This window comes from Gossypium arboreum, chromosome 1, assembly GCF_025698485.1.
Source record: "Gossypium arboreum isolate Shixiya-1 chromosome 1, ASM2569848v2, whole genome shotgun sequence".
NCBI classification, from domain to species: Eukaryota; Viridiplantae; Streptophyta; class Magnoliopsida; order Malvales; family Malvaceae; genus Gossypium; species Gossypium arboreum.
In genome coordinates this window covers 101,660,500-101,732,588 of record NC_069070.1, presented here as the reverse complement: position 1 = coordinate 101,732,588, position 72,089 = coordinate 101,660,500, and the positions used below count along the sequence as shown (strand labels likewise).

Here is a 72,089-nt window from a genome sequence, read left to right as displayed (position 1 = left end):
TATAATTAATAAATAAAGTATAATTTAAAATATTTTTACAATAATGTTAAACGTGACAAAACTTAAAAATATTCTTACAATAAGAAAACTAATGTCTAAGACGGCGACTTTTGCGATTCTTTGAAACATATGCATCATCTCTTTCAAGTCAGTTGGAGGTCATCGTACTTTTTGCTCGCTCGCTACCATCGCTCGTGCCTCTGCTCTCTCGCTGCGCCATTGCCTCCTCTCTCCGCCTCCGCCTAAGTTGTTGTTGGAGTTCTTCATATTTTCGTTGAACCTCGACAATTTTCTCAACCGTGTTCGCTTGCATTTGAGCTATCTGGTCTCTTAACCTCTGAACTTTAGCTTGAGCTTGACTTCCGGAAGGCATGTATTGCTGGGAGCCGGATCCAAAATATTGGGTCGGGATAACACCAGATCCTTGAAATCGAACCCGACCGTACCTTTCAGGACCCAAAACTTTAGTGATAATTCTGTTATCAATGTTCTCAAGATTAACAGAACTATCACTCGAAGCAATCGCTTCATATTCCGCCTTCTTCTCCTTTAGTTTCTCCTAAAAAATCAATTAAAGAGTTAGAAACGAAATATATAATAAAAAGGAATGCAACATAACTTAACATTATTTAAAACTACTAATGATGAATTGAATTAAACAATTATAATTAAAGATTATAAATATTTAGAATAAATCAAATATTATTAAGTGAATATACCATAATTTCTCCACTTGGATGTCATAGGAGATCCATCTTTCTTCCTATCGTAATCTCAAAAAGTCAAGGCGTCCAACTTTTTGTCTCGGATTTGACTTCCTACAATATAGTAGTAAGAATATTATTTAATAATAGAAAGTTATTAATATTTGAAAGAATTAATAAATTCATAATACCTCGGCCTCATTCTGAAGCAAAACTTCTCGACCTCGCTGTGTGCGTGAATTTTTGTTTTTGCTCACGCTTGTTCCAACTCGCTCACGGTCCTACATAATAAAATTATTATTACGTATATAGTAAACACTATATATAAGAGTTTGGAAATACGCAATACCTCTCCTTTCTTTGAATTCCAAAATCTAACTGCATCTTCCCATTGATACCTCAAAGCATTCCGGAACATTTCTCAGTTTTTCCTCGAGGCTTATGTCTTTCTTAAAATATTGTTTCTTTAAAGTGATTTTATTGTCTCTCCATCTTTTACCTAATGCCTTCTTGATATAATCATCGGAGACTTCTAAGGCAAATCTCTCCTAAAAAAACATAAGTTTAGAGTGTAAATATAAATGAAACTTAAACCAAAGTATTATAAATTGCATTCACATTTTGTTTCCTTAATATTAGCGAGAGCCTGATTATTGTTGCTATCAGGCATGTGATGCCATGATTCGTAGTTGATGGGCAACATATTTGCATTTCGTGCTAAAATGCCCAAATAGCCTGCTAAAAGTCGAGCTTCAAATCCAACAGGCTGACCATGAGTATTTCTACTTACTTTAACACGCTCGACAGGATCTAAGTCGTATAAATCTCTAAGTAGCGTACGTCCTCGAACTCTGCGCGTCCCATCACTTTCAGCTGAAAAATGATATACTATTATTATATTGAAATTGGCAAATAATTCAATAATAAAATTCAACACATGTAAAATGAACATAACATTACTTTGAAATTCTTCAGGCTCATCAAGTGTCTCCGGCACATTAGAAGATCCAACAACTGTCTGCTGTTCACTATTTCTTTCTTCCGAATTTGGAGTATTCTGGACAATACTTAAATCTCGTACTCTTCTTCTACGCATTTTTCCTGCAATACACATAAAATAGTTAAAGTTTTAGTAACAAATTACAACAATAGTAGTACATATAAAATAGTTAAATTATATAACATGACAAAGATTAAAATTATAATATTACATATAATTAAAAAATTGTAAAATCTTACTACATCATTATTCGTAAATATCTTCATCCACATCATGTCGAACCCATTGATGTTGTGCATTAGTACTAGGGATATTTTCATCTAAGTTTTGTTCTGGAAAAGGTAATGTTTCTGATCTTTCGACGATGTCATCTCTACTTCCATTACCCATTTCAAACAAGTCTCTAGGGGTGTTCCGGAGTACAACATACTAACCCTCATCAGTTGGATCTTTCGAATAAAAAACTTGTTTTACTTGAGAGGAAAATACATATGGCTCGTCCATCAATTGTTGTCCAATGTGAATCAAGCGAGAGAAATTCAACATTGTAAAACCAAATTGATATTCTTTAATTCCTTGAGCAGTATTAACATCAGCCCAATCATACCGAAATAAGACAACTTTCCATCTGCCATAGTAATCCAACTCAATAATGTCAGTAAGAAGTCCGTAATACTCCACATTACCCTCAACCAGATTACTGTCCCTAGCACTAGCATAACTTGTAATTGAAGAATTAACAACAACTCCACAATTTTGAGTTCTCCTCATTCTCTCACGATACTTTGTATGAAGTCTGTATCCATTGATGAGGAAGGCACTATATCTTTTTATTATTCTGTTCGGACCTTGGGAAAGCCATTTAACTTCGTCCTTGACGTCCTTTCCACTCCAAACCTATTGAATCGAAAGTAAATTGAATAATTAACTAAATTTCGGGATTATATGTAACTTATTAACTTTAGTTACATACCGTTTGACTTAACCATTCATGAAAAGATTCTGTGAATAACTTATTAATCTCTCGATGTTGCAATCTTCGAGAGCGTGCACGAGATCTCAAAATTTGTTTGTACTCACTATGTTAAAAACAAGTGTAATTGGTTAGAAGATAAACAAATCAAAACGACAAATATGTGAGGAAATTTTAGAACTTACTTGCGTAACGGTTCAACTAAATCGTGGTGAAAAAATACATATCGATGTGCTTGTATCCACGATATATCATCTAATTCTGCAATTTCAACTTTGCTGATTGGTTCTCCATAACTTTGGAATAAATAAGTTTCGGCCAAGTTATGATCATTGAGCCCAGCATTTCTATTTCGTCTATTCAATCGTGTTTCAACATCTTCTAAATATCTAGAACAGAATGTCATGCACTCCTCTGCCAAGTAGCCTTCAGCAATTGATCCTTCTGGATAACGCTTATTGCAACAATAAGATTTCAATTTGCTTAGGAACCTAAACACGATATACAATATTTATCAAAAGTTGTAACTAAATGTATAGACGCGAATAAATAAATACTTGACAAATAAATTAGCACATTTCTATTGGATACATCCATCGATAAAAAACTGGTCCACCAAGTATTGCTTCGTGAGAGAGATGGATTACCAAGTGCACCATAATAGTGAAGAAGGAAGGTGGAAAGATCTTCTCCAAATTGCATAAAGTCAAAGCAGCTCGATCTTGTACTTTCTTAAGTTCTTCCACATCCAAAACTTTGCCACAAATAGCTTTCATTATATTGGATAGTTCAATTATACAGGACGTCACATTTTTTGACATATAGCACCGTAAAGCAACTGGGAGTAAATCTTGCATCAAGATGTGGAAATCATGTGATTTTAATGAATATAATCTTCGATCTTTAAGACTCACACATCAAGATATATTTGACGCATACGCATCTGGGACCTTTATATCCTTCAACACCATACAAAACACCTCTTTCTCTTTCTTTGACATTGAAAAAATAGAATGCGGCAACCGATATTTCCCATTCAGAAGTACTTGAGGATGAAGATCACGTCGAATTCTCATGTCAACTAAATCAAGTCGACTCTGAAGATTGTCTTTTGATTTTCCATCGACATTCAAAATTGTCCCAATTATGTTCTCGCAGACATTCTTCTCAATATGCATGACATCAAGATTGTGGCGTAAAATATTATGCTCCCAATAAGGCAACTAAAAAAAAATACTTCTTTTTTTCCACAAGTCTGCCTCATTAGGATCATCCTCTTCGTCAGATTCATCATCGAATTCATCCCTCGATATTCTCTTTAATTTCGTGTTAGGTGGTTGATTCATCTTCCCATAACTGAAGTTGATATCTTTTAACATAAACAAGATTTCAGATCCAACGGTCTGCTGAGGAGCTCCTCTGTACTCATCATTACCGTCAAATAGAGTCCTCTGAAATCTAAATTTATGATTTCCATCTAACCACCGACGATGGCCCATGTAAGAGAACTTCTTACCATTGTACAACCACTTCGAACAAGTTTGCGCAGCACAACAAGGACAAGCATAACGTCCTTTAGTACTCCAACCCGATAAATTAGCATAAGCCGGGAAATCATTAATTGTCCACAATAAAGCTGCACGTAAATAAAAGTTCTCTTTTCTTAATACATCATATGTCTCAACACCCGGCCATAATTGTTTTAAGTCTTCAATAAGTGGCTGCAAATAGATGTCAATATCATTTCCGGGACCTTTCTCTCCAGGAATAATCATTGATAAAATAAGCAAAGATTGCTTCATGCAAATCCAAGGAGGCAAATTGTAAGGAACAAGCACCACAGGCCAAGTACTGTACGAAGTACTCATGATTTTAAATGGATTAAAGCCGTTAGCTGCTAGCCCAAGCCTCACATTTCGAGGATCACTTGCAAAGCTTGAAAATTTCAAGTTAAATGATTTCCAAGCTAAAGAATCCGCAGGATGTCTTAATAATCCATCATCAGTCCGTTGATCATTATGCCACATCATAGATTCAGCCGTCTTTGACGACATGAAAAGCCTTTGAAGTCTTGGTATTAGGGGAAAGTATCGCAAAAACCTTGACTGGCTTCTTTCTTAACTGTGCCCCACCTTCATCCGCATTCACATCTTCTGTATTCCCATTCATCCAACGAGACTTGCCGCAAACATTACAACACTGTTGGTTCTTCTGATCACCCCAGTACAACATGCAGTCATTTGGGCAACTATGAATTTTATCGTACCCAAGGCCCAAATTTTTTATTAGTCTCTTCATATCTTGACAAGATTGGGGGAATTTTGCAAAAGGAAACATCTCTCTCAGAAACTCTAGCAGCATTGTAAAAGAATTTCCAGTCCACCCTCCCAAACATTTTAAGTGAAATAAACGAACGCAGAAGGACAATTTCGAATATTTTGATCCCTCGTAAAGTTCTTCGTTCATTTCATTAAGTAAATTGTAGAAGTTTGCCGCTTCTTCATTTGGCTTCTCATAAGGTGCACTTGTTTCCGTTTCGCCAAAAACATTTCCACCAATATTACAATCATCGATGCAATAAAGTCAGGCGGAAACGAGTGCTCACTATGACTGTGCATATTAAATGCATCCCGCAACATACCTTCCATGTCATCTTGTCTAACATACTGATGGTAATCAGTATCAGGATAAGTCGGATTAATCGTTGAAGAAGTTCCACTAGATGTACACTATCCATGGAAAATCCATTTTTTATACCCCCGAATAAAGCCATCAACAATTAGATGTTCGTAGACAACTTCACGAGTATGCCAATTGATGTTGCCACACTTCTTACACGGGCAAAGAATCATATTCTCTTGGCTTGCATTTTGAAATGCAAAATTCATAAAAGTTTGTACTTCATTTCGATAGGCGTTGCTTACCCTTGACAATTTCATCCAACTCCTATCCATTTCAGTAGTTCTTGAATTCTAAAGTTGACAATAAATTACATGTAAGTTGTTTATTATGTAAGTCTTGATATGATATATTTTTATGTTTTACGTAAGTTATGTAGATTATGTAAGTTATGAAATTTGAACTTTAAACTATATGCTTTTAAGGAAATTATTAGATTACACTACATGTATTCGTTAAGTTATGTAAGTTGTTATGTACGTTATGTGAGTTATGTAAATTATGTAAATTATGTAAGTTATGTGAGTTATGTAAGTTGTTATGTAAATTATGTAAGTTATATGAGTTATGTAAGTTATGTAATTTATTTAAGTAATGATCAATATTAATACTATTTTGATAAAATTAGTTATAACTTTTAAAGACATTTAAAATTATTAAATATTAAAATCAAACATTATTAATATAAAAAATAGTAATTTGAATATAGTAATTTTTAAGATTCATCATACGTGGCGTTGTTACACCTAGGGAGGATCCATTATATCTTACAGCTCGATATAAGGCAACCCGTCAGGTTTCCAGCCTATATACTTTGAATCTTTAAAATATTTAAAAAAATGTTGGAGAGAAAGTCAGCAATTGTTGTAATTTTAATGGTCAAGCAAGCTACATGGTAATAAATATTCAATAGTAAATGAGCTCGACAGAACTTTTTTCAAGTCTTTTTGAATTTTTTAAGATTCATCATATGTGGCGTTGTTACACCTAGAGAGGATCCATTATATCTTATAGCTCGATATAAGGCAACCCGTCAAGTTTCCAGCCTATATACTTTGAATCTTTAAAATATTTAAAAAAAGGTTGAAGAGAAGGTCAGCTATTGTTGTAATTTTAATGGACAAGCAAGCTACATGGTAATAAATATTCAATAGTAAATGAGCTCGATAGAACTTTTTTCAAGTCTTTTTGAATTTTTTAAGATTCATCATACGTGGTGTTGTTACACCTAGGGAGGATCCATTATATCTTACAGATCGATATAAGGCAACCTGTCAGGTTTCCAGCCTATATACTTTGAATCTTTAAAATATTTAAAAAAAGGTTGGAGAGAAGGTCAGCTATATTGTTGTAATTTTATTGGACAAGCAAGCTAAATGGTATAAAATTAATTCATACTTAAGTTGAATCAAATAATAATTAAGTTGAACCAAATATAAAAGAACATGGAAATAAGCTATATCTATATATATTACCTTGTGGATAACTAATTTCTACAAAAGAACATGGAAATAAAATTAGGCCCAAAAAAGGATCATGGCAAACTGAATGGCAGATAACAGAAAACATAAGGCAGAAAACTAGATGGCAAATGTGAAGTAAGTAAAATGATCCAATATTTGAAAGGAAAATCAGCAATTAAATCTGTACAAAATCGGAGCCCTAGAAGATTAATTTTTCCAACATCATCATGATGGAACTATTAATGATGAGAATTTTGAACTAAAACGTACCTTAATAATTTCAACAAGCTGGTCTACTCAACTCTCACCAAGAAACAGAAGCTGGAGTCAGGAAAATATTATTTGTTAATTATTTGAACATGAAAATGCATATAAATAAGCCAAGAAAGTATGCAATTCACATATGCTCGATAGTACCTAGAACTTGTATATACATTTAATAAAAGAATATGTTTTTTATATATATAAAGATGCCACATGGCACTTTGTAATTAGTTATAAAGCTGCTGAATATATATATAGAGAGAGAGAGAGAGAAAAAGGGCATAAAAGAAGGGAGTTATAGAATTTGGAAGCAAGTGTGGCATTTCTTGACGTAAAAGCAATGACCAAAGCTGATGGAATATTGATGGTCAATGAAAATGGTGTGAGGTTTGAGTGGATGACCAATTCTATTTCATTTCACCTTTCACCATACACTTCCTAACGTTACATAATCTGCGGAAATTAAAGAAACTTTAATTAATTTTGTTGTAATTAGATGGTAAGGATCCCGGATTTAGCTTCGGTAATTCATGCAGATGAAAACACAACATTTAAGTTACTGAATAAATGTTGTATAATAGAATCAACTAACCTCTTTATAAAAATCAAATAAGCTAAACTAGCTCAGTTGAATGCCTTCATTAATTTTGTTGAAATGAACACTACCTCACCAGTTTAGCTTTCTTCACCTGCAAAGATAATATTGATTGCTATTATCATCTTGTTCCTCAGGACAATCACATATTATCGAACTAAACAGCCATCAAATTGGTCTAGGTTTAAATGTTTTCACACCTATGGTTTGAGTGTTAGCCTGTGTGGTCCTCAACGAAGCAACGGCTACAAAAGCACTCTCATGTATTTAACGATGTCTAACAAAGAGTACTTTACAGATCCAATCAAACACTTTATTAATGCAAAATGAGGAAGAAAGATGAGACAGGAATCATGAAAAATGATGGAAATAAGTTGAGTTTTGCATGCTTATGTCATATGGTTTAAATATAATTTCAAGCTCATATTGAAGTATACCAAATTCATCACATTTATGAAGCTTAAAACCGACAAATTCTTGAAACAAGAATCTGCCATCCAATATGAGAATTTTGCACCACCGCAATTCTTAATGATGAGTTGCTCAAACTTTTTACTTATTTATTTGTTATTTTATTATTTGATATGATAGGATTTGGATCAACTTTAAGCGGTTTAACTAACACCTTTAGTGAAAGGCAAAATTAAAAAAAAAATGTTTAAAAAATGGGACGCAACATAGTCGATTAAACTTGTTGGTCACAAAAAAAAATTATATTATAATTATACTAAAATCTCCTACCATTTAAAACTTTGAATATAACTCTAGGGTAGGCTGTCTTGCTATGGAACCCATGGTTATCTAATTAGGTTGCAAACTTAGCATAAGGTTTGCTTGATTATCAGCATCAGTACATACCTTAATTTGATAATTTGATGCCAAACTGCTAGAAAAGAGGCACTCCAATGAGTTTTATATGCCTGCACTTGAACCACACCAAGGAAACAGATGCGAAAGCCATTACTGATCCTATCTATAATTGCAGTAGTAACTAAAGAATATCAAGGCTATAAAAGATTTAAATCTACAACATATAAAGACATCAATTGCTAAGGCATTGACATATTGAAATGGTATAAAAAAACCTCAAAGGAGTATACAACGTATGGTGCAACTATTAAAAATATAAATATATATTAAACAAAATGACTTAATTGAAACAAATTATGATCATAGTTTTATTAACCATAAAATTTAGGAAAGTATGGTAAAAAATATTCTTTAATGTTTATGTAAATTTTTGGAAACACTAAAATCTAAATAGTATTAAATGCTTGTTTGTAATAATAACATGTATAAGTTACAAAATAAATTTATATTAAATTATGAAAATTATGAAAGTTGGTTTGTGTTAAAGTTACCCTTAAAGGAATGTTAGGACATTTAAATACAAATCAGACCTAATCTACAACATTATAAATTTAACCACTTGAAACTTTGGATTATGAAATTAGTTACATCGCATCTAGTATTTTCATGAATTCAGAAGAAGATTATTCCATCTTTTACGGTATTGAACCGAATCGACCGCCAACACTTGTGTTGGTTATAGTATGAAGAAACTGAATCTCATCAAGTACGTCCTGCTCGATGCCGACATTGACGATGGTTCACTCCTTGCTTGTACTCTATTCTTTCTTGTAAGCATTTTTGGCATTAGTGGCATGAAATGTTTGTTCCGTTGTTTCACCGAGTAAACAACTTTGTATTCTCATGCATGTTAATTGATTCAGGTTATGGCTGAGAAAGAAAAACCAAAAAATTGAAAACTGACTCGAACCTATATGAAATACAAGTTTAAGAATCGCAATTATTCAAAACCAAATAGTGTTCTATTTTTTTACTTATATATAATTAATTTTAAATTTTTATGATATGAAAACGAATATTTTATATTTAAAATGGTGAAAATATTTTAAAAATTCTTGACAAATTATTTTGTCAAATTCTTGACAAATTCTTGACAAATATACAAGTTGGTTTATGTTGTCGAAAAGCTTATTTGGCTTGAAAAGCAAGTTTGAAATGCAATGCTAAACAAAGATTTAATATTATTTCGATTTTGCTATCTCTAGCAACCAATCTAGACTGGCCTCTTCATTTGTTGCTGGGGATTATACTAAAGAAATCAACTACCTAACAGAAGTAATTGCTAAGGAGTTTGAGATCAAAGACCTAGGATCATTAAAATATTTCCAAGGTATGAAGGTTGCGCATTTATAGGGATTTGATTATTATAATTAAGGAGGAAACAGTGGCAAACTTGTTTTCATTTTTCTCCCTTGAATTCTAGCAGTTTCATGTTTATGGAAAAAGAAAAATTATAGAGTTTTTCTCTTTGAAATTCTTCATCTCTCAATTCTATTTCATCTTTGCAATTCTACAGAAAGAAGCTTATAATAGAACTTAAAATTTTAAATGAAAAAAGACAGGCAACTCACCTCTGAACCTTTACAGATCAGTATATTTTCGGGATGGGGATCTGCATCAAAGAAATCGGTCTTTAGTATATCAAGCAAAATGGGTGTAAACATACAGAGCACATAAAATAAAGCATACATTGTTTAACATCAAGATTAGTTGAAAATGTAGCAAAGACAACAAAGAAGCCGAAAGAAGAAAAATTAAGGCATACCCAGATCTTCCTTTCAAAGAAAGATTTGGTGTTTTTTTCTCCTCGAGATCTAAACCTTTGATATTTGCAGAAAGCAAGTTTGTGAGAGTGAGAGAAGCTTAGAATTAGATACAGAGGGGATGAGTGGGAAATCAAGAGTGTGGGAAATTTAGGGTTTAGGGGAAATTTCAATTTAGGGGAGAAGGAAATTTTGATTTGGGGAAATTTAAGGGTTTCGGGTATGAAAAGGATGAAAAGGATGAAACAAAAACGGCGCCGTTTTGCTAAAGGTAATCACTTCACTAAATCACACTTGGAACGACGTCGTTTCAATTAAACATTTAGTGGCGTTTTACAAAAGCGTCGCTAATTCTCAGTTTTTGCGGCGTTTTTTATGAAAGCGCCACTAATTCTCTATTTTTAGTGGCGTTTTTGTAAAAACGCCGCTAATGCCTCTGCACACAAATCATAAAACGACTTCGTTTTGCCTTATTTGAAATTTTTTTGTGGCGCCTTATTTGAAATTTTTTTGCGGCGTTTTTGTAAAAAACGCCACTAATGCATTTAAATTTTAATAGTTTAATTAGTTCTTAAATTCCTTTTAAACTAATTTTGTTTACTTTCAAACAATATATCTAATTTGAAAAAATTAAATTATATTGAATAATTATTATTTAAATATTTAATATTTAAATTTTAGGTAAATAATTTCTAATAATTATTTAAAACATGAAATGAATTCAAATAATATATATATATATATATATATATATATTCAAAACCATTTATGATAAAATGAACTTGACAACCTTGAGAAAAAATGAAAATTTTTAAAACATTGGGTTTTTGTTAAAAATATTTTTAACTAGGTGTGACCAATACTTATAAAATTACATTTCATAAAATAAAATTTAAAAAAATTCTTTTAAGAGATCATTATTATCTGCATCTTAAAATTAAAGTACTTAATTAAAGTATTTAATTAAAGTATTTTAAATTATCTGGAATATAAACATATACATCGTAAATACATGTATAAACATGAGATCAAGTATTTAATTAAACCACACTACGAGCACTCCAAAACCTAGATTCAACCAGAACATCATTTAATCAATTAACCCTTAAACCCTAACACTAACCCTTATAACCTTAAACATTAAGTCCCTAAACCCTAAATACTTTAAAACAGTACCAAACCCCAAACAACAAACTAATTTAAAACACTATACCCCAAATCCAAGATAACAAACCCGGCCCATACCATTAACTTATACTATACCATTGAACCGGCCTAAACCATAAACTTAAAATATATTCTACCATTGAACCCTAAACCATAGGCTTTAAACCTTAAATATTAAACCCTAAACCTAAAAATAAATTTAATCAATATTAAGTACTGCTTCCACAATTTATTATAAACATAAGCTTTGACATTAATATCTATATATATACACATCAACATCCATATGATTTTTTTGGGGGGTTTAGGGTTTTAGAGTTTATGGATTAGTGTTTATGGTTTATGTTTTAAAATTTAGGGTTTAAGGTTTAATGTTTAAGATTTAAGGGTTTACAGAAAGCCATACAACGTCGATTTTAACAGCTTGGTAACTTAAATAAAAATTTGTAAATAGTTTAGTTATCAATTTGTAACTTTTCATAATTAAGTAACAAAAATGAAACTTTTTCATAGCTAAGTGATGAATAGTGTAGTTTATATTTTTTTATAAAGTTAGCTTTAAATATGAAAATAATTTAATCGAATTCAAAATAAAAATAAGAAAATAATATGAAAATTAAATCAGATCAAATCAAAACGAGTGTCGGTTACCCTACTAAAAAATGCCTGCTCAACTTTTTGCGGCGTTTGGACCAAAAATGCCGCTATTGATCAGTGTTTAGTGGCATTTTGGATAGAAACGCCACAATTGATCAGTGTTTAGTGGCGTTTTGGATAAAAACGCCACAATTGATCAGCTTTTAGTGGCGTTTTGGAGAAAAACGCCATAATTGATCAGTTTTTAGTGGCGTTTGGGATAAAAATGCCGCAATTGATCAGTTTTTAGTGGCATTTGGTATTAAAACACCGCTATTGATAAGCTTTTAGTGGCGTTTGGTGAAAAACGCCGCTATTGACCAGTTTTTAGTGGCGTTTTGGCCAAAAACGCCGCTATTGACTAGTTTTTAGTGGTGTTTTTGCCAAAAACACCGCTATAGTTTAGTTTTTAGTGGCGTTTCAGACAAACGCTGCTAATGTTTATTATTTGCGGCATTTTTTGTTAAAACGCCACTAAAAGCGCCGCTAAAAGTCTATTTTCCTGTAGTGTGTGATTCTAGCCATGTGATTTGGCTTGTAAATGTTGGTGTGGATTTGGCCATTTAAGTTAGTTTAAGTTCTGTGTTTGATAAGTTAATTATATGATATATATATATATATATATATATATATAATGCCTTATATGTTGCTTATTTAGTGTGATTATGTGTTGATTATTTTGATTAGATGTTAATTGATGTGCTTAGGCTTGGAAGCTAGCATATTGTGGTTTGATTTGAGATGACCATATGGTATATGTTGAACTATGAAATAGGTAATAAGTTGATGAATAAATGCATTTAGTAGTTATATATGTTTGATGTTTTTGGTATAGTGAAATGGTATGTTTAGGATATGGAATTGAGAGGTCGAATGGTTATGAATAGATGACATTATATGAGTATGATTTGGTAGGTTTTTGGTCACTTAAAGATGTATTGAAATGGTGTTATTTGATTGCTATGTATGCTTGTGGTTAGGGTGCAAATTGGCTTTGCAAATAGGCTATTTTTGACCACAGGGGTAGAGACACGGGTGTGTGTCTCCGCCGTGTGTGACACACGGTCATGTTGCACGGTCGTGTGTCCCCTGGGTACCTTTCGAATTAAAGTCAGTATACCCTATAGTTTTGCCATGGCTTGGACAAATGGGTGTGTCCATTGGCCGTGTGTGGCACATGGGCTGGCATATGGGCGTGTGGTCGGCCGTGTGACCCAAGTCAGTAACCCCTTTAAATTTCACACGGCCTGGCACACGGACGTGTCCTCGACCGTTTGGTGCAAGTCAGTATGTATGCCCGGTTTTCACACGGTCTGTGACATGGGCGTGTCTGGTAGCCATGTGAGGCACATAGCCTGTTCACACGGGCATGCGACCCTTATATCTTTGAAAATTTTCTATGTTTCCCAAAGTTTGTGAATGTTATCAGTTTAGTCCCGAACCACTTCTAGGCATGATTTAAGGTCTCGTAGGACCTTACGAGGGACAATGTGGTTGATATGAATAGATTTTTATTATAAATGTATGAATAAATGTGAATTGTATGTGATTTTCGGTAATGCCTCGTAACCCTATTCCAGCAACGGATACGGGTTAAGGGTGTTACATACCATATTTCTTTCTTTAGAGCCATTTTCCTTCTCTTGTGTGTACTATACTTAGCATCTTTTTACCTTTTATATCATTTCTTAAATCTTATCTTTGCATAATCCTTGCCCTATTCACTTACCTTATTATCAGACTTAATAACTTTTTTCATACTCACTAGTCTTATCATTATCTTCGGGTAAAGTAGAATGCACCCAATACTTAACTCAGAATTTGCTCATATCTTCCTTACTTTAATGCACTATCTATACTTAGTTTTAACTCATATCTTTGTTGTAACACCCTGAATTTGGGCCTAGAAGTTTGGGCCTTGAGCATGGGAGCGGTTGAAGGCAGCTTATAATATTTTGTTGTGCATGTAAATTTCATTAATGAAGGCTTGTTTTAGTGGTTAAGTGTGCTGAGAAGTGTTGGAGAAGTCTTGGGTTCAAACCTAGACTCTAGCAAAAAGTTTGGTTTAAGGTGAATCAAACCCTGGGTGTAGTAGGTAGGCCTTAAGAATATTGTTAGAGAAATTGTGACACAAAAAGAGCCTGTGGTGAAGTGGCAAGGTGGTGTCATAGAGCTGGCAAGGAGGTCCAGGGTTCGAAACTCATGGAAATCAAAGAGCATTTATTTTGCTAACAGGGGGCGGCAAGAGTTGGTGTTGAATTTAAACTCTGATGTTGGAGGGACCCCACATCGGGAAGCTAACATAAGAGTGGATGCAAAGCTGGCTTTAAATAGAGAGAACCATGAGGAGAGTAAAGGTACATTTCTTGGCTGATCCCTTTCGCTTTATGGTGTGCTCGGTTGGGTTGGGCGTCGGCTAAGAGTGTTTGGAGTGCGGATTAACTGCAGTCTCCTAACAGGTGTGTATTTCTCACTACTCTAGCTGTAGGATGGCTACTTCGGGCTGCGATGGGCTAAAAGTGGTTATGTGGGCCCAATGGGCCTACGGGCCTAATTGGATAAGTTGTTTGATTGTGTAGTAAATATTAGACTAGGCTAGGTGAATCTCATATCTGTGGCTAGATTTGGGCTAAAAGGGCCACACGAGCGTGTGGGCCCATTTAGGCCGAGAATAGGCTTTAGGCCCATTCGTATTGTTATCCCTGTTTAGAATACTTTAGTTTACCAAATTACTAAAATACCCTCGACTTGTAAAATTACCAAAGTACCCTCAATTTACAGAATTACCGTTTTACCCTCGATTTACAAAATTACCATTTTACCCTCGATTTATAAAATTACCGTTTTACCCTCGATTTACAGAATTACTATTTTACCTTTAATTTATAGAATTATTGTTTTACCCTCGATTTACAGAATTACCGTTTTACCCTTAATTTATAGAATTACTGTTTTACCCTCGATTTACTAAAATACCCCTATAGGGTAGAATCACCGAAATACCCTTGTAGGGTAAAAATACTGAAATACCCCTGTAGGGTAGAATTACCGAGATACCCTTGTAGGGTAAAATTACCATTTTATCCCTAGGGTGTTAAATGACTGTTTTGCCCTTGTGGGCAAGTGACTGACTTAGACTGTGTGGTTGACGGATTTGATTGTGAATATATGTTGGTGATATGAATGACTTGACTGTGACTGTTGGATTCAAATATGGGCATGATATTCTGATTCTGTATGTTGTATGCCATGACATATTATTTCTGTTACATGGGACATGGGTTTATATTGATGGAGGAAGCGTTCGGCGGCCTCATTTTGCAATCTGTGGCCTCGCCACATATATTTGTTCGGTGACTTCGTCACAATATCCGCGACCTCATTTGCATCTGGTGGTAACCGCCATATATATATATATATATATATATATCTCTGCTCGTGGCCTAGCCACAATATTCAGATCTGGTGACTTCGTCACAATATCCGGCAACTTAGCTGCAATTTCTGTGGTGTGTAGTGGTTGGGTGGGTCGAGTAGTCTCCCCACATGGTGTAAGGTTGGTACGGGGGTGTATACGACTGGATTGGGTTGGGATTGCATTCACATTCTAATTCTGATTCTGTTACCTGATATTGATTCTGATTCTGTCACCTGATTCTAATTCTGATTCTTATTTTGATTCTAGTTCTGATAATGTTTCTTATTCTATAATGGGCTAAAGCCCATCTGGTACTGTCTGTTATAATGGGCTAAAGGCCCAATTGGTACTGAAACTATAAGTAGGGCTGGGGCCAGACTTTTAATTGTTTTATATGACTGACTGTTCCTTTTTATAGTAGGGGATTTCACACTGAGTTTTCGTAAACTCACCCCGCTTATTAACCTTTCGTAATTTCCACCTTAGACGGATCGAGTGCGAGGGGCTCGGAGGAAGCCACACAGATTGTTTATGTTACAGATTTGATTATTACTTTTAAATGTTTTTATGTGGGTTGTAGTAAAGCCGTTGTAATTTTCTGGATGTCAAGTTTGGAATTTTATTTATTGTTCTTATAATTGCTAGTATTAGAACACGGTTTTCCAAAGCAACTACTGTTGTTCAAAACATCACGTAACCGTAATTGTTTTTAAATTAAGCTTCCGCAACTGCCAAGATTTTTACAAAGTTGTTAAGAATGTTAGTCAGCTGAGGTTTTCTAAAAGGGTATAAGTTTTTAATTATTAAGAAGGGTTTTTAATGGAAACATGGTTTTCGAAAAACACTTCAATGTGACACGCCAGATTCGAGCCAAACTTCCAGGCCAGGTTTGGGGTGTTACATTTGTCTTGCCACGTACACTAGCCTTTCTATTCATCCCTTGTAACTATATGATGTTCGTCATTCATTTGGTGTCTGCCCAAAAACATTGTCTTTAGATGGTCATCATGAGATCAGTTCTTTAGATTCCACCACGAAGGCATTCCTTTTCAAAGATAGCTACAAAGACTTTCCTTTTAGAGTCTTGCCACGAAGACATCCTTTTAACAGAGTTTGCCATAAGGCATTCATTTGGTGTCCGCCAAAAGGCGTTGTCTTCAGTTGGTCATCATGAGATCCGTTCTTCAGATTCTGCCACGAAGGCATTCTTTTCCAAAGATAGCTACAAAAGTTTTTCTTTCAGAGTCTCACCACAAAGACATCCTTTTAATAGAGATAGTCACAAGGCATTCCTTTAACTAAGATAGCCACAAAGGCATCCTCTTAATAGAGATAACCACAAAGGCATCCTCTTAACAGAGATAGCCACAAAGACATCCTTTTAATAGAGATAGCCATAAAGGCATCCTTTTTCAGATATCACCATAAAGACTTCCTTTTAACAGAGATCGTCACAAAGACTTCCTTCTAACAGAGATAGCCACAAAGACATCCTTTTAATGAGATAGCCATAAAGTCATCCTTTTAACTGAGATAGCCACAAACGCATATTTTTAACAGAGATAGCCATAAAGACATCCTTTTCAGATATCTCCACATAGACATCTTTTTAACAGCGATAGCCATAAAGGTGTCCTTTTTCAAAAATCACCACAAAAGGCTTCCTTTTAACAGAAATTGCCATAGGCTTACTATACAAAAATTGGTGTTTTTTATGATAGAGATTTGTCTAAACTCACCGTCGTGAGGCTTTCCCCTCATCACTAGTACTCACCCAACTATCCTTTACATATTTCATATAAACCCCTTTAGACAGCTCTAGAAATAGACATAAACACTGCATGTAGACTCATACTTGACAGACTCATTACCCTTAAAGATCATATCCATATTCCATATGAATCATTCACGCAAGTTCATCAGACATACATTCCTTACAGAATCATTGCATCATGCATTTTTAGCTCATTTTCACAGATGGTTCTAACATGCATAATACATTTGCAATAGTCAGCTTAGGGACTCACTTGACTTACATCTTTAGCAGCTCTAAACACACTTAACTTATGTCTTTAACAGCTTTAAACACCAGATCCAAACTTCTATCGAGTAAATAGATGCCCCTAATTGATAAAACGTGGGAACTCATTAAGATATGTACACTTGACTCACTTTATTTCATTTTGAACATTAGAAATCTTTAAATAAGATTTTATCGTACTTATTTTACCTAGCTAAACCAAGCTACTCCTTAAAAACTTAGTATGTAAGGTTGTAACACCCCTTACCCGTATTCGATGCCGGAATAGGGTATGAGGCATTACCGGACTTATACACAAGCAATCATGCAGAACCGAGACATAAATTTCTGTCCAAATTAAATTTTTTTCTCAATCAATCATATCGTCCCTTAAACAAGCTTACGAGGTCCAAACATACATTGGGAGTGGTTCGGGACTAAACCAAGAACTTTCAAAATTGTTACAACACTTAGAAAATTTTCATGCTATGGAGGGCAAACACTCGTGTGGGTAGGCCGTGTGATCTCACACGCCCATGTGGCTTGGGACACGCCAGTGTCCTTTGCCCGTGTAACCCTCTGTTTATGACGTCATCAATAAATTAGGGTCACACGGCCAAGGCACACACCCGTGTGCTAGGCCATGCGGACGATTTTATTTTCATAATTTTTTTATAAATTAGGTGCAGACTTCACACGCCCATGTCCCTGGGCCGTGTTCTTCACACAGATGAGACACACGGCTGTGTCTTTACCCGTGTGGCCAATTCTAAGCTAAAATTCAAGAATACAGGGGACACACGACCGGATCACACACCCAATGGGCAAGTTGTGTGTCACACACAGTCTAGACACACGCCTGTGTGTCTGCCCGTGTTGACAAAAATAAGGCTATTTACCAAGTCTTTTTGCCACCCTTACTTGCACCAACCTACATAACATCAAACAACACCAATCAAAGCATATACATACTACCAATTCAGCCACAACCAAAACATCCACACATCAATTTCATGTTATTTTCTATCACATACAACATCTCATACTTATCATCACAAACCATGTAATAACTACATCCATGAAAGGCATCATCATATGTATATATATACTTTACCAATATTAGCCAATACCATATGACCGTTTACAAAATGAATCAATCACCATTACAAGCCAACACACATTGCCAAATCAATAGTGACACATATCAAAAAAAGACGAAGTCCCTGTACATGTCATAGCTCAAAATAATATAATAATAAGTACCCAAAGCGATAAATTAATAGTGTGAGTGGATCTCCGACCATCTTCAGTCCTCGAGCTGGCTTGATGACACTATAAGAAATGAAAAGAAAGGGGGTAAGCTTTAAGCTCAGTAAGTTAGCATGTAAAAAATAATTAACTTTAACATGCAATATCCTACACATAATAGAATATAAATTAGCACAAAATCATCAAATGATCATAAACATATCTTACTCATTTGCATCCTTACCAATAATGCATCTTAAACTGAGATAATTTTTCATGAGTTTTGCGTACGTACTTGTACCACTTCATAACATAGTCATAACCTTTCACATCTTTGATATAATCTTTAAATCACCTGTTGAACCACTTGGAATACTAAAGGATACTCGGGAATCACATACACATAGAATCAAACCAATGTCATATCCCAGATATGGTCTTACATGGAATCTTATATTGATGCCAATAGCCTAGCTATAGTCTTACACGATTCTCATATCGATGCCATGTCCCAGAAATGGTCTTACACGAAATCTCATAACGATGCCATATCTCAAATATGTTCTTACATGTAAACTCATAACCCTAATATCATGACATTTGTATCCTAACTATTCCTAAGGTTCAACTGGGAATTTCGCCATATCAAATCTCTGCCGAACAAATCCATGATGATAATTGTACAAGTCATGCAATAACAAAATATTGCATAATATAAGTTGCATTATTTACACACGAACTTACCTCGGTACAAAATAGTAGAAATGAATCTAATCGTCAATAACCTTATTTTTCCCCGTTTCAAGGTCCGAACTTCATTTATATTGATCTATAATAGCAAATTTAGCTTATGTAATTATCACATTACTCAATTCAGTCCAAAAGTCATACTATAACAAAATTATATTTTTTCCCTTAAACTTTGACATATTTACATTTTTGTCCCTAGGCTCGTAAAATGAAATACATCCAATTTCTTTACCTAAGCTTAGTCGACCCACACACATGCTCATATTAGCCCATGTTTTTCATCAAATTAGATTTTTACTACACATTTTACACTTTTTACAAATAGGTCCCTTTTAGGTATTTTCATGAAAAATCACTTAGTAAAAGATGTTTATCACACATCAAACTTTCATAATCTACCATGAAACATCAAAATAAATGCATGTCACATTACAAGAAAAGGTATATTTAATAGTTACAGAAAATTGAAATGGAAGTAAACCTCTTACCTAAAACCCACGGTAAGCAACACAAAAATGAGTATAGCACGATAACAAGAAGAAATTTGCATAGATTGCCAAAGAGAAAAGAAACAGAGGAAAAAACTCATGTAAGAATTCTAAAGAAGAGAGAAAAATAAAATTTTGAAAAAAAAGAAGACAAAAATAGAATAAAGATAATATCACAATCTCTCATACCTCTCCCACTAACCCACTACTCGCAACTACCTCAGAAGTTTGGCTCCACCGAAACTCTTCTAGATAACTGAGAAAAAATAATATCTACACTTGTGCGGGGACTCGAACACAAGACCCCCAACACACCAATTCCCTTACTACTTGAACCAGCAGGCTCATGCTGATAAGAATTTACGGGCAATTTAATATAAGCCAACTGAACAAAGATAAGGCTTAATTCAAAAAAAAATTTGGCAAAGAAGGGACTTGAACCCAAAACCTCTCACATATACTCAGAAAACTTAACTATTGAAGCAGATACACAGTTGTTTTAGATAACCACAGAAACAATAATAACTTAATCAGGATGTTACAACTCTACCCCCTAAAAGAAATTTCAATCTCGAAATTTACCTGATCAGAACAGGTGAGGATACTGCTGACGCATCGAGTCTTTAGGTTCCCATGTGGCTTCCTTAGTGCCATGATTCCGCCACAGAAGCTTCACTAACAGTATGAACTTCCTCTTCAAAACTTTAATATCACGATCCAAAATCTGAACCGGCTCCTCTTCAAAAGTCAAATCTGGCCTAACCTCGATCTCCTGAACTTAGACAGCGTAAGATGGGTTAGACCGATACCACCTCAACATCAAGACATGAAACACATCGTGGACACTGTCTAAATTAGGAGGTAGCTCTAACTGATAAGCAACCGGTCCCACACGCCTCAATATCCGATACGACCTAATAAACCTAGGGCTCAACTTGTCCTTACGACCGAATCTCAAAACTTTCTTCCATGGAAGAACCTTAAGAAACACCAAGTCCCCCATAGAGTACTCAATATCATGCCTCTTTAGATCTGCATAAGATTTTTGTCTATCAGAAGTTGCCTTTAGATGATCCTAAATCAGTCTAACTTTATCTTTGGTCTCAGAAACCAACTCAGGACCCAAAACTCGAAGTTTCCCCAACTCAGTCCAACATAGTGGAGTATGACACTTACGACCACATAAAGCCTCGTAGGGTGCTATCTGAATACTAGCTTAGAAACTGTTATTGTAAGCGAACTTGGCTAATGGCAGATAATCCTCCCAACTACCTCAAAAATCAATTACACAACTCTGAAGCATATCCTCTAGTATCTGAATCACCCTATCAGATTGACCATCGGTCTGAAGATGGAATGCAGTACTGGAGCCTAATCTTGAACCCAAAGCCTCGTACAATTTCTTCCAGAACTGAGAAGTGAAGCTAGGATCTCTATCAGAAATAATCGAAACAGGAACCCTATGCAGTCTAACTATCTCAGAGATATACTTCTGTAGAGAATAGTTCTTCCGAACCGAAATGAAATGAGTGGACTTGGCCAATCGATCCACGATGGCCCAAACAGAATCCTTCTTAGTAGATGTCAGGGGCAACCCACTAACGAAGTCCATATTCAATCATTCTCATTTCTATAGAAGAATTTGTAGCAAACTCGAAGGCAATTGGTACTCAGCCTTAACCTACTGGCACGTCAGACATTGAGGAACAAAATATGTAACCTCACGCTTCAAACCCGGCCTGCAGTACAACTCACGAAGACCGCGATACATCTTATTACCACTAGGATGCATAGCATAAGGGTTATAATGTGCCTCCCTCAAAATCGACTGCTTCAAAACAGAATCATTCAGAACACAGGTCCGACCTTGAAAACACAGAACACCATCATTATTCAACCCAAAATCAGAAGTAATACCACTTTCAACCTGACGGAACCGTAAACTAGAGACTTATCCCCCAACTACTTAACTCGAATTTGATCAATCCAAGTCGACTTAACTTGCAACTCAGCTAACAGACTCTCATCATCAAATAGACTAAGTTGAGTAAACATCACTCTCAAATCAGCCATTGCTCTATGACTTAGAGCATCGGCCACCACATTGGCCTTACCAAGATAATACTCTATCATCCAGTCATAATCTTTGAGCAACTCAATCCATCGCCACTGTCTAAGATTCAGCTCCTTCTGGTTAAGGAGATATTTGAGGCTTTTGTGATCAATGTAGATAATACATCTCTCACCATACAGATGTGCCTCCAAATTTTCAATACAAAAACCACTGCAGCCAACTCAAGATCATACGTCAGATAATTTCCTTCATGCGTTCTTAAGCTGAAAAGATGCATAAGCCACAACTTTACCATCTTACATCAATATACATCCCAAACCGACGTGTGACACATCACTGTACGCCATAAACTCCTTACCAGATTCAGGCTGTATTAGAACAGGAGCCTGAGTCAGAAAAAACTTGAGTTTCTCGAATCTCGATTGTTGCTTATTGATTCAAGCAAAAGAAACACCCTTACGTAGAAGCTTAGTCAAAGGAACTGCAACTAGAGAGAACCCCTCGACAAACCGTTGATAATAACCCGGCAGCCCTAGAAAACTACGAATCTTCGATACATTCTTGGGTTGTTTCCAACCAAGCACAACTTCAATATTCTTAGTATAAACACGAATCCTCTTAGCAGAAACCACGTGCCCTAGAAAAGTTATCTCATGTAACTAGAACTCACACTTGTTCAACTTAGCGTAGAGTTGTTTTTCACGTACTCTAAGATGCTCATCATGCTCATCCTCAGTCTTAGAGTAAACCAGAACATCATCAATAAAGACCACGATGAACTGATCTAGATATGGCTGAAAGAATTAGTTCATCAGATCCATGAATACCGCCGGAGCATTCATCAGACCAAAAAGTATAACTAGGAACTCATAGTGTCCATAACGAGTCCTAAATATAGTCTTATGAACTTAGCTTCCTTAACTCTCAACTGATGATACCCAAGACGAATATCAATCTTCGAAAACACTGAAGCCCCACGGAACTGATCAAATAAATTATTGATCCTTAGAAGTGGATACTTATTCTTCATAGTTAGCTTATTCAGTTGCTGATAAACGATTCAAATCCTCATGGTGCCATCTTTTTTCTTCACAAATGGAACTGGTACTCTCTATGAAGATACAGTAGGGTGGATGAAACAACAATCCAAAAGCTCTTGAAGTTAAGCCTTAAGCTCTGTAAGCTCCTTTGGTGCCATTCGATAGGGAGCGATAAATACTGGAGCTGTACCCAGTAGAAGCTCAATTCCAAACTCAACTTCTTGATCAGGATGTAAACCTGGGAACTTTTTAGGGAAGACAACAGAAAAATCCCTCACTATTTTAATATCCCTGACAGAAGAGTCCCCAGAAACAGAAACACTAACGTAAGCCAAATACGCCTTACATCCTCTCTAAACCAATATTTCAGCCACAAGAGTAGATATCATGTTGAACAGATAATCTCGACGCTTTCCAATCACAACCACCTCCTTATCATCCTCAATCCTCAGAATGACCCTCTTAGTCGTGTAATCCAAACTAACTCGATGCTTCACCAATCAGTCTATACCCAGAATCAAGTTGAATTCCACAAATGGAAGCTCCATCAGATTTGCCAAAAAGACAGCCCCTTGCACATCTAACGGAACATCCCTGTAAAGCTTATTAACCATAACAGACTGCCCCAACAGACTTAATGCGGTGATCTCACTAGAAGTGCTCTTGACAGAAATTCCCAGGTTTTCAGATACAAAACTAGCTACATAGGAGTGTGTAGAACCTATGTCTATCAAAGCAGTATAAGGTACATCAAAAATTAAGAACGTACTGGTGATAACATCTAGAGCATCTCTATCCTCTCGGTGTCGAGTAGCATAAACCAGTGTAGGCTACCTCGCCTCCATCTGACTAGCACCTCTGCCCGATGCTCTTTGCCTATGACCCATACCATTACTACCCTTAGCCAGTCCTCGACTCCTAGGTGGCTGCTGAACTGCCCTCTGAGGCTGTACAAAACCAGGTCCTAAAGCTTGCATCTGATTTGCCCACTGTGGACACTTTCGAATCTGATGCTCTAAAGACTCATACCTCAGACAAGCCCCAACCATTTTCCAACACTAGCCCGGATGGTGCCTACCATAGTCTCTACAAGGTTAAATCTCAGAAGGAGCAACAAGAGCCCCTACTCTAACAGGCCCATCATGGCCTTTTTCTTAGGCCTTTGAACAGAACTAGAGGGCTCAGAATCCTTCTTAATCTTACCACTCTCTCGATCCCTATTCTGGCGCTCCACGCGTTTAACATTCTCGGCGATTTCCGCCTTCTCGAGCAGAACTGCAAACTCCTGCTTCCTCTGTGGAGTAATCAATACCCTTAAGTTATCCCTCAAGCCATCCTAAAATTGAATGCACCTCTCATACCCAAATGCCACCATGCCTCGAGCGTAGCAGCTCAGCCTCAGAAACTTAGCCTCATACTCGATTACTGATTTATCACCTCGCGTGAGATTCATGAACTCATGCATACCCCCACGTACTTACTCTGAAAGGTAGTCTTAAAGAAGTCACAGTTCAGACGATCGGGTTGAGTACCCTCCTCAACTGTTAACCACCACCAATACGTATTGTCGCAAAGCAAGGAGACCACACCCTTAAATTTCTGCTCAGGAGTACAGTCTAAATCATTCATAATCCTCTCAGTGGCCTCCAACCAATACTTGGTTACTGTAGGAGCGACTCCAGTGACACCCCTAAACAACTCAGCTCCGTTATACCAGAGTCGCTTAGTTACTAACCCATGGTCCCCAGATCCAGAATGGGGTCTAGCGACCCTCTCCAATATCCTCAACATGGCCTGGAACAGTGCGTCATCCCCAACTGAACGACTTTGTGACCTAGTCTCAATAGCAGGGGAAACTGGCGTCACACTCGTATCTAAATTTGGCATACTGCTAGAGAGAAAGACTCAGCTCGAGCCTCCCTACGACCTCTGCCACGTCCATGAGTATCACATCCACAAGTCCCACGAGCGTTCATTGTATAATTTAAATTTATCTACATTACAAAATTTTATGCATCAGTTTCAGTATTTATTAACAGATATTTTATGTATAAATTATCAAAAGTTCAGAAATGGTTTCAGAAGTCTCAGTCTCTAACTTTTTCAGTACAGTCTCAGAAGGTACTATCTACAGTGTTTCAAAATAGTTCTATCTAAGTACAGCAGTACTTACAGAATCGACGTCGAAGACTCGGTGTACCACATACTTTCTCAATTTATTCAAATCATTTAAAAACCAATTTTTTTTGAAACACAATTTTGGAACCCAAAATTCATAGCCCGAGTTTTGTAACCTGACTCTGATACCACTAAATGTAACACCTCAAACTCGGCCTAGATGTTATGCCTAAATCCTGAGGTGTCACAAAGAATGGGTTTCGATAACAAAATCTACACGTCTAAACCATTTCAGTTTTTCAACTCTTAATTGCTTTTATCCATTGTCAAAATGTTTAATCAATTACTCAAATTACCTTAAAATGTGTTTTATAGCAGAGGCTTACGAAAAACGTTGTATTTAAAGAAAGCAGTTCGTATTTTTAAAAAACCTTTGTTTTAGTAAAAACCATAGTTTTTAGAGATCATTCGCAAATTAAGTACTAAAACGAAAATCTAAAAAAAGAAACAACCAAAAATTTAGGAGAGTTCAATTATTACAAAAATCCTGAAATAATCCTTACAAGAAAAACCATAAACCTAATCAGTTTACGAAGGCTCCGTCGTACAGATTCGTCTAAGTCTATGGATTACCTTAACAAAATACACAAATGGATGTGAGTTTTCGTAAACTCAGTATGTAACCCAATAGAATTAAGCATGCAAATATATAGATACAGAGTCAGGCACATGCTCTTTTCAGATACAGTGAAAAGAATCAAATATACAGATCAAGTATATAAAATCCTACATTTATCCTCTACACACCAACTCTGACCATCCCATCACACCATGTGGGGTTAAAAACACTCACCAATCCCTACACACCATATCGTGCCATTACAACACATGTCAAATAATATGCAGCCAAGCTGCCAAAATATAGGCGATGATCGCGGTACAAAATACTTCCTCCTCAAATACAAATCTCATCCTCAATAACAGATACAGAAATCAGATTTAGATATAACATATTATACATGCTCATATATAGATTACAAATATACATATAGCAGTCCAGTCTGTCATACATTTAGTATCCTACTCAGATCAGTCTATCAGATTATCATAGCATATAAGTTAGGGTTTAATTAGCCTTTACCAACCCTACAGTAGGCTCATAGTCGATCGGAGTGACCCAAAAGACTCTAAGGAAAATTTCAAAAATATGGCCCACAGGCCCGTGTGGGCCCGCACACCAGTGTGGCCCACATGCCTAAATTGGCCTCACTTATGTAGCCCACACACCCTAGCCCAAAACCCATATTCTCGTGTAGCCTACACGCTCAACTTGGCCTAGTCCGTGTGGCTCACATGGCCACACTCAAGCCACCACACGACCGTATCTTGCAAACAGCCAAGCACACGCCCATGTGGCGTTGATAATGAGGTTTTTCGGCATTTGCCAAAGCTTGTTTTTCTACGTTTCGGGTACACACCTAGTTCATTTACGATGTTAAAGCAACCCCGAGCCCTCCGAAACCTAAGAAACTGAAATCCATTGATCATTTAGCAACCAATTTACGAGTCACCACAAAATCCCGAAACAACACAAATACCTTACCGTCAACTAACACAGATAACAACACGATTAGATCGTCAGATCGAATTCCTTCACCACCATCTTCTCCTACACAAGAATTCCGCAAGAATCAAACCCCCAACTATGTCAAAACCACACTACAAGAAAAGGTATATCTAACAGTTACAAAAAATTGAAACGAAAGTAACCCTCTTACCTAAAACCCACGGCAAGCACCACAAAAATGAGTATATCACGATAACAAGAAGAAATTTGCAAAGATTGCCAAAGGGAAAAGAAAAAGAGGAAGAAACTCACGTCAGGATTCTTAAGGAGAGAGAAAAATAAAATTTTGAAAAAAAAAAAAGAATAAAGATAATATCACAATCCCCCATACCTCTCCCACTAACCCACTACTCACAACTACTTCAGAAGTTTGGCTCCACCAAAACTCTTCCAGATAACTTAGCAAAAATAATATTTACGCTCGTGCGGGGACTCGAACACAAGACCCGTAACACACTAATTCCCTTACCACTTGAACCAGCAAACTCATTCTGATAAGAATTTACAGGCAATTTAATATAAGCCCGCTAAACAAAGATTAGGCTTAATTCCAAAAAAAAATTACAAAATTTGGCAAAAAAGATAATTGAACCCAAGACCTCACACACACACCCAAAACACTTAACCACTAAAGCAAATACACAGTTGTGTTAGATAACTACAGAAACAATAATAACTTAATTAGGGTGTTACATGTTTTCTTGAATATTCTATGATGACTCCCTCTTATCTTCTTATTTTTGTCATATATATGTCTTAAAATGCTCGAAAAACATAAAAATCGTGATTTTCTGCTATTCGGTACACAATTCCATGAAATTGACATGGCCTACCACACGCTCGTGTAGGTCAAATGGCCATGTAGTATGCCAGTATGGAATGGTTCAGCTCGTGTGGCTCTTGTAGCTTGCTTCGATGATCCGATTTTCGCTGGTTTAATGTTCCTTTTGCTCCCAAGTGCTCTATTAAGCATTAAAACATGAATTTAAAGGATTAGAAGTATAAAATTCAAAAGTAACATTGGATAATCATCCAAAAATGCATTAAGAATCACTACAGCACAACAGGGTTTTAGCGCCACTAAAGATCGACCTATTGCAGCGTTTTTAAAGTAGCGCCGCTAACGCCACTAAAAGTGCCATACAAAACGGCACCACTTTGAATAAAGTAAAACGATATTTTTGCGGTGTTTTTAGAACGCCGCTATTGTTTACCTTTTACGGCGTTTTTATTCTAGCGCCGCAAAAGCCAGACCTATTGCAGCGTTTTTCACCTAATGCCGCTAATGCCACTAAAATGGCCACTCACCGTTTTGTTTAAATTAAAATTATTTTTTTGCTGCTATTGTTTCCCTTATGCCGCTAATGCCTTTGGTACTAATAAATATTTAAAAATTCAAAAAAAATTAAAAAATTTATAATTTCTTTAAAAAAATATCTACGCCAACAATAGAATATAAATAGACTAGCACGTGAATTGTCACATCAGTGTCGTCAAACATTGAAAGTCAAATTGATCCAAAATTAAGACAAATTTGATAAAATGAGTAAATATTAATTAATAGTGAATTTTATCACTATGCAAACACAGCTTTAGGGATGTGGGTTTTAACGTGTAAATCTAATCCATCTATTTTCCTAAGAGAACTAAGAAGCCCACATTGCTCAAATTGAAGTACATGTAATAAATTGATCAAAAATTGAATCGTACAATACTAAAATTCACCAATTCAAAAAGTGTTAGGACAAAAATTGATCAAATTGAAGTTCATGTACTAAATCCTTAATTTTTAGTTAGATTCAATCCAATTTTCTTCTTTGTTTCTATATTTGAAAGGTTTAATTATTTCTTAAATTCCTTTAAATTAAGTTTGTTTTGTTTCAAACAATATATTTAATTTGTAAAATTTTAAAATTCTGTACGAAAATAATTTCAAAAATGAAACTAAACTTCCTTACGAAGACTTTGTATCCACGAGTTTAATTTCTTGTGTAGCTGATAGAATTTATAGAAATTGATTTTGATAAAATTTAACTTCTCAAATTCTTTTTTGATATTATGTCTACAACGTACTACTCATATTTCCTACCCAACTCATAAACAGGAGGATAATGCATTTCAACACACTCAAACATGTTCTCTTATATTGACAACAATGCTCATACTAATTGAGCTAAGACTTAATCTGCTTAACTTCCCTAGCTAACCTCTAACCCCTAAAAACCTAAACCCCAAAATACTAAACCATGAACCCAAAACCCAAAACTCTAAAACAATAACTTCCGAACCCTAAAATATAAACTCTAAACCCTAAACCATAAACTCTAAGCCCTAAGCCCTAAACCATAAAACACTAGACCCTAAACTATAACCATAAACTATAATGATAATTTTAATATTTTAAAATTAATATTATCTCTTTACAATTATATAGGAAATTATTTAATATATAAATTAAAAACAATCAATCATATACTCAAAAACTTTAAAATTATTTTAAATAATAGTATTTTAATTTTTTTCATTTTTAACATATACTTTTCTATGTTTTACTTTCAAATTTTTCTACGTGTCATTAAATTTTTTGAAGATTTTAAATATTCAATTAAAAATAAATTGTATTTTAATTAATATAAAGAAACTAGTCAAATAATAAATAGCCACGGAGCAAAACAACAATGTTTTTCAAATAAAATGTTTTTTGCGGCATTTTTATCACAAACGCCGCAAATGCTAGACCTTTTGAGGCCTGCTTGACCTTTTGCGGCATTTTTCTTACAAACGCTACTACTACTTGACCTTTTACGGTGTTTTTCGATTAGCGCGACTAATGTATAACTTTTGCGGCGTTTTTGATCCAAATGCCACAAAAACCGCTGCTAAGCCTATTTTGCTGTAGTGAATGAGGTTAAAACATGTTACTTTTTGCACTTATCGCTTCCATTTTGCTTTGCATGCTAAAATCGTTAAGGACAATATATGAAAAATATTAATGTAATCAATGGATATTTTATTAAACCAATTTGTTGGAAAAATGCAAGCATACGTAGACAAAAATACTACACTTAGGGCACTAGATTCAACAGTAGCATCATTCCACAACAGTGGAATTCATAACCCAATTAAAGGGTAAATGATGTCCTCTTATCGACATTCTATGATAGATGAAAAGTAACATGGCCATGGGTCATTTATCTTAGTGATAAATGATTTAATTACTATTTGTTAGTAATTGACTTTTCATAAAGAAAAATATAATGGTTACTACGATAATAGATCATATTGAGAAAAAGATTTATCCCAAAAGAGATTAAAGATATCCTATAAGGGTAACACACTTATAACAAATTCATTGGACTTGATAAATATCTTTCGTAATGTTATATAATAAAGAAGAGCTTAGTTATTATATTTTAGTGGAATGACTTTATGAAACAAATACACTAGCGTATTTAAAAAAAATTAGTATAATTTTTTTGGGTAAATTGCACCAATTGTCCTTAAACTTTGTTTAAAATTATATTTCTGTTACCAAACTTTCAAAAGATATATAATAGTCACTAATGTGGTCAAATTGTTATATTTTTTTCACTCAGCTGATAACTTCCAACGTTGCACCTTAATTCAAATGGTTAATAACCAATTTGTTCATCGAGTTATGGTTGAAAAATTATTTTGATATTTTAAAATTTTCTTAACAATAAAAATTTAAAATCTTAGACTAAAAATTATTAAAAATCTAAAAATAAATTAAAAAGCATAATTCTTTGAAAAATATATAAAATATTTAAATATGTATAAATCTAAAAATTCTTAAAATTAAACCTAAAAATTATTAAACTAACATTTCTTGCAAATTTTATTATATAAATTTTTTTAAAATTTTCAAACTAAATTCCAATTGTTTTCCACTGTTGATGAGCACCTTCAATCACATCAACTTCATTATGTTTTACCCTAAAATTGTTTTGAAAATTTTATTTTTATTTTTTTCAAAGTCCTAAAAGCCATAAAAAAATACATCCCCATGCAAGATTCAAATACCACTATTAGAATGGTTATTTCTACTCGAGTTTTCAATAAACAAAATATAAGTTGTAGGATTCTTCTGATTATTACGAAAAAAAAGATTAAAAAATTAAGAAAGAAAAGGGCAAGAAAGAGAGCAGAATGTTTGTATGATTTCTTTGGTAAGTTTCGATTTTTTGAAATTTGAGATTTTTTTTTCTTTTAATTTATAATACAAAATATCCTACTTCTTTTCTAAACTCATCATTTCTTTTTTGAAACTCCATTTACTAAATTGATTTGAGTATTTGAGTATCTTTTAGTTTTGAAATTTTGAATTTTTTAAATTTATAAAACAAAGTGTTTTTCTTATCCTTCTTCTCCAAACCCACTATGTCTTCTCTCAAATTTCAAGTCAAAATTTTACTTTCAGCTATAAATAAAACACATATATGTATTTTTAATGATGTGGGAAGAGTGGAGCGGAGTCCAATGTGCATGGAAAAAGAGAAGAAAAAAAGCAAAGAAAGATAAAAATGAAGAGAGTGTAAAACAACAAAACAAATGAAAAATGAGTAGGATCAAAGTAAATGGGTATTTAATGTTTTTTTTTTTGTGTGTGTGTGTATATTTGTGTGTGTGATAGTTCAAAAACATTGATTTTTGATGAGATTGGATTTAAAAATTTTAGCTTCAAAATTCTCGATTATTCCTTGTTGCAATTGATTTCTTATATGAATTATTTATTTATTTATAAGATTTTTTTTAAAAAAAAATTACAATTATTGTTAAAAAATTTTAACAATATCAAAATGATTTTTTAACCATAGCTCAGGGACCAAATTAGCTATTAACCTTTGAATTAAGGAGCAAAGTTACTCTTTAAACAGAAGTTAACAGTCAAGTGACAAAAAATATAACAATTTGATAACGTTAGTGGCTATTATGTAACTTTTTAAAAAAGTGACTAAAATATAATTTTAAATAAACTTAATGTAGTTTATCAAAAAAAAAATTTGAACAGAGGCGATTTTTTAAACACGTGAAATATTTGGACAATTCTCGTGAAATCATAAGGCACAATGATTGGTACATTATTGAATATTTTGTGATATCATTCCACCGCAGATACATATGCTGATCACCTCTTTCTATCCACCACCCTTCCCAAACATCAGTTCTCTCTTACTGTGATTTTACTAATGACCCATCTCATTCTTGTTTTGGTGGCAGTTTTTTGCATCCGTCTCTTCAAATTTGCATACAACACCATGTGGATCCCTTTCAGAATCTAAAACCATTTCAAGAAGCAAGGAGTAACCGGTCCCGGCTACCGTCCCATCTTCGGAAACATGCCTGAGATCCGCCGTCTGTTCGAAGAAGCAATATCGAAGCCATCTCCACTTCACGACAGCGACCACGATGTCCTCCCGCTGGTGGCTCCGTTCTACCACAAGTGGTCCAACATGTATGGGAAACCATTTTTGTATTGGTCTGGTTCACAACCCAGGCTAGCAATTTCTGACCCGGAACTGATCAAAGAGGTCACCATGGACACAGGAGGCGGCTCATTTGATAAAACCGGGTTCGATAAGGGCAAGATTCTCTTCGGACAGGGACTTATTGCTTTGTTTGGTCAACAATGGGCATTTCCCAGGAGGATTTTAAACCATCCCTTTCGCAGGGAAAGAGTCCAGGTAAAATCAAACAGAATTCAACCTGAACAATGATATTTGGTAATCCACTTGATTTATATATAAAATATTATGGGTAATACTCTGTGTATTTTGTTTATATTATAAGTAATTTAAAAAATATTTTTAATATATTATTTTATATTTATAAATCACTTGTCAACACCTTAATTCTACTCATATACTATACCACAAATTTTCCATAAAATATTTATAAAATATAATTTAAGTAGTGGATTTCAAAATTTTAATTTTGAAATTTATGATTATAAAGTAATTATTTCCAAATTCTTTATTTGAGAATTAAAGGTAAATGTACTAAGGAAGCCCTTGTACTTAAGAGTAAATTACATTTTGGTCTCTCTATTGGAAAAAATAAGTAAAATAGTCCTTATACATTTCAAGACGTGTAAATTAGTCCATCCATGTTGAAAATTATTTTTATGGGTAAATTATAAAAGTTGTCATCCAACTATGTCTTTTGTTCTATTTTGGTCACCTAACTATTATTTTTTTTCAATTTGGTTACTGAACTTTTCAAAATTAAATATTTTAATCACTCTGAGCTTGTATGAGTTTTTTTCATTGGTCTAGTAATAAAATTAGGCCTCTAATATTTACACATTCTATCAATTTGATCCTAAACATAAAAAAAAATCAACAAATTTAGCACCCATTGTTTACAAAATGTCATTTTAGTTCTAATTCTAAAAAAAGTCAATAAATTTAGCCCTCAGCATTTACAAAAGTTGTCAATTTAGTCTTAACTCTAAAATTAGAAAAAAAAATTAAAAGAAACCATTTTTAAAATTTATAACTCATCGAGTAACACATATGAGAGCTGAATTACTAGAAAATGCCCCCCCCTTTTTGTTTCAAAATAACGGAAATAGGTCACTTTTTAAAATTTGACGAAAATGGGCCGATTTTACTAAAACACACCCAATTGGTACCGTTCTCAGGGAAAACTTAGAAAAGCTTGTCCAATTAGAAACGCTTTTCCCCTCTTACCAGTAAAACGCTTCTAGCTTGCCACATCAACACTAAAATTGGCAACACCAATTTTTTTTTTTTTTGGTGTCACCTATTAATGTGGAAATAATATGCCTTTATACCCAAAGTCTCATTTCCCTTGTTTTCTTAAGCAATATAGGATATGAGATATGTGTATATATAGACTCATAAATAGGTTTGTAGCTTATTCCTAGAGAATGTGAGATTGTTTTCTTAAATTGTGATATATAGCCTCATGAATATGTTTAATTATAAAATTAAATTTAAGATAATTGTTCAATATAAATTGTTATTTTTTCTTGAAGACATATAAATTATGAAATTTAAGTTGTCAATATGTGAATTGATTTTTCTTAAAATATATTCCTTAAAAATCATAAAGTGATTGTATTTGTATGATTAACAATAAACTTGATATATTTTTTAATGTTTACTTTTTGTATTTAAAGTGATTGATTTATATGAAAAGTGCGAATCTAAAGTCTATATCTAATATAATAAAGAAACAAAGTTAAAAATTTATATTTTATTTTTAAAATGAGTATTTAAAATTATTAATTTCCATGTTGCATACTAGTTAAAATCTATATTTGACATACTCAAAAATAATTTTAATTTTTTCTAAATTACAATTAAAATAGTTGGATTACACTTTAATTTGAAGGTTTATAATTTACTTTAAAAGAGTTATGATTTAAGGATAATGTTCTTTCTTTTTCTTGCACAACTTTCAATTTTGTTTTTATCTAATATGATTTAAAGCTACGTGTTGGAAATCAAAGTTCGACACTTGTCACAAAATCTAAAGTGATTTGATTTTTTATTTAAATATTATTGAACGATTAAATTGAAAATTGATGGGTTGGTTAGTTTGATCATCAATCTAGATGTTACAAGATTTGTGAATTTTTTATTTAGTCACACCAATAAATTTAATAAAATGATTTTAACAATGTTATAATTATACTTGTATTTTAAATTTAAAATAGAGAAACTAAATCATTTGAAATAAAAATAAAATGCCTAAATTCCAAACTTATCAAGAATATAGGGACTTCAATCTATTTTAACAAAAAATAATATGTATGGATGAAAACAAAAATCAAGATTTGTCTCTGCACAAAGATAGTAGGGGGCCATACTCTTCCAAATTCTTTCGGATTTGGAACTATTATACTAAAAAATTGGTGAAAAAAAAAGATTTGAATTAAATAATTTGGGTTTTTATCTAAATAAAATAATTATTTAGGCATAGTGATGGAAGACTCCTATTCATGAGTGTATATATACACATTGTCTATATATCACAATTTAAGGAAGTAATCTCACATTGCCTAGGAACAAGCTGCAAATCTATTCATTAGTCTATATATACACATATCTCATATCCCACATTGCTTAATAAAATAAGGAAAATAAGACTTTGGGTCTATATAGAGACTTGTTTTGTAAGTTTTATTTCCACATTAATAGGTGACACTAAAAATTAAAAAGTGGTGTTGCCATTTTTAGTGCTAATATGTTAAAAACGTTGGTTAGAGGGGAAAAACGCTTTCAGCTAACGCGTTTTCTTGGGGTTTTTTTCCCAAAAATGACACCAGCTGAGCGCGTTTTAGTAAAATCAATCCATTTCCGAAAATTTTAACAAAAGTGGCCTATTTCCATTATTTTAAAAAGAAATAGGCATTTTTGTTTTTTTGGTAATTCAGTCGCATATGAGATATTAAAATAAAAAAATTACCTTCTTTTTAAGTTATTTGTAGATGACATGATGTATGGTGGTAGTAGTAAAAATGAAACTGTTTTGGACAGGCGTGTTGGTTACATGATATAGTGGCGGAGACATGTAAAATGCTGGAGAAATGGAAGAAAGAATAGTAGGGAGGGATGAATTTTGAAATGGAAGTGTTTAAACAACTTCATGACCTTTCAGTTGATATTATATCAAGAACAACATTCGAAACCTTTTTTGAGTAAGGAAAACGAATCTTTTTATTACAAGAACAAAAAATGCAATTTTTCTCTCTTGCGGTCGGAAGCCTAAATATCCCAGGCTTGAGGTAGTGGTGATAACCCTATTCATTTTTCCTTTAAAATATACCCCTATCTAACACATTATCCCTATCAGGTTTTTGCCTACTAAAAGTAATAGAGAGATGTGGAGACTAGATAAGGAAACTAATGAATCAATTTGGGCACTGATCCGAACAAACAATGAAACAAGAGAAGAATCCTCAAGTTTCCTTAGTCTGTTGATGGGTTCGGATTGTTAGAAAACAAACCGAATTTTCAAAGTAAAAAATTGCAGCCAAAGAATTTCTATCAAAATTCGCCTGCAGAAATGATAAAGCTTATCAAGCTAGAATTTTCATGAAAAGTCAAGGATGATGGCAGCAGCTTTAAAAGATTTACACGGCAAAGAAATTAGCTTGCAAGGTCGATAATAAGCTGTCAAGAAATTGGTTTGCAACTTGGCTTTCAAATTGAATTGCAAATTGGCCTGTAGAATATATAAGTATTATCATTTATGATATACTTAAAAGATAAGCAATTATTAAGGCGGGAAACAATGTCTATATATATATGTATAGTTTGTGTGTGTGTGGTGTGAGTTATAAAAAAAAAAACTAGCAGCAACTAGAATAGAGAGAAAAAAAAGTTTGTATTGTGTTTATTTGTGTGCAATAAAAAAATAGTATTTAATTTATTTTTATTACGCTTCCAACAAGTGGTATCAGAACTAGGTTCGTGTTGACGTCACAATGGCAAACATGATTCAACTGCAGATCCTGAAATTAACAAAGACAAATTATGGCAACTGGAGCATCCAGATGAGGGCTTTGCTCAGTTTTCAAAATTGTTGGGACGTTGTCAAAGAAGGATATGTCCAGCCCAAAAATGCAGCTGCCGAAGCGACTTTAACAAATAAAGAAAAAAAAGTATTGAAAGAAGCGCGTAAAAAAGATAAGAGGGTACTGTTCTTTATTTTTCAAGGTGTTGATGAATCAACCTTTGAAAAAATTTTAGATGCGAAGACATCAAATGAAGCATGGGGAATTTTGCAAAAATCTCTCCAAGGAGCGAAAAAGCCAAAAAGATATGTTTACAAACCCTTAGAGCCGAATTTGAGACATTGAAAATGAAACCTTCAGAAAGCGTTGATGATTATGTCATTCGAGTGAAAGCGGTGGTAAATAAAATGAAAAGGAATGGAGAAACACTTGATGATGTCAGAGTAATGGAAAAAATTTTGCAGTCATTGACATGCAAATTTGATTATGTGGTGGTTGCCATTGAAGAGTCAAAAGATTTATCACAAATATCAATCAACGAACTTGTGGGTTCCCTTCAAGCCCATGAGCATAAAATGAAGCAAAATGATGATACTAGAAATTCGAACCAAGTCTTGCAAAGCAAGTTGTCCTTCAACAAAAGTGGAGCTAGGGAAAACTTTGGACAAGGTATGAGCAATCGTAGAGGATACCGTGGAGGATATAGAGGCAAAAATAATGAAGCGGGGAACACGTGGACAAGGTAATCAATCATATGGTAAAGTCCAAACAAGTGAAGAATATCAAACATCAAGTTGTGGACGAGGAGCTTGAGGCTGAGGTCGAGACTGAGGTAGATTTCAACAATGAAATATATATCAGGTACAATGTTATAATTGCAATAAATATGGCCATTATAGTTACAAGTGTAGATTAAATCTTAAGATGGAGGAGAGAAATCATGTAGCAGTAGCTAAAGAAGAAGAAAATATGGAATCTAGTGTATTCTTCACTTATAAAGAAAGTGAAAAATCAAGTAAAATATTTGGTATCTTGATAATTGCGCCATCAATCACATGTGTAACTGAAAAGACTTATTTTCAAATTGGATGAAAATATTCATAGAAAGTAACGTTTGGAGTTGAGTCGTATACCACGGTCAAAGGTAAAGGCAAAGTTACTATTACACAAAAGAATGGAGAAAAAAAGTTCATATCAGATGTTTATTACATACCAACTTTGAAAAGCAACATTATCAGCCTTGGGCAGCTTCTAGAAAAATAATATGAAGTACATATGAAAGATTTCATGCTCACCTTAAAAAATAAGAGTGGTGAATTAATTGCCCAAGTTGATATGACAAGTAGCCGTTTGTTTACTATTGACATTGAATTTAGAGAGGTGAAATGTATGAAGAATGCATTAAAGATGATTCATGATTGTGGTATTTAAGGTTTGGGCATATTGGATTTTCCAGTCTGAAGCTATTGTCAAAAGAAAATATAGTTAATTAATCTTCCTAATCAATTGTGTGAAGACTGTATTAAAGGAAAACAACATAGGTAGAGTTTTAAAGTGGGAAAAACTCGACGAGCCAAGAGACCATTGGAGATCGTGCACTCCGATCTAGCAGGTCCTTTTGATATACCATCACTTGGTGGAAACATGTACTATGTTACTTTTATTGATAATTTTAGTAGAAAAATTTGGATATATCTTCTTGAAACAAAATCAGAAACATTTGACAATTTTATCGAGTTTAAAGCCATGGTAGAAAACAGAGTGAACATTTCATTAAGATGCTTAGAACTGATAGAGGTGGAGAGTATACTTCAAAGCTATTTGAAAGCTTCTGCAAGGAACATGAAATTATTCACTAGTTAACAACTGCGTACACACCAAAACAAAATGGAGTCTCTGAAAGAAAGAATCGCACTATTCTTGATATGGCAAGAATCATGGTTAAAGGTAAGCATTTAACAAGAACTTTCTGGGCTGAAGTTGTTCAATATGTTGTTTATTTTTTAAACCAGTATCTAACAAAAAGTGTGAAATACAAGACACCAAACAAAGCTTGGAGCAATCAAAAGCCAGAAGTCAAACATCTTAAGATTTTTGGATGAATCGTATATGCTCATGTTGTTGACCAAACAAGAAAGAAACTTGACGATAAAAGAGTAAAATGTATTTTCATTGGTTATGAAAAGAGAAGCAAGTTATATTGGCTATACAACCCTCTCACCAAGAAAGTTATTATTTCAAGAGATGTTGAATTTGGTAAAGCTGATTATTGGAGATGGAGCAAAGAAGAGAAGAAAATTGAAAGATTATTTTTCAGTGATAACAAAGATGATGCCTTCATTAATCAAGAACAATGTGACGATCAAAGCCCTCCTCCAAGTCCTGTTACAACAACTCCTACAACACCATTATCACCAACCAGCTGCAATACCAGCAACTCAGAGGAAGCACCTACAAGAATGCGTAGTTTATGTGATATTTATGAGGTTACAGAACTCAGAAACAATACTCGATTATTCATTATTTCGTTTAATGACAGAATGTGATCCAATAATATATGAAGATGCAATTGAAGATGTTAGATGGAAGAAGGCAATGGATGAAGAAATTGCAGCAATAAGAAGAAATGACACATGGGAGTTAACAAGTCTACCAGAAGGACATAGTTCAATTGGAGTCAAATGGGTGTACAAGATGAAGACCAACAAAGAAGGAAAAGTGGAAAAATACAAAGCAAGACTAGTTGCAAAAGGTTACAAGCAAAGATATGGCATAGACTATGATGAAGTATTTGATCCAATCACCAGAATTGATACTATAAGGCTTTTTATGGCAATTGCAGCACAAAATAAATGGAAAATTTATCAGATGGACGTAAAGTCAGCATTCCTTAATGGCTACCTGGAAGAAGAAGTCTACATTGAACAACCACTTGGATATGGCAAACAAGGACAAGAAAAAAAAGTTTATCACTTGAAGAAAGCTTTATATGGACTGAAGCAGGCTCCGAGAGCATAGAACACAAGAATAGATGAATACTTTCAGAAGAACAAGTTCATGAAAAGCCCATACAAGCATGTTTTATATATGAAAAAATTAAAGTTGGTGACATTATAATCGTGTGCTTATATGTAGATGATATGATTTTTATAGGAAACAATCCAGGTATGTTCAATGACTTTAAGAAAGCTATGACTAAAGAACTTGAAATGACAGATATTGGTGAAATGCCATACTTTCTAGGAGTCGAAGTGAAACAAATGAAAGATGGAACATTTGTGTCTCAAAAGAAGTATGCGAAACAGATTTTAAGAAAATTCAATATGAAAGATTGCAAGCTAGTAGCCACGCCAGCAGAACTAGGTATGAAATTAAGTGTTGATTCATCCAGAAAGTTGGTAAATCCAACGTTGTTTAAAAGTATCATTGGAAGTTTAAGGTACTTGACTATCACACGGCCAGATATCATGTACGCAGTGGGAATAGTTAACAGGTACATGGAAAAGCCAAAACAAGATCACCTGATTGCAACAAAGAGAATTTTGAGATGCATAAAAGGTACGATGGATGAGGTTTTATTTTATGCACACTCACAGAGTTCAAAATTGATTGGTTATTTAGATAGTGATTATGGTGGTGACTTAGATGATAACAAAAGCATATCCGGATATTTATTCTATATTGGCGCTGCAGTATTTTCATGGTTATCAAAAAAGCAACAAACAGTAGCCTTTTCAACGTGTGAAGCATAATACATGGCTGTTGCAACATGCACGTGTCAAGCAATTTGGTTGAAGAATATTTTGGGTGAATTATCTATTATACAAGAAGGTCTAATTACAATTTATGTTGACAACAAGTCCACAATATCTCTTGCAAAGAATCTAGTGTCTCATAGTCGAAGCAAGCATATCGATACAAAGTATCATTTTATTCGAGAGCAAGTGAAAAATAAAAATGTGAAGTTAATTTACTGCAGAACAAAAGATCAATTGGCAGACATTTTTACGAAGCCATTGAAAGCAGACATATTCTATAAACTCAAAGAAAAGCTTGGAATGAAAAGTTCGATTTGAGGGAGAGTGTTAGAAAACAAATCGATTTTTCAAATTCAAAAATTGCAGCCAAAGAATTTCTATTAAAATTCGCCTGTGAAATGATAAAGCTTATCAAGCTAGAAATTTCATGAAAAGTCAAAGATGATGGCAGCAGCTTTAAAAGTTTTACACGACAAAGAAGTTAGCTTGCAAGGTGGATAGCAAGCTGTCTAGAAATTGGTTTGCAACTTGGCTTTCAAATTGAATTACAAATTGGCCTGTACAATGGATAAGTATTATCATTTATGATATACTTAAAGGATAAGTAATTATTAAGGCAGTAATCTATGTCTATATATATGTATGTATAATTTGTGTATGCACTACAGGAAAATAGGGCTTTAGTGGCGTTTTTAGCGACGTTTTATCAAAAAACGCTGCTAAAAAAGAGCAACAGCGGCGTTTTAGTAAAAAACGCCGCTAAAAACAGAGCATTAGCGGTGCTTTTGGTAAAATGCCGCTAAAAACCAGAGTATTAGCGGTGCTTTTGGTAAAACGCAGCTAAAAACCAGAGCATTAGCGGCGCTTTTGGTAAAACGCCGCTAAAAACCTAAGCATTAGCAGCACTTTTAGTAAACGCCGCTAAAAGTCATATAACTTCTAAACCCTAAAAAAATCATAAACACTAATCTATAACCCATAAAACAATAATTATTAAAATTTATGGTTATGCAATATATTAAATATTTTCTTATATAATCGTAAAAGAGATAGTATTGAATTTAAAATATTGAATTAATTATCATTATAGTTTAAGGTTTATGGTTTAAGATATATGATTTAGGGTTTAAGCAGGTTTATGAGTTAACTATGGTTTAAGATATATGGTTTAGGGTTTAAGGTTTAAGAGTTAACTAGTATTTGAAGGTTTATGATGAATTATGGGTTTAGGGATTATGATTTAGGGTTTAAGGGTTAGGGTTGAAGTTTACAATGGGACAATTATTATCTTCTTAAGAGATAATTTCCTTTCCAGTTTCTTACCTGGGATGCTATTAAGAAAGGGTGATTTTAATTGTGGCAAGCTTAAATATTAATTAGCATTTGTTGAACTATGTATAATTTCCAAGTTTATATAACATAGAAATATCTTACAGAGTGGACATTATAACTAGAGTGTTCCAATAGAGAAATTGTTTTATTAAATTTTATTAATAGTTTTTGTTTATACTATTTTAATATTTATCTATACTTGACTAATTAAAATATATATTTATTTATACTGAACGAAAATCCTCTACACTCATTTGTGTCTCTACAATTGTAACTCATTTTCTTTTTATAAAATAGTGATTTTCCTTTATTCAGTAAATCAATCTTCTTATTAAAAAGTTGCAACTCTTTTTTGTTTTTTGTTTTGTTTTTAAATAAGTGTTGTTTTAGTTCCAACTTGTTTTATAGAGTGTTTTTTTATTCTTTTAAGGTTGATGGTTTATGATTTATGATTTAGGGTTTGAAGACTATAATTAAGGGTTTAAGGTTTAGATAATCTCTTATATATTAAATAAAAGCTTAAAAATTTAGTATTTAATATTTTAGTCTATATTTCAGTTAAAAGTTCAATATTCAAAATTTAAAAAATCCAAAAATGATAATCTCAAAGACAAAAATTTTGAAAGAAAAATAGAAAAAATATGTTAAAAATGAAAAAAAAATCAAAATTGAGCAATAGTGGCGTTTTTGGGTAAAACGCCACAAAAAATTGAACTATAGTGCGTAAAAAATTGAGCTATAGTGGCATTTTTGGTAAAAACGCCACAAAAGACCATTATTTTTTTATCCCTTTTTCAAAATCCCGCTCACAATTTTTTGGTTACCCGCTTCTTATCTTCTTCTCATTTCCTTTTACTCTCAAAATTTGCCCCCAAATATCCCAAGTGTACCCAACTCTTTCATTTACCTCCGCTTGTTCTCTAAAACTCAAGCATTCCAGTTTCTTTCTCCTTCATTAAGCCAACACCAAATTCAACCCAAAAGCAAAAATAGCCATGGCGATAAAAATTCAACCTCCGCTCATGCCAAACGCTCTCGGAAAAAAGTCATTGCTTCATCTTCTTTGATCCCCAAATTCATGAAAACCCCAAAACAACAATGGCGTTGGCTTTACTCATCATTGATTCCTCCTTGTCTCTTTCATCATCGCCACGTCCCTTGTAAGATAACCAAAACCCCATCTTCACTGTTTTTTTCTTTTCTCTTCCCGTATAATTGAACTCACGGTGACTTCTCACGGATTTTAATTTTCGACACGAAGATAGATTGGGACGCTTACATGTCTCTGTGTGGTACTTTTTTTCTATACTAATCAAGCTAATTTACTTCATGGGTTAATTCGCTATTCGCTTTTATTTGATGGGATAATGTGGAATTAGTGTTTATTAAGATGACAGGTAAGTGGGTTTCTTGGAGGAGAAAGGGATTATAAGAACTTGAAAAGAAACACTGGACCGCTTGTTTACCAGTTGGTTTCCTTTATGTTTATTCGCTATTCAAGATGTTCTTGGAGGACAAGTTTTTCCAGCTCAGTGATCTTAGTGCTTAGTCAAATTGAATTTTCTTGTCGTGATCTGTGCTTTATTTATGCTTACTTCCATTTTGTTTTTGGTTGCGATTTTGTTTGGGATTTTATACATCATAAACCTGGGCATTGTCTTATTAATCTATGTAAAGACCGATGTGGTATGAAATTTGCTTTTGTTTACGATTCTGCATTAATATACGGCTATTTTTGCTTTTTGTTACTTGATTAGTTATATGATTTGGTATGTAAAATTCGTAAAGTCGATAAATATATTTCTTTGTCTCGAGTGCTCGAAAGTTCAAACTAGTAAACTCGAGATTGGTGATTTAAATGAAAATATTCTTGATTGTTAATGTTTCTTACTCGTATTTCGTTGTCTTGGTTTTCTATATTATCGCCATCGTTCTTAAACGTCTTTTCAGCTTCCGTGGTGGGCTCTTATCCGCTTTGTCTTTCAAAGCGAGTTCACTCAAAGAAAAAGCATGAATTTTGAAGTAGTATTCAGTGGATTTGAGATCTAATACAAAATTTTGGGGTTTTTTTCTTTCAAAATGTTCTTATTTTTTATTGGGGTGATGTATAGGTACCAAGCAAAGCACCAAGGAAGAAGGTTGTTGGCAGACTTCCGCTTAAAAGGCAAATTGTAATGGTATGAGGTTTTGTTTTGGATGAAGCCATGTTTATGAGGAAACATTTAGTGATGAAGAGTGAAATTATGTTCCATTGGATGCTTTAGTTGTTATTTAGTTTTTATTTGAATGTAGCTGTCTTAAATTTTGAACAATTATTAGAGCTAATCTTTGACCATTAATTTCTTCATTGTCTTTTTTTTCTTTAACTTGATCAATGTTTTTGTTTCGTTTAAGATGCCCTTAAATCAAAGGATCAGAAACGGGTTCATGATTTCATTTTAGATATAAGGTAATGCAGTTCGATTTTAATCCATTTTTCATTTATTTTCTAAATTTGTAAAATAATATTCGATTTGAATATTATAGTTATTGTATTTTAGGTGAAATTATGTGTTTGAATTGGATTACTTATCAGCTTGGGAGCATAATTTTATTAGGCAAAAACTATGGGTGAAAGATAATTACCTTAACTGATTTGTAGACTTGTGGATTATTACCTCTTTGAATGTTGGTGCAAATTTGTTTCTAGTGCTAATATTTAAAAGAATCCTGCAGTTGTTTTTGCTACTATGGGTGTTTTGGTTTCAATTTATTGGATGTTGATTAGTTTCTAGACTTGAATTCTGGGTATGTTCAGTTTTTAAGCTTAGATCAATTTTGGACCCTAGTATTTATGCTTTCTGTTTCTTATGTCAGCTGAGAAGCTTTGAATATTGACCTTGAAGGGTATCATTCCAAATTCTGATTTCGTGTTTTTGTTAAAAATGGAGATGAAAGAGAATTTTCTACCTTTAATTTTACAGTTTGCTTGCATGAATGTTTAGCCTACCTATTCTTTTGAAATTTTATTCTAAGCTGAATAAGAAGATGTAACAATTGTGTCTGGGGAAATAATAGAAAGTTGGTTGTTTCAAGTGTACTTTTGTTCTTAATAGCAAATTTTGTTTCAAACTGAGTGATTATGTTGGGGTTAACAGCACAGTGGGAAAAATGAACTAATCTCTATGGAACTTTTCTTCTACTACAAGATGATGGCCAAGTTGATCGTTTGAAATTGGGACGAATTGTCTTCTGTGATGCCTCCAAACGTCAACTCATTAATCGGTTGATTTTTCATTAATTTCATCCTCTTCCTTTTTAAATATTTTAAACTCAGCTTCATGTTTGGAATAGCTTAAAAGCTTTGTTTCTCTACTATTATACTTATCCGGTAGTCTATACTAGTCCTAGAGGTCAGAATTTTATCTCCAAATTGCAAGTTTAATTAGCATTTTTAATGTAAAATTTGGTCTTTCTTTAGTTTTTTTTGTATGCATGATTTTGTCAATGTTGTAGCAAATTGATATCATGATCTCCTAGGAGGTTGCTTTTTAACGATTTAAAGGCTATTGTTCTTACGGTGAGTCTCAAGTTTTTAATCGAATCATCATTTTATTGCATGATGAGTCTTCGAATTTAGCTCGCTGACTTCTGTTTTTTGTTTTTTTTTTTGAATTGGTTGACGAAGGCAAGGGAGGAAGGTTTTCCGGTGGTTTTAATATCAATGTTTTCACGAAAGTTCATGGAACCAGTATGAGTTTATTAGTTAGGCAATTTAATTTGAGTGTGAATTTAGTGATTATCGAGTTAATTACTTAAATTTAGTGAGGAGTGGAAATTTAGTGATTATCAAGTTAATTACTTAAGTTACTTGAGTTCTAACTTTTGAATTTTAATTGTGTTATTAATTTATTATTTTAAATTCTAAATTTGAATTCATCAAATTTTATATTTAGTTTTAAAGTTAAAATTTTCATAGAAAATTTAATTTGATAATGAATTTTAATAGAAAATTTTATATTTATATTATGGATATTATTCTCCTCAATATTTTGATAATGAATTTTAATTTTTCATGACCTTTATAATATTTTATATATATATATATATATTTAAATTTCATGACCTTTAGCGGCGTTTGTGGGAAAAGCGCCGCTAAAGGTCACGGCTTTTAGCGGTGTTTGTGGGAAAAGCGCCATTAAAGGTCGCGACTTTTTAGTGGCGTTTGTGGGAAAAGCGCGCTAAAGGTCGCGATTTTTAGCGGCGTTTGTGAGAAAAGCGCCGTTAAAGGTCATGGGCTTTAGCGGCGTTTGTGGGAAAAGCGCCGTTAAAGGTCGCGACTTTTTGGTGGCGTTTGTGGGAAAAGCGCGCTAAAGGTCGCGATTTTTAGCGGCGTTTGTGAGAAAAGCGCCGTTAAAGGTCATGGCCTTTAGCGGCGTTTGTGGGAAAAGCACCGCTAAAGGCCATGACCTTTAGCGGCATTTTTTTAAAATAAACGCCGCAAACTTTTGTAGCGCCATTTATAGCGCCGTTTTTTGTGGCGCTTGTAAAAGCGCCGCTAAAGGCCTAAAAAAAGGTCACTAAAAGTCAATTTTGCTGTAGTGATGTGGTGTGAGTTAAAAAAAAAAACCTAGCAACAGCTAATATAGAGAGAGAAAAAAGTTTGTATTATGTTTATTTGTGTGTAATAAAAAAATAGTATTTGATTTATTTTTATTACGCTTCCAACACGGATGAAGAAGAGAGGTTGGGAGAGAAGGAAATAATAGGGGAATTTAAGACATTTTACTTTGCAGGAAAAGAAACAGTGGCAAATGCATTATCATGGGCGCTTCTGCTTTTGGATTTGAATCCAGAATGGCAAGATAAGGCAAGAGAAGAAATGATTCGTGTCCTTGGTAGCAATAAGATTCCGGTTGCAAAGAATTTGAAGGACTTGAAGATTATAAGTTAACTCCTCTCTTAATACCCATAATCATATATTTAGGTTTACGTTTTAAGCTAAATCCTAACATTTAAAAAAAGTCAAATCATTTTTTACATGGTTATTAAAATATTAATTATTATTATTATTGATAACTCATATAACAATTTACGTGCATATCATACTAACATAATCTTATTTGTCTTATAAATCATATACTCAACAAATAATTCAAAAGTTATAAAAATTAAAAAATCAAAATAAAAATAAAAAATATATATACAAATTCAAAAATAATATAAAATATATATAAATTATCGTGCAAACTATTATGTTTAAAAATTTAACATCTTAATATTCTCATTAAAAAATAACATTTCGATTCTTTTTAAAAAATTAATGATAAAATTTGACTTTTTAAAATATTCAAAATTAAATTTAACTAAAAAATTAAATTATGAAAAATGTAAAGCTAAATTTAATATTATGCAGCCGTAATATTTACAGCATTTCACAGCTATATACAGTATTTTATCATAAAGGTTCGTAATCGCAAATCTAATTGTGGAAGGTGTCCTTTGTTGGCCGATTAGGATAGGATATGTCGCAAAAGGTTTAAAATAGTGAAAAAAAAAAAGAATTTTAAATGATGATATTGGTAAAATTTTAAATTAGTCCTCTATAAAGTTATAAATTAATATAAAAACTTTAACCATTCAAAATTCAATCCTCACTCTTAATATAAAATTTCAATTCCTCGATTAGCCCATTATAGTATTTGGTTGGTAAGGTGTGGATTGATCCAAGGATTACTATCTGGTCAAGTGTATTAAAAATTAAAAGAAGAATAGCAATTAAGAGAATTTCATAAAAAATAAATAAATAATATTTGTATTCACAGAACCCAAGCCCAAAACATAATTAAAAGGTAAATTACATTAATAGTCATCCAACTATTAATAATTTTTTAGTCACATAATAATAAAAATTATAAAATAATACTCAACTATTTAATTTTGTCTTTTTTATCACCAAAGCAGCTATTAGTGACAACTTTTAAAATTAGTATAATAGTAACTTTAACTTACAACATTTATAAATTATGTTAATTTAGTTTTGATTTTAAAAATTTAACGATAAATTTTATCTCTTTTTGGTGTTTCTATTTTTGTATATTTCCAATTAAATTTAGCTGATAATTTTCTTTTAGTTTTTTAGTGAAAGGGTTACAAAGAAAAATAAAATTGCAAAAAGATCATATTACATAATATGTAAATATTAATGGTTAGATTTTTTAGAATTAAGACTAAATTAACACAATATATAAATCTTGAGGGTTGAAGTTGCTATCATGCCAATTTAAAAAACTACTATTGTTAGTAAGGTGGTGACCAAAAAGACAAAATTGAATAGTTGGTGACATTTTTGTAACTTTTCATCATTTGGTGACCAAAAAAGAAATTTACTAATAGTTGGGTGACTACTAATGAAATTTACCCAATAATAAACCCATTTTCATTAAAAATTTCAAAAAAGAAAATATCGATTTTAATGTTTTTAATTGTTATTCTTTTTCAATTTTCATCTTTCCAGTCTAATTGGATATTTTAACCATTGCATTAGTGAATGTCGAATAGCTGTAAGATTTACCCTAATTCATTTTCATCCCATCAACAACATCCATAATACAATAGGTAAACATGTTAATAGATGAAACACTTTGGCTTTACCCACCAATAGTGATGCTGATAAGGAAAGCGTACAAAAATGTAGAGTTAGGGAACATCAACATTCCCCCTGATACAGAGCTTTACTTGGCACTGGTTGCCGTTCATCACGACACCTACATATGGAGAAACGATGCACAAATTTAATCCTTACAGATTTAAAGAGTCTCGGAAGAATTTGGCATCGTTTATTCCATATGGTTTGGGCCCTAGATTTTGTATGGGATAGACTTTAGCCATTGTCGAGATGAAAACCATTCTGGCTATGATTATCCGGCAATATTCTCTGGCGGTGTCGCCGACATACGTTCATGCCCCCAAGCTATTCATCTCCTTGGAATCCCAATACGGCGTACAGTTACTCTTAACAAGAACACTTTATGATGCTTTTCAAGCCCACTCCATATCTCTTCTACTTATTGTTGTTGTCCGGAGGATGATGAATGAACATTATCTACTGAAATTATGCCTTATAAATGTATACTTAGGTCACTGGTATAATGACTTATTTAGTTCTTCGTCTTTAAAAAATATCATTTTATCCCTCAATTTAATTTTTCCTCTATTTTATCCCTTATTTAGTTAACAATACGAAATAAGATATTGATGGGTAGAAATAAAGATAGGATAAGATTTTAGAGATTTTTGCTTTAAGGGTTATTATTCTATTCACTTCACTGAAGTAAATAAACTTCTCTTTTAATTATTAAATTATTATTTTATTATGTGAATTTTTTTATTTCATTAATAATGTATAAGATAATAATTCATAATTGAATAAGAAAATGAAGAAAATATTTTTTAATCTATTGGCTTTGGGTTCAATGAAGGAAAAAATGAATTTTAGGTTGTAATATAAAGAATTAGACAAATTTTGATAAAGCATATGATGTTGTTTTAATATTTGAAGGAGTTTTTGCTCTTAGAAAAAATAAACCTTAGCCTATATTAGATTGGAGGTTGGGAGGGAAAAGGAAAGAAAAGAGAAGCGTGTTTTGTTGGGATAAAATTAATAATTTAAATTAGGAAAAATAAAGGAAATTTAGTATCTCTTGCTTTTCTTTCAAACTTTTTTTTATTTATTTACCGGCGGAAAGTTAGTGAAAAGAAAATAAAACAAAATCTGAAGATGTAGAATGTCTTTTATGTTCTTTATTTCTTTTATAAATAGTTTTATAACTATTTTTTTCATTGTTTATCTAAACAAAACTTGTTAAAATTATTTAACTTTACTTTCTTTTATTAATTTTAACTAGTTCTTTTACCTTTTTTCATTAATTTTAACTTTTTTTTTTACTCCTGCAATGCACCAGCTCATCATATGGATTAACTAAAATATATTAAACTATTTTTTAATAAAATTTTATAAAAATATATAATAACATAAATTGTTTCTTTCATTACTCTGGATTAGACCTGTTCATGGTCGACTGCCCAAAAAGTTGAAGGGTTTGAGTAGAAATATAGGCACAAAAAATGGGTTTGAGCAAAGAAATAATGCCCATTTAGAAAATGGGTCGGGCCTTGGATAAGGCTTTTTTGGCCCGAGCCTAGCTTGAATATAATAAAAAAATTGTTGCTTTTTTTTATTATTGTTTTGCTTTTATTTTATTTTTACTTTTTTCCTATTTTTATTATTTTTCACTATTTTGCTACGATTTCACTATTATGTTACTACTATTTTGTTATTGTTGTTTAGATATTGTATAACTTTTGTTTTATTGTTAATTTTGTTACTATTTTAGAGGCATTTGATTGTTAAGTTGCACCTATCTTAATGTTATATAAATATACATATTATTTTTTAATTTATTTTCAATTTATTGGGAAACATTTATTTTAATATTTTTAGTATTTTTTATGTATTATATTTTTAAATATATATAAAAATAATATAAAAAATTTAATACGGGTAGGTCAGGCTTGGGTTTCAATAATTTTATCCAAGCTAGGCTTGTGCAAAATTTTAGGCCTATTTTTAGGCTCAGCCTAACAAATGGGCTCAGAACTCAAAGTTTCCATATATGCTTACATTTGATATATATGAAAAAGTTTTCATATATGCTTCTATTCTTTCTTTTATGTATGTATACTAGATTGCATACTCGTGCAATGCACAACATGTAAATAGGTGACAAATGTCTTAGAACTAAACCTACTCATGGGTCGAGTCACCTGTCCAGGCTTGAGGGCCCACTTGAAAAATGAGAGAATTTGGACAAAAATATGAGACCCGAAAAATGGGCTTGAGTAAAGTTTAAAGCCTGTTTTTTACATGGGTATGGCCCTAGGCGAGATTTTTTGTTCGAGCTTGGTCCAACCATGCCCGAATATATTATGTTATAAAAATATTATATTAATTATATATGTTAAATAATAAATATGTATTTATACTAAATAACTAACTCAATAACAATTAAACTCATTACCTCAAAGGCCAAAACCTAAGAAAAGAAAAACCTTATCCAACTAAATAACCCAACCCAAAATATAAAATTTTAAAATATATTTAATACAATAAAATATTTATTATATTTATTTGTGTTTTTAAATATAATAAAATATTTATTATATTTATGGTAGTGTTTTTAATATAAATATTTTTAATGTATTTTTAATGTGTTAAAAAAATTATTTTAAAATTTTAGTGCATTTAGTATATTATATTTTAAAAATATCATATATATAATAAACAAAAAACAAAATAAGATTACTTTTTTTCCATTTCTTGCTCAATGAATTCGATAAAAAATAAAATGTTATATTATATATGATTTCAAATCAATTTAAATTAAATTATATATGATGTGATTGATAGTGAGGTATATAATATGTTAATTAAATTAAATTAATAAGTATATATGACCGATATCAAATATATTGTGGATGGAAAAAATTGTATGAAATACAACTTAAAAGTTAATAAAGTAAATGATGATTTATATAACAAAACTTTTAAAAAAATCGTTGGCGTCGTCAGGCCAAATCTGTGCCACAACCCGATGGGTGTTGCTTTCGAGATGAATTTCTTCGTACAAGTTGGGGTTTTGGCTCCTCATCTTCTTCATCTTCGTCTTCAACTCGAGCTCGATCTTCAGCTTCATCTCATTCCTCCGTGGTTGTGTGCGGTGTCATCCTAGGTTGCTATTGTATGTCCTCCATTTTACTAATAAGTGGGCGAAGATTAGCCACCTCAGTAGAACAATGACACCGGGTTACTAATAGGTGTTTGCGATACTAGCTACGAATAAGTGTATAGTGTCGCATAACTCGGTTATGGATAAAATTTTGGAATGGTCAGAGATGGCGGATATGTCGGTGTTATTGTCAGCATTGGCATGTAATATGGTGTTGGGGATGGAGGTGGTGCAAAAATCATACCTACAGAAGGTGTTGATGCAGGGAATAGTGGTGCGTAGTGTGGTACTTGTGTAAAAATAACAGGGTTAGTGAATACACTAGAATAATATGAAGGACACCGACGGGGAGGTGGTGCAACCATCAGTGCCTCGTGTCGGTTAAAGCTGATGATGACTTCGTCGCGGCATGTACTTCCACCCTAGGATCCTGGTGGGGTCGTCTTGACCACCTCGTACGATGTTGCCTAGTTTTTTGTTCCTCTGACAGTATATATGGCTTGCCATGATGTCTAAACCATGACATGTAGTTTGGAGAGGTCGCCAATTCTGATATGAGAAATCGTTCGCACATAGGTATGAAATCATACATATACTCCCAAATGTTGATATATTGCTCGTAGAATTTAGGTCAATCTTTGTTGGTTCTCCTTTGTAAGTAAACCTTATGCAGTTCTTCAATGTTTTCGGGTGATGGCGAAATAATTTGCCTAAACCTGAACTGGCACATCACTCGATTGGATTTGTGCATCTCCACTGTCGCGTAAACTATCAATGGCACCTTGACATGCCAGATATTGTGATTGGCTAAAAATTTAGTTGGGATACATGCTTGAATTTTTGGATTGATGTATGGCATCCATTCAAACTATAGTAAAAATTATAAATTTTATTATCTATAAAATATTAAAATTTGAAACATTATGTAAATATTATATAATTGAAACTTTCAAAAACTAATCTCGACTTTCAATTGTTGATCTATCAGTAGTCGGATATCTTTGATCTTGTCTGCCAGTTCTACATGACTTGTGTGATTGTTCCACCTATTCAAATAATATGTTATTTAAAAAATATGATAATGATAAAAATATATTATGCTAACTATATTATCAAATGAATTTTACATTATCACGAGTGATAAAGTATAAGGGGCGTTAACTTGAGGAAGTAAAAATGATAGTCGATACCATGCCCATGACTACAGAAGGAGTATGTGACCACTAATTTTAATTTTTTGTGGTTGCATTGCCTGACACATCTCTTGATACAACATGGCAAACACAGTTAATCCTCAATTGGGTCGCGCTGCTTCTTTCAAGTTGACGAGTTGTAGTAGCGACCTTAAATGTACCAGAGTTCGAGATTTATCAGGCATTAGAACACCCCCCCAATTAACCTCAGGATTTATGCTTAGGCATATTGTTCTTTTTTAAGGGCACTGGTAGAGTTGTCGAGATAATTGAAATTTTGTTCCAACCATTTCATCTGTATCTGGCTAGTAAAAAACTTCTCTGGCGTCTTACTTAATAGTTGCTCGCAAGTATTGCTCCAACCCAATGATTGACTTATCCATTGATAAATTGAGTTGTATTTTTATTTTAATCGTATTAACATATTAGCAAAATTAGTTGAAAATAATTCTAAATCATAATGCTACCTATCTGTTTGATAATTAAATCATTTACAAAAGCAATACCAAAACTAGAATTAAGCAAAGGATCAAATTAATTACTTATTCTATTTAAGTATTGAATGAAACTAATGGTAGCTCTCTTCAACAACTTTGATTAGGACTAACCATGCCTACCTTACTCTCACTACTTGATTTTTTGTTTACCTTCTTAAATTCCATCTTTTATTTAATTATGTATTCCCTTTATTTTATGAAAAATTTAAAATTGATTACTTTAATTTATAAAATATAATCATTGAACTTTGTAAAAATAAGATATTAAATTCAATTAGATAATAGTGTTAAAATTTCCTATTAAGATTATATGCAGAAAAGTAACAATAATTAAGCGTTTAAAATTTATTCAAGTTCCTTTGTTTACTAACAAATGAATTAACTTGTGAATATTAATTTATAAAGAAAAAGATTACACACCTAAATCCTTCCCGACCGCCCGTGATATTAAAAAAGATTTCAAATGAGTTTTATCAGATTCAAACTAAAACTGATATTTTTTAACAAAATCCTAATTATATAGATTCAAAATAAAACTGAGTTAGAGAGGTGGAAACTTCTGATGACAATAGCATATAGACAGATGAGTCCAAAATTTAAAATTGAAATCACCAGAGTTTACAGTAATTAAAGTTTTATAGGAAAATTACAAATATATCAAGCCTAAACACATAAAACAAGAAGAACGCATTGATTGTGCATATCCCTAATGCACGTGTCTGCAATCTTCATTCATCTCATTTTCTAATCCTTTGTAAAAAAGTCCACGCCTCTAATTTTGCAATTATTCCAAGATCATCTCACGTGCCTCTTAATTCTGCTCCTCTTTTGAATTAACTCAGCTTTATACATGGGAAATCATTACTCAAATAAAGTTAAAAAGGACAATTATTGAAAATTTTAATATTTTTTTAAAAAGAAAATATGTGACCATTTATAATTTTTTTTATCGGTATATATTATATAATAATTCTAATTTATTTTTGGTACCATCAACCCATAAAAAATGCAGTGTGTGTAGGTAAGTGAATTAAGACTGTGAAAGGAGACGATTCAATGGCTGCATTTTAATATAGGTTAAATTTTGTTATAGATTTAGTTCTTACACTTTAGTTTAATCAAATTTTAGTTTTTTTTAAATTGGTCAAATTTAATCCCCATATTTTTAAAATTTTAGTAATTCTATCGATTTAGTTAAATTTAATTACTATTCTGTACTATGCATATAACTATTGATTTAGTCTACATTTTCAATTGGATCATTGTAAGTCCTTAAGTTTTTAATTTTTAAAATTTTAATCTTGAAATAAATGAAAGTTGTTAATCCATTAACTAAAATTTTAAGGAGTAATATGTAAAAATAACAAGCTAACGTGACATTACATATATAATAATATATTTGGTACATCAAAATTAAAAATAAAAAACTTTTGAATATAATGTCAAAAAAAAACTTAATGAATTTGAAGGAGGATTAAAATTTTAAATTTTAAAAATACAAAAATTTAAAATAATCAAATCATAAAATATAGAGACTCAGTACAAGAAGAGAAGGAAAATTTTGGCGTTGCTTTGTCTATTTATTACACACCGTCTGTGTCCGTTCATCAGAAACCAGCAATCAAGGATTTCAGTGTCTGTTAATTTATTCAAAAAAGAAAAACAAAATTAATTAAATTGAAATTAAAATTTTTTTATGTAACCATCAAATATTTAATTTGGCGCAACAGGAATCAGCTGCCACGCATGCGGTTAAGCAGTTGAGCTAACAAACATTATAATTCAATCCCAAAAAGAAAGGGCTTTTATCTCGTGTGGCACAACGTAAGATCAAAGTTTATGTACACTGTTAATGAGCATCGTTTGATTACACTAATTCTATGAAAATAATGATATTTTGAGTTTTCATATCACTCCAGATTCAAGTGCTTTGTAAATGACTACGAAACAAGGAAGGATAGCCCTTGGATTAAAGACAACTATCTCCTCCAGATTGGAGTAAACCCCGGCGTACGCAGCTACAGAGTCGTACGAACCAGCCGAGGAAGATACGCCGCTGCTATTCTCGTCCTCCAACGGCGGCGCTTCATCCGCCACTCGCTTCACCCTTCCCGCGATCACACGGCAAACCAGCATGGCCCTACGTCCGTCCGTACGCTTAATTGAGTCGTGGGCCCTACCGCTACTAGCCGTTGTGACGACACCCTTGAATTCTGCGGCTGGCGCGGTCCCTTCGCCTTTGTTTTGGAACCCTTGTCTGATAATGGTGCAGACGCCGCAGCCGGGGATGGAGCCGCACAAGCTGGAGGAGCCGCGCGCGCCGAGGGAGCAGGACAAGGTTGTGCAATGGAAACGGAGGAGTTCGTTGCCGTCAGCGGCGCACCTGGGGTTCTTTCTGGTGCTATTAAGGGCGCGCGTTTTCACTGCGTCGCGGCAGTCCTCGAACCGTTGGATGGTGCGTTGGTTGTTGTGGACTTTCAATATCCGTTCGATCTTACAGATCGGATTGTCCTTCTTTAGCCAGCTGGATTTGAAAATAATTTCCACAATGTTCCGGCCCGAATCTTCTGGACCCAACTCCGAAACTAAACCAACAAAAGACTGGGATCAAATTAAAAGAAAATAATAAACATTAATTTCACTTGTCGGTGGGGCACGGTCCTCACAAAACCCTGCATATTTAGCGCTACCATAAACACTACTTGCCACGTCATTGCCTCAGTCTTTTCCGAAATGGGTGGTGGGCAATTTAACCCACTGATTTGTCAAAGTTGCAAAGTTTTCATTTTAATTTCTGTAACTTTGGATAAACAATTTTAATGACTAAGTAATACTCTATCTAGTCAATTTCAGGAATATAAAATAGGTATAGAAATTACAGTACCTGCATGGCGAACTGCTTGATGAAGTTCCAAGCTTTCAATTTTTGGGAACACCTCTCCGCACTGTGAGCAGGCACAGATGCTTGTTCTTGACGATGGATACCTGCAATTTTTCACATTTTCTAAATAAAGTTCTGGAAAATGAGAAAAAAAATTCAAATTATTTTATTCTATATTTATATAAATAGTATACCTGCTAGGGTCAACGATCGTATGACATTCATAACACCCAGAAAGCTTCCTGAATTGAATAGCTCTTGAAGAAGACGAGGTGGTGGTGCTGTTATTGGATCTTGTTGACCCCGACAAGGACCGCGACGACGACCCATTAACAGCTTTGCGTCTGAGCAGCGCAGTTTCTTGACCTAATGTGCTACTCTCAGGTGAGTTATCAGCTCTGTGAACAACCCTCGTGTTTCCATGAACGACGTCCCTGAAGCTGCAGATGGAGCTACAAGAGGAACCCAGTTTTGAGTAGCCATGTTGATGATGATGAGGCGGCGCCGGGTTATTGTTCTTCGAAGGGTCGTGGACTTTGGACCGTTCCATCTGTTTGCAAGTGAGCAAGTTCTTGATTTGATCCCAAGAAGACGTGGTGGGTTGCTTTTGCCTTTTCACTTGCTTTCTGCGGCGCTTCGGCGGTTGTTTCATGGGCTCCGCCGCCGCCTCCGGCAAGAAAGTCAGCAGAGCCATAATAAAAAATAATACAAGTGTAGATTCAGCTCTCTCTCTTTTCTTATAATTTTTGTGGGCAAATGGGGTGGGATCTGAGAGTGGTAATAAGGAGGAAAATTGAGGCGGGTGGGAGTGGGGTCGCTGCCTATTTATTGCATTAATGTTATTATTATTATTATTATATAACTCTCTCCTTTAACTGTGTACAAGTGCTTAAGTTTTGGACCACTTGATACAAGTCACGACGTGACGGTCCATCTAATGATTTTGGACTCCATCAATGGAGAAGTCATCCGATCGAACGGTTCTCCACTGTTTTAGTGAATGGTCGGCACTTTATTTATGGTTTTCAGACGTCTATGAGGGCCTTCGTCTCACTATCATTTCTTTAATTGATAATATTTAGGTTGTAAGTCTTTAGAAAAATTGAAGTTGAAAATATAATAAATTTGATTGAAACTCAGTCGATATTAGTTTTGATGCTAATTTTCTTAAAAGTTCTAGCAAGGTTGAATTCAGGAAGCTAATGTTCTTACCATGCATTGTTAATTAGAGGTTTGGAAGTCTTAAGATAATTTTATCAATTTATCTTTAATTTTTAATAGAAATTTTGACTAAAATTTTATTTCTTTTAATGATGTTAGTGTGCTAACTCATATGATATTTTCGTGTTCACATAATGAAAATAATTTTAAAAACTTTTGTATGTAAAAAAACCATAAAAAGAGAAAAAACTAATTAAGTCATTGTATTAAATTCACACAAAATTAAGCCCCGCCATTAATTAAAATAATCAATTAAGCCATCAGTTAATGAAATTTATGGTTAACCATGTTAATCATTAAAGTAAATTGATAAACCAATCGATGGTGATATATGATAACTTTTGACTTGCTATAGTAATTTTCTCATAATAAATGATTAAAAATCACTAAAATTATTAAAAATTGATATAAATTTATAAAAGTTATAAAAAATAACTTATAAATATTATAAAATTCTAATAAGTTATAAAATTTTATAAAATTAATAAAATTTATTAAAATTTTATAAAATGTATAAGAATTCTTAAAAATTATAAACATTTAAAATTTTTAAAAATATTAAAATTGATAAAACTTATAAAAAGTATAAAAAATCATAAATTTTTTAAAAATTACAAAAATCAAATAATTATAAAAAATAAAATTAATAAAATATATTTAAAATTCTATAAAATTAATAAAACTTATAAATAATATAAAATTTTAATAAAGTATAAAAATTGTAAAAATTATTAAAAGATATAAAATTTTAATTTTTAAAAAGTCATTTAAACCCTAAAATACATGACATCATACCAACTGTTGGATAATGAGAATAGTCATCATATCATTACTCTCATTTTCATGTTGAATAAAATTTTCTCGATCTTCCACAAATAAAGCGATAGTTGTGGGGCCCTCTCTTTATTATTGATAACTTATTTTTAAAAAAATTTTATCTCCAATTTTTTATGTACGATAAAACAAAGCATTTTTGGTACATTTAGTTATTATCAAATAAAAATGTGCTTATCCAACTATTAGCATATACTAATATGAAATATTTTGACCATGGTGTAATGGACTAATACCATTGTCAATTTTTGTGGTTCAGTATTCAGCAAGAGAAAGCTATTAAATGCAAAAGTTACTTTCAATCTCGATCTCAAAGTGGTAAATAAAAAAACTAAAGAAAATCTGTATTCCATGAACAAATTAACATTGGTTTTGGTATTAGGCATCCATTTAATTTGATTCTCTGATGTCATTATGGAGCAAATGGTTGGCGGAAGCGGTTCTATTGTATTTTTCTTATCTTTATAATTTCTAATGTTCAAGACTTCGGACAATATATATAAAGAAAGGAAGAAAGAAAAGGGATGTGGAGTAGTAGGTTAGATAGTGTAGCATAATGACATAGAAAAATAAGGGACCAGATTCCAAAAATTGGCAAAAAGATAAAAGAGCATGAGCCAAAGACCACATCATATAAGACACGCAGAAAGGGAAAAAAAAGGATCCCCTGTGCCAATGTGCGTATTCCAAAGCCTCTTGTGCCTAACTAATCGCTATCAATAGCGAGAGTGCATGCACTCAAATTTCAACGACAGCCAGCTCCCCTTACTCCCCAGATGCCCTACCTTATAACTTTGCCCCTATACATTCCTCACAACCTGCTTGTAGGCCTCACATTTTGACTCACTCACTCCAAGTTTTGGTTCATGTTGGTATAAATGGATTTTGGGATATTAATTGAAGCCTGTCTGGCTTTAGTACACAGTGATGTTCACTTTATTCAAATTTATGTTTACGGGACGTGTTGGATTAGATGGAATGGGTTATGACTTTCAATGAATGTTTAAGAGAATATATATATTTTTAATTTCCAAAGAGTTGTTGGAACTCAGATACAGATTTGGCCAACCATTGGCTCAAAAAAATAAAGCATTGTCCCCTTGTCTTGAGCCACTACAGGAACCAAATCACTCCCTAACTGATCCATTATGGAACCACTAATTAAACAAAATAAACTAACGAATCCCACAAAAATGTTATTACTAAATTATTGCATTACCTGCATAAAAGCCAATCCATTGATAGCTTCGTCTATAATAATATCATATTAACCACATACATACATATTGCTCGTACAAGCTATGGTGAGATATATATATATATATATTATGCTTGGCATAGTAGAGGCAAGAAAGAGGGGTTCGTGAGTGTAGCAGAAAAACCAGCCATGTGCAGCTTTGGCTCAAATTAGTTGGCGGACCATGTTCCTCTTTATCTTATCATCACATTTGGAGCTGCATAAAACTGGGACTGAAACTTATAATGTTTTGCGGTTGTCGTGATGTTTTATGGACTGTTTATATATTGTACAAGCTTACCTAACAGCTGACCTCCCATGTGTTGTGTGGCTCTACCATGCTACTTTTGGAAATTAGAATAATTCAATCAGATTTCTCAAATTTGATCCAATTTATAATTTATTGAATGTCAAACTCGTATCATACAAATTTGAAATTACTTGGATCGGTATTAGGCCCAGTCCAGAAAAATGTTCCTTCATTGATTTCCCAACGGAAAGTACTTTCATTTTTGTTCCTTAATTGATTTCATGGTCGTTCTAAAGGATACTTTTCCGCTGAGAATGATATTGACGGTGAAGGAGGCTGTGGTGTGCCATAGCTTCTCTTCTTAATCATTTTCCTTTTGGAATAATTATTTTTTTGGTTTTTAATTTTACAAATATATATATTTTAATTTTTCATTAAAATTTTTATCCTTTTTAATTATTAAACTTGCATTTTTTGTCAATCCACTCAAAAAGGATGAAAAAATTTACATTTGTTAACTTTGCAATATGGCATACATGTGGATTGTCACGTGGATTATATGTCAAGATAAAATATATTTTTTAAAAATTTAGAAAATATAAAAATATGTTTTCGTTATAATTTTATACTTTTTATATAATTTTAATGATTTTAATTCCTAAAATAATTTTATATATTTTTGAATTTTAAAATTAAAAAATTAATTAAATGCCGATGTATCATCCACATGGCAATCCATATGTCAACAAAGTTAAAAAACATTAACTTTTTTTTATTTATTTTGGGATGATTTGACAAAAAAAATACAAATTTAAAGGCTAAAAAAAGACTCGAATATGTGATATAACACACCTTATATTTATCCAAACTTAGCTTGACTAAAATTATGAATATAACATTTTTCCCAAACCGATCCATATTTATAAGTGGCTAACTCAAGCCCATTTTAGCCTCGTTCATATTATTTTTTTTAAATTTTAAAAAATATATTTATATTATTTTTAATTTAATATTTAATACTTTTATATATTTTTATTCATTAAAGTTTTATATATAGTCACCTTAACAATTCTTAATGTTTACATCATAATAATAGTATATATACTACTATAGATTTAATTTTATGTGCTATAAATTATATAATATACATAAATAACACAACATAAAATATTATTAACTTAAAAATGGGCCGAGTGAGCTAGGATTAGGCATTGGATGTTTAAACCCAAGCTCGACCTATATTTAAATGAACCCAATTTTTTTTCAAATCTATTTTTCGGGCCTATTATTTTTGCTTAAACCCTCTCCAAATTTCGGATAGGCTTTTAAGTTTAGACGGATAACCTAACCCATTAATATTTAACTAGTGATATTTTGATTTTGGACTGTTTGATAAAAACCATGAGCCCTAAATGTGGTGCCAACGCCACTACATTAATGTGGGTATGGGCAATAATGAATTATTATTATTATCGTTTGTGTAAAAGACCATGGAGAATGAGTAAACATGAATATCAACACAAGTCCTGTACGGAAAATTGTTATCTCAACAGAAGTCATACAAGCTTTTAACTTTTCTTTAAATGGAATTATTTGTTTTCAATATAATGTAATCCCTCTAAAATATTTAATGAAAGGAAAAGAAGTTGACTTTGTAAGGGTAGAAAGTAGGGCGAACAAAAGCGGTTAATGATGAATGTGTAAATGGATTTCCTAATTTTTGTTGAAATTAGTCCTTTTTGCAAATGAACTATATAATTAATGTCGAAGATTTTAATTGTTTTCTTTCTATTATCGATAAGCCGACAAAGGGACAATAAAGCTAAGTAAACATTCAGTTTTGTTGCATTTATAGTTGAAATTTCTACTTATTTTTTGATAAGTACTTATGAAACATTGTAATGGTTATCTGCAGTTGAAGCAAATAGCAAAAAGAGATAGTAGGGAGGTTGATACAAGTGGAAGAGCAGATGTCTATGAAAATGACAAAATTCATTTACTTGAATCCGGGCACCACTCGGGTGTTAAGCAAAATTACAAAGCAAAAGAGTAAGAAGAATGCGGAGTCCAGAGCTCAGAACTAAAATGCTGGTGTTGTTATTTGATAATCGTGACTGGCATTTAAGAATACATTACTGTGTAAAGTTATTTTAATGGCAATGCCTGAAGTTTTCCTCAATTGGTTTACCTTGTAGACTCTCCCAATGCACTAAATGGTGTTGGTAACAATCGGTATGATAGTTCATTAGGTTGGTTTTGGTTTATTTTTGTTTTATAGCTCCCTGCAACGTCGTTGCTTATAATAATGATAGTCCTTAGCATTGTTGATTGATGACTCATCTTTGTTGGTAGGTTTGATTTGTGTTATAGAATTCTAATAAAATATATCATAACCAGACCCGAAGTCTGACTCGCTTCGGTGACCAGGAATCCTACCTGAAAACAACCCTATTTATATATATTTCTAAATACCCTCTTTAGGGGGGGTCTGCTCTCAAGACTTTTCACTTTTTCTATCTCTTTATCCACCAGAAGACCCAATCCTCTATACTCTAACCATCTCACTAGGAAGAAAAGGAATTGACCAATTGGAGTTACCAACTAAATCTTGTATCAATAAAGGTGTGGTGAGCATGGATCGAACCCGCGAATAAGGCTAAGGAACTCATAAACTTTAGAGGGACCAGAAATCACTTTAAGAAAATGGAGGACCAAAAGAAAGCAACAATGGAATCATCAAATAATAGCAACATGTGCGTTAGTAAAAGATTCATCTATTTCATTTTTGATCTTGAATTTGCAGGCCTTTACCTTTCAATATCACTCTTATGCATTTTAATCAATGCTAAGCCACTCCAAAAATCTTGAAAGAGGCTCCACTTATCTTGCGTTTATGCTAATCGTGCAAGTTTCTAGGTCTCCAAACTCAACTTTACACCCAAATCTAATGTACCCACTTGAGATATTTTGATATCAGTGCATGCAATGGTTTGCTTTGTTTAGTTCAACCCTTAACCTTTCTTATAACTTAAATTCTACATGTTTTGTACTTCAAATCTCTGCATAAAAAACAACAGTGAAAAGTGATCAAGTTAGAGGTAATTTTACTTTGCTATATCCTTTTTTGCATGTTGGTGTTGATGACAATATTTCATTTGTTGTATTGAAAGGTAGGTTATCTTTTGCTATTGGCCACCTTACAAAGCTTAGAGTTTTGACACTTGGGTTAAATGAATTCTTTGTTGAGTTGCCTTTAGAAATGGGAAAGATTAATCTTTTGGGAGTTCTTGATTTAGGTTTTAATGCTTTTCATGGTCCTATACCAGCCACCTTAGAAAAGTGCACTTCATTGAGGGTTATTAATTTATCTAGGAATCAATTGATTGGAACCATTCTTGCAATTTTTGGGCCGATTACAAGGAACATCTAGTGAGGATCCACTTGATACAAATTCAGAATCATGCCAAGATACCAATGAAGTTAGTTCTCAAGCTAAATTAAATAGGCAAAATAGTTTAGAAAATTTTGTTTGATCATTAATATGTGAGACATTCTTTGGTACTGAAAAGTGTATGGACAATTGTAGTAATACTTCAGGGGAAGCTATTCTTAGACAACATGATTATACTTCTGAGTCATTTGAGGAGACTTTAAGGCTTATTGTAAAGTCATTGAAGGCTCTAGATGATGATTTACACAAGTTACAATAGAGAAATCAATTTTGTTACATTGTCTTTGTGATGCTGAAGCTATTTCTCTTCATCATATGTCTGAAACGAGGCTTGAAATGGATAGATCTACTAAAAAAAAACAAGGAACTATCTAAAAAGCTTTAGCTAATTTACGATCACAACCTCCTACTTACAAGATTTTACGAATCTCACGATCCGTTGATTTACGATCACAACTATCATTTTTAAAGCTTGCTGATTTATGATCATAGCTTCAGTTTATTTATTTATGATCAAGAACACTTCATTAAGAATTCACCGATTTACGATCGCAACTCCATTTAAACAGTTCGCTGATTTACGATTACAATTTTCATTTTTAAAGCTCGCTGATTTACAATCACTATTTCAGTTCAATAATTTACGATCATGAACACTTCTTGGTTCACAAGAAATATAAATTTGCTAAACTAGTTCCAAACTCTCTCTTGAGATGATTTTCAACTAGCTAATTCTGTCCTCTTTGCCCTTCAGAGCAAGTTAGATGCTAGACATGATAAATAAATGTGTATTAAGGAAGAACTAAAAACTAACCTTGAAAGAAGGGGGATAGAGGAATCAATTTTGTTACATTGTCTTTATGAGGCCGAAACTACTTTTCTGAACTGAACGTTTGAAACGAGGCTCGAAATGGATTGATTTTCTCAAAAAACAAAGAACTTTCTGAAAAGCTTCAACTGATTTACGATCACGACCTTGTACTTACAGGATTTTAAAAATCTCACGGTCTGTGGAATTACACGATCAAAACTGTCTTTTTTACTGCTCGCTAATTAACGTTTATAGCTTCAGTTCATTAATTTACAATCATGAACACTTTGTTAAGAGTTTGCCAGTTTACGATCGCTACTTCACTTAAATAGTTCGTTAATTTATGATCACAACTGTCATTTTTAAAGCTCACTTATTTACAATCATGACTTCATTTCATTTATTTATGATCACGAACACTTCTTGGTTCATAAGGAAAGTAAATTTGCTGAACTAGTTCCAAGTGTGGCCAGAGATGATTTTCAACTAGCTAATTTTGACCTCTCTACCCTTTAAAGAAAGTTCGATGCTAGAGATGATGAATTTAGACGTGTTGAGGAAGAACTTAAAACTAACCTTGAAAGGAGGATAGAGGAATCAATTTTGTTAAATTGTCTTTGTAATGCTGAAGCTGCATCTCTTCACAATATGTTTGAAACAAAGCTTGTAATGGATCGATCTTCTGAAAAAACAAGGAACTATTTGAAAAGCTTTCGCTGATTTACGATCACTACCTTCTACTTACAGGATTTTACGAATCTCACGGTCCACAAATTTACGATCATAACAGTCAATTGTAGAGCTCGTTGATTTACGTATACAACTTCAGGTTATTTATTTGTGATAATGAACACTTAATTAAGAGTTCGCTGATTTATGATCGCAACTCCACTTAAATAGTCCATTGATTTATGATCAAAACTATCATCTTTAAAGCTTGTTGATTTACAATCACGGCTTTAATTCATTCATTTACGATCATGAATACGTCTTGGTTCACAAAGAAAGTAAATTTGTTGAACTAGTTCCAAGCGTGGCCAGAGATGGTTTTCAACTAGCTAATTTTGACCTCTATACCGTTTAGAGCAAGTTAGATGCTAAACATGATTAATAAAGGCGTATTGAGGAAGGACTCAAAACTGACCTTGAAAAAAGGAAGATAAAGTAATAAATTTTATTACGTTGTCTTTATGAAGCTGAAGCTACTTTTCACTGTTTGTCTGAAACGAGGCTTGAAATGGATCGATTTGCTAAAAAAAAGGAACTTCTTGAAAAGTTTTAGCTGATTTATGATCATGACCTTGTACTTACAAGATTTTACAAATCTGTGGATCTGCGGATTTACTATATTAACTGTCTTTTTTACAGCTCGCTGATTTACATTTATAGCTCCAGTTCATTGATTTACAATCATGAACACTTCATTAAGAGTTCACCGATTTACGATCACAACTTTACCTAAATAGTTCATTGATTTACGATCACAACTGAGATTTTTAAAGCTCGTTGATTACAATCACAGCTTTAGTTCATTGATTTATGATCATGAACACTTCCGGGTTCATAAGAAATTTAAATTTGGTGAACTAGTTCCAAGCGTGGTTAGAGATGATTTTCAACTAGCTAATTTTGACCTCTCTGCCTTTCAAAGCAAGTTAGATTCTAGAGATGATAAATATAGACGTGTTGAGAAAGAACTTAAAACTGATTTTGAAAGAAGGAAGATAGATAAATCAATTTTGTTACATTGTTTTTGAGATGCTGAAGCTACTTCTCTTCACCATACGTCTGAAACGAGGCTGAAAATGGATCGATCTGCTAAAAAAAACAAGGAACTTTCTGAAAAGCTTTAGTTAGTTTACAATCACGGCCTTCTACTTACCAGATTTTATAAATCTCATGGTCCGTTGATTTACGATCAAAACTGTCATTTTTAAAGCTCACTAATTTACGATCATGATTTCAATTCATTGATTTACAATCATGAATCGTTCATTAAGAGTTCACCGATTTACAATCATAACTCCACTTAAATAGTTCATTGATTAAATATCACAACTGTTATTTTTAAAGCTCGCTGATTTACAATGACAACTTCAATTCATTGATTTACGATTAGAACACTTCTTGGTTTACAAGGAATATAAATTATCTAAACTAGTTCAAGCATTGCTGAAGATGATTTTCAACTAGCTAATTTTAGCCTCTTTACCCTTCAGAGTAAGTTAGATGCTAGAGATAATGAATATAGACGTACTAGAAAAGAACTCAAAACTAACCTCGAAAGAAGGAGGATAGAGGAATCAATTTTGTTAAATTGTCTTTGTGATACTGAAGCTACATCTCTTCACCATACGTCTAAAATGAGGTTTGAAATGGATCGATCTTCTAAAAAAAAAAAAGAACTATCTAAAAAGCTTCAATTGATTTACGATCATGACCTTTTACTTACAGGATTTTACGAATCTCACGGTCTGCGAATTTACGATCATAACTGTCATTTGTAAAGTTTTCTAATTTACATATACAACTTCAATTCATTTATTTATGATCATAAGTACTTAATTAAGAGTCGCAACTACACATAAACAGTTCGTTGATTTATGATCACAACTATCATTTTTAAAGCTCTCTGATTTACAATCACAGCTTCAATTCATTTATTTACGATCATGAAAACTTATTGGGTCATAAGGAATGTAAATTTGTTGAACTAGTTTCAAGCGTGGTCAGAGATGATTTTCAACTAGCTAGTTTTGCCCTCTCTACCCTTTAGAGCAAGTTAGATGCTAGACATGATAAATAAATGCATGTTTAGGAAGAACTCAAAACTGACCTTGAAAGAAGGAGGATAGAGGGATCAATTTTTGTTACATTGTCTTTATGAGGCTAGAGCTATATCTTTTCACCGTCCGTCTGAAATGAGGCTTAAAATGAATTGATTTGCTCAAAAAGACAAGGAACTTTTTGAAAAGCTTCAGCTGATTTATGATCACGACCTTATACTTACAGGATTATACAAATCTAATGGTCCGCAGATTTACGATCATAACTATCTTTTTTACAGCTTGTTTATTTACATTTACAACTTTAGTTCATTGATTTACAACTATGAACACTTCATTAAAAGTCCGCCAATTTACAATTGTGACTTCACTTAAATAGTTTGTTGAGTTACGATCACAACTATTATTTTTAAAGTTCACTGATTCACAATCACGGCTTCAGTTCATTGATTTACGATCATGAACACTCTTTGTTTCACAAGGAATGTAAATTTGCTGAACTAGTTCAAAGTGTGGCCAGAGATGATTTTCAACTAGCTAACTCTGACTTCTCTGCCTTTCAAAGTAAATTAAATGCTAGAGATGATAAATAAAGGCGTGTTGAGGAAGAACTCAAAACTAGCCTTAAATGAAGGAGGATAGAGGAATTAATTTTGTTACATTGTCTTTGTGAGGCTAAAGCTATTTTTTTGAACCATACGTCTAAACGAGGCTCGAAATTAATCGATTTGCTCAAAAAACAAGGAAGTTTCTAAAAAAATTTAGCTGACTTATAATTACGACCTTGTACTTATAGGGTTTTACGAATCTCACGGTCTGCGAGTTTTCGATCAACACTGTCTTTTTTACAACATGCTGATTTATGTTCACAACTTTAGTTCATTGATTTACAATCATAAAAACTCCATTAAGAGTTTGTCGATTTATGATTGCAACTCGACTTAAACATTTCGTTGGTTTACGATCACAACTGTCATTTTTAAAGCTCGCTGATTTACAATCATGACTTCAGTTTATTTATTTATGATCATTAACTCTTCTTGGTTCACAAGAAATTTAAATTTACTGAACTAGTTTCAAGCGTGGCCAGAGATGATTTTCAAGTAGCTAATTTTGACCTCTTTGCCCTTCATAGCAAGTTAGATTCTAGAGATGATAAATAAAGACGTGTTGAGGAAGAACTTAAAACTGACCTTGAAAGAAGGAGGATAGAGGGATCAATTTTGTTAAATTGTCTTTATTAGGTTGAAGCTACTTCTCTTCACCATACGACTGGAATGAGGATTAAATGGATCGATCTTCTCAAAAAAATGAGGAACTATTTAAAAGCTTCAACTCATTTACGATCACAACCTTCTACTTATAGGATTTTAAGAATCTTACGATCCACAAATTTATGATCATATCTGTCATTTGTAAAGCTCACTGATTTACTTATACAACTTTAGTTCATTTATTTACGAACATGAACACTTAATTAAGAGTTCTTCGATTTACGATCGCAAGTCCACTTAAACAGTTCGTTGATTTACGATCACAACTGTCATATTCAAAGCTTACTGATTTACAATCTAGTTTCAGTTCATTGATTTATGATCTTGAGCACTTGTTGGTTCACTAGGAATGTAAATTTGCTGAACTAGTTCCAAGCGTTGTTAGAGATGATTTTCAACTAGCTAATTCTGAACTTTTTGCCCTTCAAGTTAGATTCTAGAAATGATAAATAAATATGTGTTGAGGAAGAACTCAAAATTGACCTTGAAAAAAGGAGGATAGAGGAATCAATTTTGTTAAAATTATCTTTATTAGGCTGAAGCTACTTCTCTTCACCATCCATTTAAACAAGGCTTGAAATGGATCGATCTACTAAAAAAAAATAAACTTTTCTAAAAGTTTCAGCTAATTTACTGTAACAACCCATTTTCAGTAAAATCGGAACAATGGTTTCAGGACCACAAATTCGAGCCGAAAATAAAATTTATTTTAATATTATTGCATGGTCTTCATTGTGATAGGAATGTCATATGAAAATTCTGATAATAAAATTTTATCGATTATATGCTTAATTGGGGAAAGGACCAAATTGCATAAAATGCAAAAATTGAATTCTAGTAGCTAGAAGGATGAAATAACTATGGAATTTAAAATTTAAGGTCCTTATATTGTAATTAGACTATTAAAGAAAATTTAGTAGATATTTTTGATGATTCATCCATGGAAAAATTAGAAAAGAACAAGGACTAAATCGGAAATGAAAATAATTAAAAGATGATAAATTAAATAAATGTTTAATATTATCATTTTATATCATATTCATACCCAAATACATGGAAACCCTAGGAAAGAGAAAACAAACTTTCTTGGCTTGATTAGGTATGTTTTCTTGTCCTGTTTTTAGTAATTTTTATATTTTTGAGATCAGAATAGCCTAATCTATCTATTTTGGGGATTAATTTGAAAAATTTTCAAAGTAACAAAGTTTTTATATGGATGAATATGTTGAAAATTTGAAATTTATGTGAGAAAATGAAAGGTTGTTGATAGATAAACAACTTTTACAAAGAGAATTTTGATGAAATCATGATTTAGGGACTAATTTGAAAAATGGTAAAACCTATGGAAAAATTCTAAATTTTATGAAATATTATTGCTGTAAATGTTATATAAAAATTTGGTTAGGCTTGGAATAAGGATTAAATTGCATGAATTTTATTTTTCGAGCCTAAGGACGAAATTGGAATTTATGGAAAGTTTAGGGGCAAAATGGTAATTTCTCATAGGCTGTAAATTGAATTCAATTGAATATGAAATGTTTTAAATTGATGATTAAATTCATTTATATAGATTCGGACAACTCAAATTCAAAGCTAGATTAAGGAAAAGAAAAAGTTTCAGATTAGTAGAATTTCTTGTACAAACGATTATTAAGGCTAGTTAGTGTAACCGAATTGAGTATATTTATATGCTTGTATTGAATGTGTTATGTGATTGTACGAATTATAAATGTTTAAAGTATGAAATAAATTATATGACCGCTATAGCTTGAATAAATGTTAAGTTCCGTTTGAATAATGAAATTTGATGGATATATGTAATTTCCCCATTTGAATATGATTATGCATATGTTGTAGACAGGATTTAGCTCAGATGAGTAATCCTGATAAAGCCCTCTTGAGTGTCCTGATAACTAGTTATTGTGAGCATCTTGATCGGTAGTGATTTTGCATGTGTTGGACACTATCGTAGCTCTGTGTGAGCGTCCTGTTACATGACTTGATCGATTGTGATCCAGCATATAATGCAAACATAAACACAGCTCTACATAAGTGTCTTGATATAAGCTGTTATGGGCTTCCTGACATGGCTTGGTTGAACTCTTTGTTACCTTATCTGGTGCTTCATAATAATAACTTTTCGGAGTTGCCTGTAAAGCTCTGTGAGCTCTCTGATTAAAACTCTTATGAGTTTCCTGTTTAGCCCAGATAAGTGTCCTGTTACATGGCTCATTTGAGTATCTTGATATGTGGCTGGAGAATGTGCTTCATGATTATGTGCCCTAGTGGGTACCCTTGAATATGAATTGACGAATTACTAAATTGTACACCTTGTGTGTACTACCTAAGTATCCATCGAAATTTCAATGATTCAACGGAAAAATTCCCGAAATAAGAAATTATGAGATTAAATGTATTAGATCTCAAATACGCCTGAAATACTTGAAAGTTTGTAACATGATAAGCTCATCTACGCTTATTGGTGTAAATGTGAATTGTGTAACTAACATACTTGTTTAAGTGTATGTGATTAGGCAAACTTGTCAATTTGTTGGGAATCATGTTATTGTATGCTTATTATAATGAATATGAATGGTAAGTTTAATTCTTGTTATACGAACTTACTAAGCATTAAATGTTTATTAGGTTTTATTTTTCTCTATTTTATAGTGTTCGGAAGCTTGTAAAGGTTGGAGATCGGTCAGAGCACCATCACACTATCTTCTAGCTCACTTTGGTACAAATAGTAAACTCATTTTGGTATAATGGCATGTATAAGTTAACTTGGCCATTGATGGCATGTAAATGGTTATATGTAATATATCCATTGAAATGGCTAGAGTAATACATTTTGGCATGTTTATATAAAGGTTATAATATAATCCATATGTTTGAGAAGGTTTAAATAGTAGATGGTATATATCTAATAAAGGTAAGTATTTTAAACATAAATGCATGAAAAGATATATCATTTAGATGTTAGAATTAGCTTGATTATAATGCTTGTATTGGTTGATATATGTTTGCAATTGTTGATGTAGGTTGTTGGAAAATTTGGGTGAGAAATAAAGCTAGGAAATGGCTTTATTTTGTCCACACGAGTAGACACATGAATAGGCACATGGTCATGGGGTTTGGCTGTGTGTCCCCTGTATCTTAAATTTGAGAAACAGAATACTCAGAATTTGGCACACAGGTAGAGACACGGGCGTGTGTCTCAGTCGTGTGTGATACACGGCCTAGAACACATGGGTGTGTCTTGGCCGTGTGAACCCTGCACCTAATTTTTGAAAATTAAATTGATCACACGGCTTACTTACACGGGTGTGTAGCTGGCCGTGTGACACAAGTCAGAGAGTTACACGGGGATGGACACGGCCTACAGCATGAGCGTGTGCTATGGCCACACAGGCGTGTCCCTTGACCACACAGGTGTGTGTGCCCTGCATTTAGGAAATTTGTTTTGAAATTTTGTGAAAAATTCTCTGAGTTCCTGATTTAGTCCTGAATCGATTTTAATGTCTTTACTAGGCCCCGAGGGTCTAATCAACAGACAATATGACTAGTTTTGGAAATGATTAGTAATTAACATAAATTATCTGTAATTGTTCTGTAAACTCCAGTAATACTCTGTAATCCTATTTTGGCGACGGATACAGGTTAGGGGTGTTACATTTACAATCACAACCTTCCACTTTTAGGATTTTACGAATATTACAGTCCGTAGATTTACTATCATAACAGTTAATTGTAAAGCTCGTTGATCTACGTATACAAATTTAGTTCATTTATTTACGGTCATGAACACTTAAGTAAGAGTTCGCCGATTTACGATCGAAAATCCTTTTAAACAGTTCGTTGATTTATGATCATAACTGTCATTTTTAAAGTTCGCTGATTTATAATCACGGCTTCAGTTTATTGCTTTATGATCATGAACACTCATTGGTTCACGAGGAATGTAAATTTGCTGAACTAGTTTCAAGCGTGGCTAGAGATAATTTTACACCAGCAAATTCTGACTTCTCTACCCTTCAAAGTAAGTTAGATGCTAGAGATAATAAATAAATGCGTGTTGAGGAAGAACTCAAAACTCACCTTGAAAGAAGTATGATAGATGAATCAATTTTGTTACATTGTCTTTATCAACACGAAGCTACTTTTCTGAACCATATGTCTAAAACGAGGCTCAAAATAGATCGATTTGCTAAAAAAAGGAACTTTTTGAAAAGCTTCAATTGATTTACGATCACGACCTTTTACTTACAAGATTTTACGAATCTCACGGTCTACTGAGTTATGATCTAAACTGTCTTTTTTACAGCTCACTGATTTACGTTTACAGCTTTAGTTCATTGATTTAAAGTCATAAACACTTTATTAAGCGTTCTT

The 72,089-nt window shown here is 32.9% G+C and overlaps 1 protein-coding gene and 1 pseudogene across 1 annotated transcript; one reads left to right on the top strand and one right to left on the bottom strand.

The window, feature by feature from the left end:
- Positions 1-31,975: 31,975 nt before the first annotated feature.
- LOC108469374 (cytochrome P450 734A6-like) lies at positions 31,976-49,051 on the top strand (annotated as a pseudogene).
- A 5,676-nt stretch (positions 49,052-54,727) lies between these two features.
- On the bottom strand, positions 54,728-56,621 carry LOC108467979 (uncharacterized). The gene is made up of 3 exons (XM_017768823.2): positions 56,028-56,621; positions 55,837-55,937; positions 54,728-55,537 (listed from the first exon to the last, which is right to left on the bottom strand). The coding sequence occupies exons 1-3, from the start codon at positions 56,525-56,527 to the stop codon at positions 54,858-54,860; spliced, it is 1,281 nt and encodes a 426-aa protein (XP_017624312.1). The 5' UTR covers positions 56,528-56,621; the 3' UTR covers positions 54,728-54,857.
- Positions 56,622-72,089: the final 15,468 nt, after the last annotated feature.

Coding starts and splice junctions, on each gene's coding strand:
- LOC108467979 (XM_017768823.2), bottom strand. CDS start 56,527: ATGGCTCTGCTGACTTTCTTGCCGGAGGCGGCGGCGGAGCCCATGAAA. Junction 55,938..56,027: donor ACGATCGTTGACCCTAGCAG/GTATACTATTTA, acceptor GAAAAATTGCAG/GTATCCATCGTCAAGAACAA. Junction 55,538..55,836: donor TCAAGCAGTTCGCCATGCAG/GTACTGTAATTT, acceptor TTGTTGGTTTAG/TTTCGGAGTTGGGTCCAGAA.